Here is a 71839-nt window from a genome sequence, read left to right as displayed (position 1 = left end):
AACTTAACCAGAGACGTAAAGGACCTATATCCTAGAAACTATAGATCACTTTTGAAAGATATTGAGGAAGACATAAAAAGATGGGAAAATATTCCATGCTCATGGATTGGAAGAATTAACATACTTGCATATACTTTTAATTAGAATTTTCCCATTAAAAAAAAATACTTGTATTTGAAAAATACTGGGAGGAAAAAAAAAAACCCAGAAAGAAGTAAGAATTACCCATATTCTCAACACTTAAAACACGATATAGAAGTTAGAGTCCTCGGGGCGCCTGGGTGGCACAGCGGTTAAGCGTCTGCCTTCGGCTCAGGGCGTGATCCTGGCGTAATGGGATCGAGCCCCACATCAGGCTCTTCTGCTATGAGCCTGCTTCTTCCTCTCCCACTCCCCCTGCTTGTGTTCCCTCTCTCGCTGGCTGTCTCNAAAAAAAAAAAAAAAAAAGAAAAAAAATCTTTAAAAAAAAAAAAAAAAAGAAGTTAGAGTCCTGAACCTATCTAATTCACAACGGGAGCTACCCAGGGTTCAAGCCGAGTGAGTGTTCTCCCTGTTTCCTGAGTTCCCGTGGGCACATCTCCATAAAATGTCCTGGTTTCTCCGATGATGAATGGTGGACATTCTCTGAATGTGTCCTACAACTTACCTGTCTGCTTTAACTGCTCCGCTGAGTTGTTTTTTTGTCTTGTTTTGTTTTGTTTTACATCTGTTTCCCACTTCTTTTTTCTTCCAGGCTATTTCTGAGGTATCCCTTCCTTTCTTTCGTCTGCCTGTCCTTTGAGGCTTTTGCCTTGCTGTCCTTCCATTCCTTAGAGTCTTCCATGCTTGTTGAGCATGGAATAGGCTCAAGGAATAGTGGAGCCTTAGGGTGAGCCTCTGCAGGAAGTAAGCTCGACCCTGTGCAGATTCCATTGGCTTCAGGGGCCTTTGAAAACCAGCAGAGAAGGAGCCCGTGGTGTGCCCCATGCAGCATGGGTCTCCTCGTTGCCAAAGGGCTCCTAGGGCAAGAGCTTGGCATGCCATCTGTTTTGTGACTTGTTTCAAGAACAGAGGCAACCATCATCCAAACCCAATGTGGGTAAACAGCCTCTTCTCATCTAGGAAGGGAGGGAGGGAGCCCCAGGACCGCAGAGGCAAAGCAGGTTGGTCAAAACTCAGCAGGCTGTGGGAACCAGGTGTGTGTATTGTTGCTTCTTCTGAAATTACCAAGCTGTAAAATCATGAAAAAAATATCTCACATGATCGCTCAAAGTAACTTGCCATAGACTTGAAACATTCTTCAGGGATTCAAGGCTTCCGAATTTTGCTGCATTACAAGAAACCCCAAAGTCTATCTTACCATATTTGAATCTTTGAGTTCATACTAGCTTTATTCCTTTTGGGTTCCTGTAATGGAAGACCAAGACCTTTCTTCCATGTGGGACACAAACCCATAGACATACCCAGATTTTAACACACCCTGGACCAAATTTGAGGAAGAATAAAGCATTAAAGTAATTTATAATCACATTTATCAGTGGTTCAGCAGCAAATTTCTTACTGTTCAATATAAATTTCTTACGTTTCAGGTTACTAGTTATAACTCTACCCCTTCCTCTCCCACTCAGAAAAACACAATGAAATGCAAGTGAGATTAACATTATTATAGGGATGACCTTAGTTTTTCAAAAAGAGTAGATTATTGGCAAACTCTGATATTTTACCTCTTATCAGTAAAAATTACTTATACCACCTCTTATGACTGATGAAGATACGCCAGGGCGCTGTAACACCTGTGTGGGGGACGCCGGTGTGGTTCAAACTGGTTTGTTTCTGGCTGCCACCTGTACTCACACACTTGAAGGTCGACCCCATAGGCTCGGTCCTCATGGATATTGCTGCAGAATGGTAAGGTGTGCCTAACACTGCTGGGTAGGAGTCCTGGTCCTCATTATGCAAACACATCACCAGACTGACAGGTGCATAAACAGACAGCATCCTGGTGAAAGACATGTTCATGGGAAGACATTGGACCAAACCTGGTTCTTCTCAGTTGATGTTGCTGGGTTTGGACAAGGAGACAGACGTTTCATTCTAGCCTAATATGAGAATTTTCTTAATGCAGAAAAACCTATACCTGCTGAACGCCACCGAACATCTAGTCACAGACAAGAAAATATGCAATCATCAGTGTTTCCTCCTGCCCAGAAGTAAGAATACTTTCCTTTAAAAATAAGTTTCCCTGGGGGCGTCTGAGTGGCTCAGTTGGTTAAGCGACTGCCTTTGGCTCAGGTCATGATCCCAGGGTCCTGGGATGGAGCCCTGCATCAGGCTCCCTGCTCAGTGGGGAACCTGCTTCTCTTTCTGCCTCTGCCACTCTCCCTGCTTGTGATTTCCTGCTCTCTTTCTATCAAATACATAAAATCTTTAAATAAATAAATAAAATAAAAATAAGTTTCCCTAACACCTGTATTGTCACACTGCACAGTGACACTGGCTTGTAGGGTAAAGATCTGACATTTAATTGCATTGCAATTAAATTTTTTAAATTTTAATTTAAGCTAATTTACATTCAATTAACTAACATATAGTGTATTATTAGTATCAGAGGTAGAGTTCAGTGGTTCATCAGTTGTTTATAACACGCAGTGCTCGTTAAATTTTAAAAAGTGTTGAATAGGAAAAAAGCTTTAGAAGAACGCTTAGAATCACGAAGACCTAATATTTGGGTTAATTATTGGTCTTAACTAAAATCTAACACTTTAGTCAAGTCTCTTCCTTTTTAAAAACTAAAGGGGAAGGGGTGCCTGAGTGGCACAGTGGTTAGCGTCTGCCTTCGGCTCCGGGCGTGATCCTGGCGTTACAGGATTGAGCCCCACATCAGGCTCCTCCTCTATGAGCCTGCTTCTTCCTCTCCCACTCCCCCTGCTTGTGTTCCCTCCTCTCGCTGGCTGTCTCTATCTCTGTCGAATAAATAAATAAAATCTTTTAAAAAAATAAAAAAATAATAAAAACTAAAGGGGACAGTTTTACTTACCTTGAAGGCTTTGATGTCTTTCCCCTCTTTAGATAGGTTTTACTGGCCATTTGTGTTGACTCCTTTATGATGCCTCTGCTCAGAGCATCTTCCATGCAAGCAAAATGTAAAACTTATTCATCTTGTGCTTTGCCTTTTAATTAATCTGAAATTCTTCCTTTCAGACAAATCCATCACAAACCCATACCTCTGCCAAGTAAGTACAGTGAAGTCATGGAAAGCACGATCAGGTTGTGGGTAAGGCTGGCTCCTCCTGTCTCAGCAACATGTCCGGCTGGAGGGTGTTAGTTCCTCTCTGGCTTGTTTCCTTTTCTGTTAAATAGAGCCAAGAATATTTATTTCATAGAGTTATTTTCAAAAGTAAATAAATTTGGGATAATTTTTACTTTCTTCCTTTTTTTTTATTGATTGAATAGTTCAGTGGTCATACTAGTCGTCTTTTACATTTAATTTTTTAATAAAAACAGTACAACTGTTTCCAGAATAAGAGGATTAAGTACCTGGTATAGTGCTTTGAATACAGGTCCGCAATAAATGATAGCTATTTAAGTTAAAGCTCAAGTCATGCTAAGGGGTCCACCAGGTCCTACACATATGGTGTCTTCCTCACCTGGGGCTGATTCCGTCCCTTGTTCTCGCCCTTTCCCTCCACACTCCAGGCACAGTGGCCCCCTGTCTATCCCTCAAATATGCTAGGCCCTTGCATGCTGCTATTACTTCTACCTGGAACATTCTTTCCTGAGATAGCCACATGCCTCCTCCTTCTCCTCCTGCAGATCTTACCCGAGTGTCACCTCAGTGAGGCCTTCCTGACCAGCCTATTTAAACACACTGCTTGTCCAAGGCTAGTCCCCAACTCCCTCCCTGCTTATTTTTCTCCATGTACTTATGACTCTGAAATATTGTATATATATTTACTTATGTCTTTATTATCTATTTTTCTCACTCCATTAAAATTTAAGCTCCAGGAGGGCAGAGCATTTTGCTGTTTTGTTTGACTGCTATATATCCATCCCCAATGTTTTTTTTTTTTTTTTAAGATTTTATTTATTTATTTTTTCGACAGAGATAGAGACAGCCAGCGAGAGAGGGAACACAAGCAGGGGGAGTGGGAGAGGAAGAAGCAGGCTCCCAGCAGAAGAGCCTGATGTGGGTCGATCCCATAACGCCGGGATCACGCCCTGAGCCGAAGGCAGACGCCCAACCACTGTGCCACCCAGGCGCCCCCATCCCCAATGTTTTGATCCATGGCAGGCACACAATGATGAACCAACGAGTGAATGAATGCGGTGAAGTATTTTCTCTGTTTCGTGTGTCTCCACATACAGACTATAAATTCCTTGAGGAAATTCATGCCATAAGGCAGCAATTCTCAAATGTTTTGGTCTCAGGACCATGTCAACACTCTTAAAATCATTACAGACCCAAAGAACTTTGGTGCACACGTTTCTTTCTATTGATATTTAATGTACTAATTAAAAACAGACATTCAGGGGCGCCTGGGTGGCTCAGTCATTAAGCATCTGCCTTTGGCTCAGGGCGTGATCCTGGCTATGGGATCGAGCTCTGCATCAGGCTCCTCCACTGGGAGCCTGCTTCATCCTCTCCCACTCCCCCTGCTTGTGTTCCCTCTCTCTCTGGCTGTCTCTCTCTCTAATAAATAAATAAAATCTTTTTAAAAATAAATAAATAAACAAATAAATAAGTAAAAACAGACAATTAGAACATTTATTCCATTTTTAATTGAAAGTTTTATTTTTTCATTTAAAAATATTAAATTTATTACGTGTTAACATAAATAACATATGTTTTACGAAAAATCACTATATTTTTCAAACAAAAACACTTTCGTGGGAAGAGTGGCCTTGTTTTATATTTTTTAAATCCCTTTAATATTTAGAGTAACAGAGACAGCTGGATTCTCATATCTGCTTCTATATTCAAGCTGTTGCAACGTTTTTCTAGCTGAAGTATATGAAGAAAATGGGGCTTCACAGAGATAAAGATTTGGAAAAGACCTCACAACCTCCCTGAAAGAATCCTGGGGATTCCCAGGGCCCCCAGATCACATTTTGAAAACCACTGCTATAGGGATTGTCACGTGTGTGATTTGCAGTGCCTGTGCCCCTGCCACACCTAGCACAGTGTTGAAGTTTAGGCACACTAACTGCTCAAGATACAATGAAGACCCATTGATTTTTCAAATCCCTTCCAGGATTTCCAGAAGGGGGAAGCTCAGCTGTGGATGGCCTATTTTCATCTAACCCCCATTTGTCAGAACAGGTATGAATGAATTGTTGTTGTTACCATTAAACTGCAGGAAAGGGAATGTCTTCTAATTTCTTCTTATAAGGCGTTTGGGGTGAAGCTTGAGGACAGACTATATTTTAAGTCAGCTTGCAAGTTGCCATTTGCTGATGGGTACAGAATGCATTTTGTTTTCATGAATTAAGACCCTGCTCCATGTATTCCCATTTGTATTCCAGATGCCCTAAGTAACAATTTGTGTTTCTTCAAAACTAGCAAAGAAGTATGTTGTTTTATTGTTCTTCCTCTCACATAGATTCTATTTAAGCTGTGCAATTTTCTCAGAATAGATCTATGGAGGCATATGATATTAAAACACATAAAGCAGCACACTTTTTAAAAAGACAGAGAAAGAACTCTGTATGCCCTTGGACAAGTCTCTCTAAGCTTTCTCAAATGTAAAAAGGGTTTAGAGCATGTATCCTTCTTGCCTCCAGAATAGTTAAAAGAACCCAACAAAATAATATTTGGTAAAAACACTTTGGAAATTAGAAAGCACTCCACAAAGCAACAATAGTAAGATCATGATAAACAGGGAGCTTACAACTTATTTAGGAGAAAGGAATAAATGACTCAGGAATCTAGCAAGATTGATTGATTGATTAATTGATTGATTGATAATAATGTTCAAGTACTAAGGTTAGCAGCTAAGGCCAAATGGAAAAAAAAGTCAATTATATAATCCTGTGATTGATCAAAGGAAGCAGAAAACTCATTTTCAAATTGCTCCTCCAAATATAGTTAGGTCTGTCCTGGTAATGCAAAATGGGACTTTGTTTCCAGTGCACAGAAGGTGCCCTGTTATTGAAGGAACATCTCATGCTTAGCAATACCCTCCATTTAACAGGAAGCGGACATTCACTGCAAGCCGTGGTATGCTGGTGCCTGCGACCGGAAGTCTGCTGAAGAGGCTTTATACAGATCAAACAAGGTCTGACCATTTTTAAGTCTCATATTCTGCTCTCAGCCTATAATAGGCACAGCTGTCGTTCCAACAATTTGCTGACTAAAGAATTGCAACAATTATGGATGCAGGGATTTTTTAAAATTTACTTATTCAAGAGCAATTGCCATTCTCTCCTCTCTCTCAAGCATCTCCCTCTTTGTTCTTCCATCTCATTTCTACTGTCCTTTCTTTGCAAGGATCCATAGGCTCCACTGTTCTCCAATCAGTGGGAGAGAAGAAGGCTCCAGGGGGAGATCTCTGTAAGGTTTGGTGCTACGTGAGATCCATTCAGGAGTGAGAAGTAACAAGCTATTTTGGATCAATGCATGGGTTAGAAGATTGAGGTCAAGACGGCAAAAAATACCTGGAAGTAAATTTTTGGAGAGTCCAAGCCCAATCATATAGGAACACTAGGAGCAGTTTGGAAAATCCAAAGTTAAAATGCCACTTCTCCTTTTCTTTCTCTTTCCTCCTTCCATTTTTCTTCACTTGCACCCTACTTTGTTGGAATATATAACATTTACATACTGCTTTTTGCTACCTTTGCTTTCATCCTAACTCTACAATTTAAATACGTTAAATGCTTTCCCACCAATCCTTTGCTGGCTTCCCCAGTTATCTCTTTTTGTTTGACAAAGTTCACCTTGTAATAGATTCTCAGGAAGGACTATATTTACATTATTCCCTGAGTTCTTCCACATTCAAAGCTGTTTATAATCTGATAACCTGGAGGATACCTTGGCTGGTTATAAAATCCTTGTCTTAAGTTTTTAAAAGTGTTGCTTCACTGGACTACCTTATTTTATAGGATGCTTTTGAAAAGTCTGATGCTAATGTTATTTTCTTGCCCTTATATATAATTTCATATTTTAGTCAGAAGACTCTGCAGAACTTTTGTTTATAAAGTCTAATAGTTTTCCAGAATGTGTCTCTGAGTTGACTTTCAGGCCAATTTTTTCAGATAGATGGAACCCCTTTCAATATGTAGATTTAGTTATTCTTATTTCCAATACAGTTTCTTAAATTCCAGTCTTAAAAAGTAGTTCTGTTCTATTATTTTATTTTTCTTTAAGGACTCAAATTACATGCATTTTGGACCTTTTTTGTCTTTCTTTCATTCCAACCACTCTGACTGTATTGTATTTCTTTTTTTTAATCTCCTTTCTCCCCCCCGTCTGGGTTGCTTCCATGCCTTCCTTCAGTTATTTATCATATCTTCATTTAAAGGTATCATCCCTTGGGCGTCTTATAATTTCTTCATTTCTGAGGTAGGTTTGCCTTTCTCTTCAGTTTCCTTCCTGAGTTTGATCAACTCTTGTTGCATTTCTTCTTTCTGCTTTTCACCCATATTTTGTTAATAATTTTTTTTAAAGATTTTATTTATTTATTTTTTTAAAAGATTTTATTTATTTATTCGACAGAGATAAAGACAGCCAGCGAGAGAGGGAACACAAGCAGGGGGAGTGGGAGAGGAAGAAGCAGGCTCACAGCAGAGGAGCCCGATGGGGGGCTCGATCCCGCAACGCCGGGATCACGCCCTGAGCCGAAGGCAGACGCTTAACCGCTGTGCCACCCAGGCGCCCCTGTTAATAATTTTTTGATTTATGATTCTAGAACATTCAATCATTTTTCAAGTTTTTAAAATCATTTATTCGGGGCGCCTGGGTGGCACAGCGGTTAAGCATCTGCCTTCGGCTCAGGGCGTGATCCCGGCGTTGCGGGATCAAGCCCCACATCAGGCTCCTCTGCTGTGAGCCTGCTTCTTCCTCTCCCACTCCCCCTGCTTGTGTTCCCTCTCTCGCTGGCTGTCTTTATCTCTGTCGAATAAATAAATAAAATCTTTTAAAAAATAAATAAATAAAATAAAATAAAATCATTTATTCATTTTAAGTAATCTCTACACCCAACAAGAGGCTCAAACTCATGACCCCAAGATCAAGAGTCACATGCTCTTCTGACTGAGCCAGCCAAGGACCCCTAGAATATTTTATAAAATATTTAGTTTAATTGGTATTTTGTGTTATTTTTTTTCTGCCTCAATATAAGTTTTAGGGAAGAGAATTTCATCAGCTGAAATGTTTTGATTCCCAAGTTCAGCTTTCTTCTCATAGTACTTTTGAATGGAATTTGTCTCATATTTTTTTTTATTCATAGGTAAGCTGTAGACATGGTTCCTAGTTCAAGAGTGCTCTCTATATTTAATCTTACTGTGTCCCTTCACACATTTCTAAATATATAAACATTTGCATCAAAAAGCTAGCATTGACTTCACTCAGGATTTTCTCTGAGTATATATTTTACTGAAGTATTTTCTTAGAAAATAATAAAACAAACTGTAATCAATAATAAAAATCATATAACTCAATAATTACCTTTTGAATATAATATAGGTATAAACTGATTTATAACCTGTGAAAACCTAAGTAATACTCACCATAATTGTGTTTTTCTTTTAATAAACAGGATGGATCATTTCTTATTCGGAAAAGCTCTGGCCATGATTCCAAACAGCCATATACACTAGTTGTATTCTTTAATAAGCGAGTATATAATATCCCTGTGCGATTTATTGAAGCAACAAAGCAGTATGCTTTGGGCAGAAAGAAAAATGGTGAAGAGGTCAGTAACTTCTCTTTTAATCCAACTGTACATTATGTATTGAGCACAATGGTATCATAGCATATTAGGTGCTAGAGATGAGGAGAAAGGATACAGGAGTACTTGGTGCAAACCTTGCATACATGTCATGAAAAGAAGAGTACAAGACAGGGGGCGCCTGGGTGGCACAGCGGTTAAGCGTCTGCCTTCGGCTTAGGGCGTGATCCCGGCGTTATGGGATTGAGCCCCACGTCAGGCTCCTCTGCTATGAGCCTGCTTCTTCCTCTCCCACCCCCCCTGCTTGTGTTCCCTCTCTCGCTGGCTGTCTCTATCTCTGTCAAATAAATAAATAAAATCTTTAAAAAAAAAAAAAAGAGTACAAGACAAAATACTGTGTTCAGGCAGCATATTCTATGAGAAAACAGAAAAGAGGGAAGACTTGTATGACATAAAGGCTGCATCTTAGTCGCTTCGTCCTGCCTTAGTGCACTCTGATCCAGTAGTTTGGTTCAGCAAAACATAGAAATCAAAGTTGAAGTGTCAAGTAGAATCGATGTCAGTGTCCAGAGCTCCTAAGTCAAGAACTAGGATCTCAACTCAAGTACCGAAATAGATGACCAGGGAAGGAGCAGAGGAGTGCAGCAATTTGTGTTGAAATATTAGACTATATAGCCCTTGGACCAGAATGAGCTTTTGGGCCTGTAGCAAGAGAAAAGCATTACAGTACATCTTGAATACTAACCAAATATGAAGCCCAACTCCTCTTTAACCTGGAGCAAACTCTGCTTACCGTATCTCTGTTTAGCCAGCTTGTTTTTATAAGAAAGCCCTGAGATATGGGCTGGAATAATCCATAAACAAAGGGAGTGACACTTGTTCTTGCCTTGAATCATAGATTGAGTTTGAGTAAGTAGAATGAAAGTTAAAGATGAGAAGGAGAAAAGTGGAAAGAACAACCTAAGCAGAGAAAATAGCACTTAAAAAAAAGTTAAGAAATACTTATTTTCAATACTCTTTCGGAAAGAACTATACTCATTCCAAACCCAGGACTTGTTAGAAAGCATTTAAATTGTCAGAAAGTATCATAATTGCTGCAGTGTTTGTCCTCTCTACTAGATGAGACCAGGGACTGGACTAGGTCTTGCTCATCTCTGTGTTTCCAGAACCATAGCAGAACAGCTGCCTTCAGTGGATACTTGATTAGTACTTATTAAATAAATGAATTTATTTGTTGATTGAGTGATTACAGGCGGGAGAGTTGCATTTGTAAAACAAACTGGTAAGGTCTTCTGTCAATGAGTGTATTATTTTGCTTTTTTTTAAATTGTGGTTAAAAAAACTTCATATCTTAAAATTAACCATATTAACCATTTTTAAGTGTACAGTTTAGTAGTATTCAATATATTTACAACACTGTAAAACAGATCTCCAGAACTTTTCATCTTGCATATCTGAATTCTATGCTCATTGAAAACAGCTCCCCTCTTCTACTCGCCCAGTCCCTGGCAATCACCATTCTACTTTCCATTTCTATGAATTTGACTACTTTAAATAGCTCATAAAAGTGGGATCATACCATGCTTGTCCTTTTGTGACTGGCTTATTCCATGCAGCATTATATCCTTAAGATTCATCCATATTGTGTAGTATGTGACAGGATTTCTTTCTTTTTTGAGGCGTCATAGCATTCCATTGTACTGTACACCACATTCTGTCTATCTGCTCATCTGTCAATAGACATTTGGCTATTGCTGATGACTATTGTAAATAATGCTGCTATGAATGTGGGCAAGCAAATATTTCTTTGAGACCCTTGCTTTCAGTTCTTCTGGGTATAGATCCAGAAGTGGGATTGCTGGGTCATATGGTAGTTCTACCTTAAAATTTTGAGGAACTGCCATATTGTTTTCCATAACGATTGCCTCATTTTACAATCCTACCAACAGTGCACAAGGGTTCCAACTTTTCCACATGCCTACCAACACTTGCTATTTTCTGGGGTTTTTAAATAGTAGCTATCCTAATGGGTAAGAGGTGATAGCTCATTGCAGTTTTGATTTGCATTTCTCTAATGATTAGTGATTTAGAGCATCTTTTCATATGTTTGTTGGCCATTTGTATATCATCTCTGGAGAAATGTCTATTCGAGTTCTTTGCCCATTTTTAAATTGGGTTATTTGATCTTTTTGTTTTGTGTTGTAGGAGTTCTTTATATATTCTAAATATTAACCCATTATCAGCTAGATAACTTGCAAATATTTTCCCCTGTTCCATGGACTGCTTTTTCATTCTATTGATTGTGACCTTTGATGAATAGAAGTTTTTAAATTTAATGTAGTCCTATTTGTCTATTTTTGTTTTTGTTGCCTGTGCTTTTGGTGTCATACCCAAGAAATCATTGCCAAATACAGTATCATGAAGATTTTCCCCTGTTTTGTTCTAGGAGTTTTATAGTTTGCTTTTAATAAACTCTAAGATAATTATAAAATGCAAAACTCTTGAATCTGAAAACACAAAACATGGATCAAGACCAAACTTGGGTTTTAAAATATAGATTGCATTATCATTTAATACCAGTTAAACTTTAACAGAACTGTCTGCCTTTCCCTACCCACAAAAACCTTCATTCTCACTGAAACCTTTATCTGAAAAATCTTTTAAAATAAAATCCTCTTTAGGAGTAATCAGTGTAATAGATAGTGGTGATCCTCATAGGACAGAGTGAATTTGGATGGATGGTTTCATTCTAAGCTTCCCCAGGCAGGCATCCAGTACTTTTGGAAGAAGCTTAAGGGTGGGAGAAGGAGCTGTCCTGTTATGAGGTCCTGAAATTCTCATAAATTTTGAGCTCCCATAGGGGCTCTGGACTCCTTTGTCCTAAGGAAACTCTGGTAAACAGAGATTCCTCTTGGCCTAAAGAGTCTTTGTCCCTACCTCAGGATGAATAGAACAGAACTTCACCCCACTCCCCACATATCCAGCCTATAGATACCAAAACGAATAGCATACTATTATAATGGTATCTGGAAATGCTGACAGAGCCCATTAAAACTCTTACTTATCTATAATATAGATATATAAGATTATTTCTCCCATAAACTGAACATCCGAATGAAAAATGAAAACTCTGGTTACATGATATCAACAATGTGGATATTGTGAAAAGTCTGTTTGCCTGTATTTGTGTTTGGGTGTATATGGGTAGAAAAAGAAACCAACTGATTAACTATTTTATGCAGTTGTTTTGGCATTATGTAGATACGGTATTAAGTAATTTTATAGCTTTGATATCTGTTTGCTTTATTTTATGGACCATGAGATTTTGAGTTATCAAACAAGTTGTTTTTCTGCCCATGTATGAATATCTCAAATACAATGAATTACTGTAGACATTCGAAAAAAAAAAAAGGGAAGGGAAATTGCAACTCAGTTATGCTCAATTCTACATTCAGTATGCCTCAGCTCTGCTCCCTACTTCACACATTTCTACTCAACTCCCTATTTCAAACATTTCAATCCACAAACACTCCAACAAAGAAATACTCAAAAATATTCAGGGACTGGAATGACAGGATGAGATGTTTGTTTGTGTAAATATAGCAACTCTCTACTGTGTTTCCTAGGTTCAGAAAACACTTTTTCACTTGGAATCCACTTCAAAGAGGCCATGGTATTTCATTTCCTGGTTCTTTAGTCCATCAATTTAACTTCCAACTGCATTCATGTTAACAACATGCTATCCCAAGCAAACAGGATGAATGTCTTTATGAATATCATAAAAGAATTTCATTGGCAATTGCAAAAGGGCTGAATGATTGAAGAGCAAGTTAAAAAATAAATATACTTGAAGGTCCCCATCTCTAGTCTCTCCTCCCTAACCTAATATTCAGATAGCCAATTATCTAAAAGACAACTGGTATTTCATTTGAAAAAGTTGACCAGTATTCTGAATATTCAGTATATAGATATTTGGAAGTTATACAAATAATTAATTAAAAGGCTTAAAAAGCTTTTATTCTGGATATTTGTCTTTATATGAAAAATTAAAAGACAATAAATCAGTTGGTGATAATTGCTAAATCTATGGCAGTGTTGCAAAACAATTACTGGTTTTTTGAAAATGACTCTAAATGCATTTATTTATGACTATGAGCTTGTAGCAGTTTTGTATAATCAATGCATTTCATTTCCTGTTCTGTGTTATATTTTTCTTTCATTTAAAATTTTGATAATTTTTCAGAATATTTGTGATAACCTTAAATTAAAATCCATAGACAATAGGAATTAGCACACAGGAAAATAAATATGTACAGAAGAGCCTAGCATGGATTCCATTACTAATTAACTCTAAACTAATTATTAATTAGCTCTGGGAGCTAGGGCAAAAATGGAAATATGACAATTTATAAAGCTTTATTTATTCAGAAAGGAAAACAAAAACCAAGCATGAATTAATCTTGGAAATAACTCATTTCTGACACTAAATTCTAGGGTTAATTTATTACATCGGTTCTTATATCTAAGACTTGTGCAACATAACAGATAATCTCTGCTTTGTAAGGAATGTACAGAAACTCAGTGTGTGACAGTTTTACAGTTGTTACTAAATAAAAAGTCATTAAAATATTACATCATAACTCAATGAAGTAATTTCTCTAAGTGGTTACACTAATTGAAGCTGCCAGTGTTTTTAGTGTAACTGGATATAGGCAAGGCCAGAGTCTGCCACCTCAAGGATAACAGCCTTTGTTAAATTAGACTTTTTTGGGTAGAATGTCTGCTGAGACCTAGTAACACTGACTACCTTGAGAAAGTGGGAGAAGATTGGCGGAGAAGAGCTCAAAGTTAACATAAATTCCAATGTTTAATTCATCTATGTTATCTTGCTCTAGTACTTTGGAAGTGTTGCTGAAATTATCAAGAATCATCAACATAGCCCTCTGGTTCTTATCGACAGTCAGAATAATACAAAAGACTCGACGAGACTGAAATATGCAGTTAAAGTTTCATAGATTTTTTGGAAAAAGATAATCATCATTGCTTCAGACGTTTTCCTTATTTCTACTTTTGAGAAAAAGTCCCCAAACTTCATATTTTGGATTCTGAATCATCCAATGATAAGATAGAAGATGGAAGCAGCTCCTGAAGTGGTCATCCATTTCTTTATAAGCAGCTCACACGGACTGGTTCTATTGCCTGACCTAATAAACTGTGAATATTTGGTGAGGTTGAGTTATCATGCTACTAATATTCTCCAAATAAACGTCTTTATTTAAAAGAAATAGGTGTAAAGTCTTTTTAGTCATGTAAGAAAATAACACTCTATTTTCAAAATACGAAAATAATACTCTTGGATTTAAAACAAAGCTGCTGGAAATTTGGGCCACCACAATGGTCACTGGTACACTAACATAATGTCTACTGCCAATGCTTGACAATCATGTCTTGGTTGAAATTGTAATGTGTAGAAAATAAAATATAGACAATGTACAATACTTGTAAGTGCAGATTAAGGGGGATGTCTATTTTGTGAGTGGGAAACTGCAACTAAGCCATGGGAGATGTATATACCCAGCCATGGGAGATGTATATAGATATGAACTTTCTAGAAGTTTTTGTCCACGATTATGTTGTTAGCTTTGGTTATTAAAAATAACTATACCCTCTTTGATCTGCATGTCTATTAAATGGGCCCTAAGCTTGATATGAGGTTCAAAGGGGGATGAGAGCAAAACTAGGGAAACACCCCACAAAACAAGAGCAGAAAAGCAGACGTTGATGGACATCGATGAACAGAATGAAAGAGATACCATTATGAACAGTCATATCCAATGTCTTAGATCATCCCAGAAATGTAACATACTTCGTCATATCAAAGCTTTTCATTCTACTGTGTACTTTAAACAGGAACTTAAATGATAAAGCAGTTAATTAAGATAAATCTAATAATTGAGAAATAACTTGATCACTGAATAAGATAACGAAATCTGAAAAGATTTTGAAAGGCTAGAAGGCAATATTTCAGAGTAACACAGAGACCCACTTGTAAAGATAATTGTATTTCTACCCTCTAGAACTGAGAGACAATGAATTTCCGGGTTGTTGGGGTCTTTTTTTTAAGTCATTCAATGTATAATACTTTGTTAGGGCAGCCCTAGGAAACTAGTACAATCTATATACATTTTTGACAGTGAAATCAAATATAAATGGGTTTTGGAAATTTTGTTTGAAAGGGTTCTTTTTTCCTTTTAAAACTACATGACTCAGTGGGTTTTACTATATTGAGAGTTGTGCCACCATTACCACAATCTGTTTAGAACATTCTCACCTCAAAAAGAAATTTCATACCCATAAGCAGACACTATTCTCCATCAATCCCCATCATGGTTAACTTCTAATCTATTGTGTCTTTATAAACTTGCATACTTTTGACATTTCATGTGAATGGAATCATACAATATGTGGTCTTATGTGACAGCTTTCATGTAGTGCATTTTCAAGGTTCATCCACATTATAGCATGTACCAATACTCCATTTCTCTTTATCTCTAATAATATGTAATACAGATACACCACATTTTTTTCATTCATTGATGGACATTTGAGTTGTTTCCACTTTTTGGCTATTATGGATAATACTGCTCTAAACACTTATGTACAAATTTTTAGGTGAATATGTTTTCTTTTTTTGGGTATATATCTAGAAATGGAATTGCTGTGTCATATGGTAACTATGTTTAACAGTTTCAGGAATGCCCAACTATTTGCCAAAGCACCACTTTACATTCTGACCAATTTATGAGAGTTTAAGTTTTGCCCCATACTTACCAGCACTTGTTATTGTCTGTCTTTTTTATTATATCCATTTTAAAGGGTGTGAATTGCTATCTCATTGTGGTTTTGATTTGCATTTCCCTAATAACTAATGATTTTAAGCATATTCTCATGTGATTATTAGTTATTTGTATATCTTCTTTGAGGAAGTATCTATTCAAATCCTTTGACCATTTTCTAATGTAATGGTCTTATTATTATTGAATTATAATCATTTTAATATATTTTGGGTACAATTCCCATATTAGATATATGACTTGAAAATACTTCTTCCCTTCTGTGGGTTGTCTTTTCACTTTCTTGTGTTCTTTGAAACCCAATTTTTTCATTTTAATGAATTCTAATTTTCAAAAAAAACCTACTTTTTCTTTGATTTCTGTGCTCTTCGTGTCTTAAGAAACTGTTTTCTAACCCGATCATAGAGATTTACACCTACATTTCTTTTATAGTTTTATCTCTAACATATAGATCTTTGATCCATTTTGAATTAACTTGTATGTACAATGTGAGGTAGCATACAAATACATTCTTTTGCACATGGATATCCAGTTGTCCCAGCAATATTTGTTAAAAGACTATTCTTTCCATATTGAAATGGCTTGGCATTCTTGTCAATTGACCATAAATGTATGGGTTTATTTCTGGACTCTCAATGCTATTCCATTGATCTACATGTCTATTATGTCAATACTCAAACGTCTTGATTACAGTAGCTGTGTACAACTTTTCTATTCAAAATTGTTTTAGCTATTGGTTATTCTGAATCCCCTGCATTTCCATATTAATTTTTACAATCAGTTTGTCAATTTTTTCAAAGGCAGCTGGAATTCTGGGAGGTATTGTGTTGAAATTGTGGTCAATTTGGGAAGTCTTTGAATCTTAAGTCTTCTGATCCATGAACATGGGATGTCTCTACATTTATTTAGTTCTTAATTTTTTTTCAACAATGATTTGTAGTTTCAGTGTAAAAGTCTTGCATTTCTTTTGTCAAATTTATTTTTAGTCCTTTAGATGACACTGTAAATGGGATCTTTTTTTTTCTCTCAATTTAGGATTGTTCATTGCTAAAATCTAAAATCAAGTAGAACTGGTTTTTCTACTGATATTGTATTCTGCACCCTTACTGATCTCATGTATTGATTATAAAAAACTTTTAGAGGATTCCTTAGGATTTTCCATATACATGATCATGTCATTTAAAATTAGATATTTTTAATTCTTCCTTTCCTATCTGGATGTTTTTTCTTTTATTTACCTAATTGCCCCCACTAGAATGACTAGTATAATGTTTAATGGAAAAGCAGTGAGAGTGGATATCTTTCTTGTTCCTGATCTTAAGGGGAAGGTTTTTCAGCCTTTCACCTTTAAATTTAATGTTAGCAGTAGCCCTGAAGGTAAAAGTCCCATTCCTGGCAATAGAACAGAATAGACCTCAGTCACAAAGAATTGTAATAATTTGACTAGTCTGGTGGCTTCCCGGAAGACTGGCTTTTGTCTGACTGAAGTTTGCCTGGAGCTAAAGCTGCTACCAAGGGGCAATGTTGAAACATTAACAAGCAAATGTTTTGGTTACTGCTGCCTGAGGTAACATAATATTTGAGGCAAGCAACAGACTGACCAAACCTAGGGAGGACAGGCTGGGGAATGAATGATGTCCATAAGGGCTTTGTAAAGTTACAACATATTCCTGGGAATCTAAAACACCACATGCACAGTCAGGGCAGTGTGCGCACTAAGGAAAGCCCTGAGAAGGCCCCAAGCTGTCATCTCTGACTGACCTGGAGGATCTGCCAAAGTAGAAAGTGGAGGCTGAAGCACAGTTGTAAACTGCCTGGCTGAGTATTGGAGGTGCGCCACAAAAACACACAGTCCCTGGCAAATACTGGGAAATTTTTTCATTCTGGGTGTTTAAGGAAATGTCTGTCCAAGATACTTTCATGGCCACATGTGACAAAGAATACAGACTCTACAAATTAAGTTCAGAAAAGTTACTAGACAAACAACTACAACAAGCAGCAACAACAAACCCTGGGATGCAAGAGGGGATGGAGAAGATGATTTTCAGAGTTACCACATTATAACATTTCTTTAAATGTTCTGTTTTCAACAAAAAATTACAAGGCATGCAAAGAAAGAGAAAAGTATGGCTCATACACAGGGGGGAAAGCAATCAATGGAAATCCTGAGAAAGACCAGGCATTGGATTTTCTAAGCAAAGACTTTAATGAAACCATGGTTAAAGAATGAAAGGAAAGTATGTCTCAACCAAATAAAGAATATAAATAGATATAAGTAGTGAAAGAACATTTAATTCTAGATCTTTCAATTATAGAGTTGAAAAGTATAATAACAGAAATGAAAATTTCACTTGAAGGGCTCAGCAACAGATTTGAGCAAGCAGAAGAGAGAATTTATAAACTTAAAGATAGATCAATTGACACTGTCCAGTTTGAGAAACAGAAAAAAAAAAAAAGAAGAAAAATGAACAGAGCTTAAGAGAATACAGCCAACAAGCATAACAGCATATACATAATGTGAGTCTCAGGGGGAGAGAAGAAAAAGAAAGCATTAAAAATAATATTTGAAGAAAACTTCTTAATTCTGATGAAAAATATTAACCTACAAATACATGAAACTCCAGGAACTCCACATTCTCAAAGATATGTACACCCAGACATATTATAATCAAACTATTAAAAAAAAAAAAAAGGAAGAATCTTGAAAGCAGCAAGAGAGAAGTGACTCATCACATACAAGGGATCCTCAATAAAATTAACAGCTGACTTCTCTGCCGAAACCAGGGAGGCCAGAAGCAGTGAGGACATAGTCAAGGTGCTGAATGGAAAAAACTGCCAACCAATTTTATAGTCAGCAAAACTACCCTTCAAAAAGGAAGAAAAAAAATTAAGACGTTCCCAGATAAACATTTCTAGCAGACCTGTCCTACAAAGAAATGCCAAAGGAAGCCCTTTAGGCTGAAAGGACACTAGATGGTAACTCAAACCCCCACAAAGACAGAACTGATAATGATAATTTTATAAAAGACAGTAAATGTATTTTTTATTTATAACTTTTTTCCCAACTTAAAAAGTCAAATGCATAAAGCAATTGATGGGCACCTACCTTATAATTTGTGATAATAACAGCATGAGGGGAGGAATGAAGTTGTGTAGAGCAAAGTTTTTATTATTGAAATTATTGAACTAGATGAAATAGATCACCTCAATCTCTTCTAATAAAAATTGTTTTAAATTTTCTATTAGTTTTTCATTTGTAACTTTGGTGTCATATCTAAGAAAACTGCATAAAAAAAGGTCACAATACTTCCATGAGTTATAGTTTTGCTTACATTTTGATTCATGATCCATTTTGAGGTAACTTTTGTGCATGTAGTGTGAGGAGGACTTTTCTTCACGTTTTTTTTCCATCTGTGCTTCAGATTTGGTAATCTCTCTCCATCTATCTTCAGGTTTCCTGATTCTTCTGCCAGTTCAAATGTACTGTTGAGCCTCCCTAGCAAAAGTTCCACTTTGGTTATTGAAATTTTCAACTCTGGAATTTTCATTCAGTTCTTTTATTTCCTATCTTTTTATTTTCATTTGATGTGTCACTGTCAGCATACTTTCCTCTAATTCTTTAAACTTGGTTTCCTTTAGGTCTTTGAACATATTTACAATTGCTGCATAACACTTGTCCTATATCTGGTATCCCTCAGAGGAAGTTTCTATTGCCTGCTTTTGCCCACGTCACACTTTTCTGTTTCCTTGAACATTTCATAATTTTGTGTTGAAAACAGGACATTTTAGGTAACATATTGTAGGATTTCTCCATGGTGGCTCTCCTGTCCACTCTGGGCTTATTTTTATTTAGAGACTTGTCTGGACTAATTCATGAAGTCTGTGTCTCTGATGTTACTGCTCAACTTGTTTCTCCCTCATTTTTATCTTTAAGCCTGACTTCCTAGGGGTTGCTTCTGAGTCAGCATCATTTAATGACTAGCTACTAATTAACAAGAGGTTGTCTTTAAGCCCCCTGAATTACGGATATTTACACCCTTCACCACTGTGTGGGGCTTGGCATTTTTCACTATTTAGGGAGTTTCCAAGTTTTGCCCTACATTCTGTCAGGGACTTGTAACTCAGACATTTCCCCTCTCACTGCTCCTATGTGGCTATAGCCTTGAACCTACGCACATTATTTATGATCACAAGGGATGTCTGTAGTTTTACCCTCTCTCTTGGTCTCTCCCCCTGATCTTGTCTTTAAGCTTTCTGGCTGGTATCTATTGGTATCACCAGCAGCTGTTAGCCTCTATTTATTGGTAGCTAATTGTCCTATAGTTTTCAACAATATTCAGGGGTACAAACTGCTCCAGTCTGTGCTAGGTAAAGTTAGGTCCCTGGTAATGGCAAGTGTGCTGTCAAGTCTTTGAAGCTCACTCAAACCTTCCCCTGAACAACCCCTTTGCCTTTGTGCTATGGAGCATGTTGGGGGGGTGTGCAGAGGAGTATGGGAAACCAGCTTTGTTGAATGTCTCCCAGATCCTCCCTGCAGAGCAGCTGTGTTAGGGGTTAGAGGAAAATCTTCTATCACCTCCCAGTATGGATCTTCTATAGCCCAAAATCAGGGAGGATGGAATCTGCTAATGTTCACCAGCTGCAGAACGTACACAGAATAGCTCTTCTGTCCCCAGAAAGCTGGGACAGATGTAAGCTGCCATTTGGACACCAAGCCCACCAGAGCAGGTCTCTTGCAACACGGTTTTGAGGGAAAGGGGACTTCCACTGTCAGAGTAGCTGTCCTGCCCTGATTCTCTTATACTGCAGGATTTGGGAGGCATACAATGGGTGCCACTAATCAGCAGCCACCTTCCACTTGATGTAAGCCTTCTGCGGAACACCTGTGTGGGAAAAGGGATCTACCAAATAGAGATATATTTAATCTTACACCCAAACTGTGTATCTCCCAGTTAGGTTTTGTGGTGTTTCCTTTGGCAGCTTCACATAACTTTTAAATTTATTATTTTGTGGCTCTTACTATAAATGGGTTTTCTTTTATTGTTTGCCAACTGATTACTATTAAGTGTTCAGGAAAGCTAATTTTCACTGTACTCTGGATTTTCAAAATTTTGAAATCAAGTTATTTGCAAATAGTATTTTGATCTCTATCCAAGTTTTCCATTTTGTTTTCCTATCTTTTTACATTAGTAATAACTTACGAAGTAATTGATGACAGCAGCAGGAACCTTAACTGAAAGCAGCAATTTCAGTCACAACCCTGAACATTACCTTCACTTTTGGTTAAAGGACTCTAAAGTATTAAGGAAGAATTCTTCTAACATATTAAAAATGACATTACTAGGAATGAGTATTTTTTTGGTAAGTACATTCTTAACATTGACTAAAATCACTATTTTTGAAATTGATTTACCTAACATTAACATTCTTTCTACACTATTTACTCAAACATTTACATTATCACAATAATGGTATGTACTTTTTAAAGAAAGAAGATTTTTAAATTTGGGGCACTTATTAACAGAAGCTCAAAAGACAGAACTAAAAAATAATAATAATAATTCAAAGAAGACTTTGTCAAACACCTCTTCCAAGATATTGACTACTTCTCAATTATCCAATTACGAGCATACTTAAATCAATGAACACCAAAATCAACCAAACTGATTCTATTTTAACTCTGCATTATAGGAAAATTTTTCTGCTACTGCTACATTCTCAACTAGCAACAAATAATGTCCTGAAAATTCCACCAGCAAGTTTCACTAGATAATATCCTCAATGGAGTCAAGGCACTTGGCTGAAAACAAGAATCCTCACAAATTGCTATGCAATTAAAATGGGACATATCCCAAGTTAAATATACCAGATGTCAATGGTGGGAGAAAAAAAAAAATCAGTAAATTAGCTGTATGGAATTAATATTGTCTTCACCTCACCTCCATTCTCCCCCATCCCAAGAACTTTTGTTACTTTTCTTAACAGCTATTTCAAATCACTTAAAGAACTAGTATCTATTTCTCATCTAAACTGGACAGAAATTCCCACAGTACCTGTTTCACTTTTAATCCCTCCATAAGATGCATTACCCTTTGCACACAAAAGACCCATCTATTTTACCCACTAATCCTTTTCATCACACATTCTTTTCACTTCTAAATACATCTACACTGGCAACTTACATGCATATTTTAGTTTTCATACTTTGTTTTATACAGCTGGTATACATCACAAAAAAGATTATATCAAACTTGTTTTTAATTTAAAAAATCCCATTCTAAGAGCAGACCTTTGAGAGAACTAAGCCAAGGGTTAGTAAACAATATGGTGGGCCAAATTCAGCCCAATGGCTCATTTCTTTAAATGAAGTTTTATTAAAACATAGGCATACTCATTGATTAATGTACTGTCTAGGTCTGCTTCTGCGTTATGGTAGAATTAAGAAGTTACGACAGAGACTAAATGGCCTAGAAAGCCTAAGTTATTTACTAACTTAACTTACCCTTTACTGATAAACTTTGCTGATCCCTTAACAAAATCACAATTTTTCATTAAAATATACATATATATTACACTTCAATCTACTGAGTGCTTAGTAAGATAGAAAGGTACACTTTTAAAAAATTAAACTTTTTTTTAATTGAAAGCCAAATAGAGAGGCCCATTTCCAAAGGAGGTGGACAAATAGGAAAAAAATGAACCACATTCCTAAGAAGTTGGATTGCAAAAATAAAACTCTTCCAGTTGTAGTAACAACCTCAAACTACTGAATATTCATATTTTAAAGAACCACTTTAGTTCAGTTTCAGCCAGAAGAAAAAAAAGGATGGAGGGTTTTGGTTCTGAATTTTTCACTCTGGCAATGAAGAGGCTCCAAGTAGGTTTGCCTTCTTTAGAATAACCTAACAAATCAGAAAAGGAACTAATCAGAGTACCTGGGGCATGAATCTTTTTAAAATGGCTTTTAAAACTTTAAGGCAAAAAGTATGTATCATAACATTAAATATATTTTTACTGGTATAGCTATTCTGAAATCTATTTTTATAACGCTGCAAACATTGGCAAGATTGTTGCTTCTCTCTTCTCTATTCACGGAAGGCAAGGAATTATAATAAATCTACCCATAACAGCAGAGCCCCTCAATTTTAATGCTCTGAAGAGCATTAGCCTGTCTCTGACTTTCCTTATCAGCATAACTACAATAACTTCATGATAAGTGTTACCCTTCTCAAACAAAATTTCAAAATTTTACCTATGATTTTGGGGGTAAAAACCCACACTTTATTTTACATAGTTCCCTAGCATTTAAAGAAAAAACGTCTTTGAAATATAAATATTTCCCATTAGAATAAAATTCCCATTTGATTTTAGTACAGTAAAAAAAATTATTGTGTAAACACAAACTTAAGATAAATTTAATTGAAGAAAATGTTCATTACAGAAATTAACATTGCTTACCATTCTTTAAACACCATATACATTATTAATATATACTGTATATTTCCAAACAACTCCATTCTTAGGCTCAATTTAAGAAACACAATTTTAACAGGTTTTATACAAAAAATACTTCACTAGGAAAGTAGACAAACTGCACAAAAAAAGTACATGTATAATGTGCATAGCAAGATAGCTTGAAGCATCTATGTATGGCTTTCTTTAAAATAAAACTTTTGGGGGAATGGGCCCATTTGGGACCTACTGTTACAGTTGACATATGTAAACTGTTTCACATCTTTTAGGCACTTGCTAACAATAGTGTTCAATCCCTGAAAAATGAATTTACCCCAAAAAAAAAAAAATTCTACATCTAAAATAAAAACCAAGAAAATAACATGGGTAAAGTCTTACATATTCCTTTTAAATTAAACAACCAGTTTTATTAGTGCATGCACAGAACTAAATTGAAAGAAAATAAACCTTTTATGTCAAAAATCTTCTGTGCAAAATTTACATAACTGAAAGGTACAAAAATATGTACAGGTTTAAATTCTTTCTTATATACAGAAAAGAAGCCCTGAAGTTTTCAATCAATGAAAATGTTTAACACTTGTAGTAACAATATAACAAAAATTATACAGTAATTTGTAATACAACAACTCCATTATCCAATAATCCAACAAAATTTGATCCAAACTTACACGGTGGAGTTTCAGTCGATGATTCTGGTGTCATGAAAATATCCATTTTAAAACTCTACCTGCTGGGTATATCCCCTAGGAATCTATCCTGAAGTTTCATGCCCTGCCACTGAGTCCACTATTAATGCTTCTTCATTTTCAACTGCCAACACTCAGTAAAACAATCTGCTTTGGGTTGTCAGTGAGACTGAAAAGGTGCTTACAAAAATGGTTTGTCCCAGTGTGTACATGTTCAGACACCTAACAGTAATTAAACAGCAAAAATCTGATTTGCTTTGCTAATCTTGCTTCAAAAAATTGGTCCTGTAGAGTGATTCTTAATTTTCAAGAAAACCCATTCCCTTGGAAGTGCTTGTGTTCCAATTTTTAAATGGATGGAAACCAAGATAAAAACTGGCCATTTGGTTTATGGGGGACAAACAATTTAAATCAAATAAGCATAGTTCTGTGCAAGAGAATCACTGGAGATTATCACCAAATTCAGAAAAATGAGTTCAAGTTCTTTAATCAGACTTTAAACTGGACCAAGAGAGTTTAATTCTTCTTTTGAGGCCTCCCATCTATTGCAATGCTTGACAAAGCCATTTAGAAAAAGAAAATCACCTGGGGAAGGTATTCCAATTCCTGATATGGGACACAGCATAAGAGAAAAAAGATTTGCTTGTGAAAAACTCTTTTCAAGCATCATGAGGTGTAACTGTAGTTAAATGTACTCTCAGAGGAGCCTAATACCCTTCAAAAGAACTATATTTAGCAGATGTAAAGTTAAGTTCTTTACTCAAGCTCTTAGTGTATCTTCACAAATGAGGAGAAACTCCTCCAGCTCCTTGGTGAAAGAGCTCCCCGTCCTCAAAGGAGCTACAACTTATCAGATTCGTAAGGCTGGTGGAAGAAGAGAGGGAATGGAGCTGGCAGCCGTTACCCTCTACCAAGAGTCACTATATTACTAAATTGGGAAAACTGTTTTATCGAAATGTTCTTTAGCCCTAACTTCCCAAGGAGACATTTTTAAAAATTAAATCAAGGTACATCTGTGCTGCAATTAGTTTCTTGCAAAACTTGTGTGTGCAGTGATAGCATTTTCAAATATCACACATAAAGCTTTTTTAGTCTCCCATGGAAATATAGCCAATTTTCAGATGCTCAATTTTAGGTACTATATTGAAGTAGAAAATGTCTGCCTTAAGGTAATTCACACCATGTTTTCTTCTAAGATAATTTTACTTTTCTTTTCCTTGGTAACTACAGTAAATTATTCTAACATATTCCAATCACGAGTGGCTTCCATTAAATGTCTCTGCCCATGACCAGCCCAAGCATCCTGATTGTCAAATACTCTACCACAAAACCAACAGTTAAATTTAGCTTTCAGAACATTTTCAGAGGTAGTTTTCACAATCTGATAATTGTTTTTGCTTGTCTTTTTGAGGGTTAATTTTAGCACAAATCTTTCTTTCACAGAACTAACAGGTTTCAATGTTTTATGCCTTTTGGAAAACTCTTCATAAATTGTTTTTGAGGCGTTATCACAAACTGGCTTCAGTAAAGCACTGATAGTTCTTTTTGACAATGAAACCTTAAGCACACGTCCATTAAATTTAGCAATAGTTTTCATTACACTTACTACTTCTGGTGCATCTGCATCAGGATGATTCAAAACTACAACTGGCTGGTTTCTCCTAGGACATTTCACAAGCTGTTTGGAACTAAAGGGGAAAAGCCGCAAAGTTCTGACTGAATCTTTGGAAAGCCTTGGTGTGCTAAATCCAAAGGATTCACAGGCATCTTCAGGTTTAGACTTTTCTTTACACTTTCTATGTAATGTTGCTTTTTTTCTTGGAGGTTCTTCGTAACTATCCCTACACTTTCGTTTACAGTTTCTGTTTCTAGATACAAAGGCAGTTTCAGAATCTTTACTTCTTACATTAGTTTTTATTCTTGAAAATTTTTTTTTCGAAGTCTTTTTTCTATTGAAGTTTTTCTCAATTGTACAATTTGTTTTACACCTTAATACCCTGGTGTCTGAACGGTCAGTGAAACACACTGGTTCCTTGGAAGGTTCTGGGCATGCTGCAGTAGAAGTTATCACAATTTCATTTGCTGGCATCATATCATCTAGTAAGAAGGGTAAGGCATCTCTAGAAGATTCTGGCTCTCTCTGCTCTCCTCCTGTAGTCTGGTTAGATGGTGCCTTGTCTTTCTGCAATGAGGATGCAGAGGTGCTTACAGACAGATTGTTAGCAGCAGTCACATTTAAAACAGGGTTAAAAATTTTCAGCAATATTTTTTGGGGTGTTCCTTCAGGTTTCTTTGGCTGTATGTTTTGATAATATGTACTATTTTGGACTATTTTAGGCTTAAGCAGCTCAGTCTTATTTGGCATCACACACTTTAAAAAAACAGCTTGTTTGCCATCAGGCAAGAGGGTATAAAGAGGTGGTTTTGGAAAAATCTCATTCTGCTGTTTTACTGAGTCCAAGATATTCAACTTAGTGCCCTGATGTTCAGACACTGTATTAGGAATAGGAACAGCTTTCACTGAAGAATTTGCTGATGTTTTGATAATATAAGGGCCTTTTAATGGTAAAGTGTTTTCTGAACTACTTTTCATGCTCAAACAACTGCCAATGCTGGAACAAAGTGCAGGTGTCAAACAATTACTGTTTGGTTCTACCTTTAAAAAAGGTGTTCTGCAAGGCTCCTTAGCTGTAGTTCCACAAGCTTGAGCACTCTCAGTTTTGACAGTGGAAACACCTTCGAGTTTCCCATTATTAAATGTTAAAATCATCCCAGGTTTCTTGTTTAAAAGAAGAGAAGCAGGTACACCTTGCGTATTAACCAATGGAAGTGGTCTTCCTGAAACAACATGCAATCCAGGCTTGTTAGCAATATGCAATGGTACAAAAAAGCCTTTTGGAGTCTGAACAAATATAGCCTTTTTTGGTTCTGAATTCAGAAGTGGACTCTGCCTATATAAAGAACCTAAATTTTGTGTAGTGGCTCGTAGTTTATCTTTTACGAGCTGCTGTGTTATTATTGCATCTGACTGAGTCTTAAGTAATGTGCCAATACCTGAAATTCTAGGTGTCTTTTCTGAATCTCTCACATCCTGTGATATTGACAGATTTTGTTTTTCTTTTCCAGTACATTTTAAATTCAGATCATTTGTAGGCACATTAATCCCTGTACTTCCACATGGAATTGGGAAGATGCCTTGTACTTTGAAGTCTTTTGGAGATTCAACTATTTTGCCTTCTCCCTCAAGCTTCTGAAATGACTGGTCACAATGAAGTGGCAAGCCTTTATCTGGAGTGTTACTATTACTAGAGTCTTGTTTTACCTCAGATTTTGTTTTTAATCCATCCTGAAGTAACTGGTTTACTTCAGGTGGCAAAAATTCTGATGCTTGTTGACTCCGGAGAGAGAAAACAGATGTGATTCTAGGCATCATAGGTGACTCAACATTAGAAATGCCATCCCACTTAGATTTTTCAGTCATGCTCTCTAAATTTTGATTTTCATTAGTGTATAGGTTCTGTCCATCAATGTTTTGTCCTTTTTCTAAAACACACTGTTCTTCAATTTCAGCTTGCATTTTTAAAGTTTCATCTTTAGTATTTAAAAGGCTAATAGATGCTAACATGCTATCTGGATTTGAGCTCTCCTTCCTCACCAGTGATAAAACTGATTCACTTATTGGATGTTGAACAACTGTCTTGCTTGATGAAGGTTCTTTTTGAGGGTTTTCACACATTCCTGTTCCTGAAAACCTACGACGTTTATTAGAATTATTTACTTTTGAGTAATTATGAAAGGGCAACGATCCTTGGTTGGAAGATTCAGCAGGTAACTCAGAGTTGACATAATTAATGCAATAGTTATGCATATCTCCACTGTTATATGCATTCTGTTTGGTAGTAGAGTTGACTTTATCTGGACTTTTAATGGCAGCACCTGATATCTCAGGGTGACTATGAGTAATATAACTTCCCCATAGGTCAATATTATCTTTTGTTTCAACTTTCGTGGTCAAATTCACTGATGCTGAAACCAATTCTGATGCTGACAAAGACACATTTTTTTCATCATCCATTGTTTGAAGCATATTACTCGTTTGAGATAGCAAAGCCATTTCTTTTTCTGACGTTACTTTCCCTGAAAGTATAGGAGATGAACATGAAAATGGAGTAGCTGCTTTCATGTAAACGGTGTCACTTAATTCCGCTGTTACTCCTGCTAAAAATCCAGCAGTGTCCAAAGCCTGGGGCCGCAAACTGGCAGTACTGTCCTTTGCAGCATCTGACTGTAAGCCTGGTGAATATAAACTCTGTTTATTGGTAGGTAACAATTTTATTACAATATGTTGTTTTCCATCCACCATCTTAAAGCCCATAAAATCAGCGCTGTAGTTAGCAGGAATTGTTATTCTATTATTTTTCACCATTAACACCGTAGGTCCTTGTACAGCAGTCTTCAAGAAACCTAGAGTAGAATTTGACCCCTCTTCAGCTCGATTACATTGCCCAGGGGACAGAAGACTTGGCTTTTCTGACTCTGACTCAGCACGTTTATCATTATTCTCACAGTCTGGTCTTTCATCCTTTTCTTCATTTAAATGCTCTTGAACAAGATGGCTCTGGTCTTCAGATTTAGCCTGTGTTTTGTTCACTTTTTTAAGCACTGGAGTGTTTTTTTCTATACTTCTGTCACTTCCATTGTTGATCTTCTTGCGTTTCCAGAATGTCTTCCTTGATGCATCTATTCTGTATCTTTTCAGAATCAGCTTAAGTCCTGCTGAAGTTTTTGCCATCCTCTTTTCATATTTGTCTTTTTCCAGTTTTTCTTTCGCATATAAGTGTTCCTTGTGCAAAGTTATAACATGTCTTACCAGGTGCTCTCTCCTAGGGGCACCATAGCTACAATATTGACAAGTGAAGGGAAATGTACCAGAATGAACATGAAGGTGCTTCTGAAGCTCTCCTTTGGTAAAACATACATGATGGCACTTACCACATTTATAATGTATTTCGTTATGTCTATGAATGTGCTGAACAAATGTGCCAACATCCTGTGTGGAGAATTTGCACTTTTCACATTGAAAACTACCATTTACACAATGTGTGGATGCAAAATGCTTTGTCAAGTCTAATAAAGTATATACACTCTCATTGTTACAAATGTCACATTTTACTAAAGTGCTTCTATGTGTCCATCTGTGTTGTTTAAATATCTGGAAGTCATTTGCTGAAAAACTGCACATTTCACAAGGATATGAAGGTAATTCACCATGGTGCCACATTTGAAAGTGTTTCTGCAAATCATTTGGACTGTATCGAGTGCTATCTCGGCATTTTAAACAGTTGAAATTGAGTATTTTTGCAGACATTTTTAAACCCTCTTCTTCAACTCTCTCAGACTTATGGAGCAACATACACTCCTCTACACAGCTTACAGTCTTTACACTGACAGATTTTCTTGCAGTCTGTGGTTGACGCTGAAATAATTTTCTGTATTTGTCAACTTCATGTTTCAAAAAGACTTCATTTGGAATATTTATCTTCGGCAAATCAATTTTCACATTTTTTAGTTCATAATGAAAACTACTTTCTGAAATTTTTGGCCTAGGTACTGATCTTGAAGTATCCACTATCTCATTTTTCACATCATAATCTTTTTTTAAAGTAGTTTGTTTTTCATCAAAAAATAACAGTTTCTGTTCAGATGGCATGATTTTACCAAAAAATCCCAACTTCTTTTTTCTCTAAACACTGAAGTTACTTGTAATTTAAACAGGAAACAATACTGTGCCGACACATCTTCAAAATACCAGATTTTTCCCACATTAACTCACCTAAAATCAAACAAAGAATTGAATTTTCATAAGCATCAGTAAATTTCATATTTTAAAGTTCATTTCGATACAAAATAGGAATGCTGATCAAACACATACATAAAAGATATAAAGGACCTGTTAAGTATTTTAAGAACAGCTTACCAAGAAGTAATAGCTTGAAGTAGAAATAACACTAATCTGGAAGTCAAGAAATACAAGTTTTACTTCCGGCTCTGCTCTCTGACACTGGGCAAGCTTCAACTTCTCTGAACCTCAGTTTTGTCATCTAAAGAAAACCACAATTGGATAAGCACCCTTAAGCTCTAAGATTTTTATATTAAGTTGATATTACAATATTTAAGCAGGATTTTAAAAATCTTAATGAAAGCCATAACAATTTAAGTTACAATTACACAAATGTCTCCAATTACACACATGAACTATTAACTTCCTCACCTCCTTAGCTGACCCTATGACTATTACCTTGTGAGACATTCAACAGGCTTCTCTCTAGATTTTCCATTTCCTTAGTGCTTCAGAGATAATTTATATTTAAAATAAGTTTCATTTATCTAACAACAACAACAACAGAAGACATTCTCTGGTCTTTCAAGTTATTACTAACTGATAAAAAAAAGAAAAGAGAAAGAAATGAAAAGGAATAGCACATTTTGCTGGGGTACTATTAAAGTCTACCTACTACCTTCTTGGTTCCCAACCATTTTGGCTATTTGGCTTTTTGTCCGTAGAACTCAAGCAGAAGGCAGCTAGGAAAGCTCCTGGCTTATGAGAATGCACCCATTACTATCTGCCTCCATTAATTCCAACACTTACTCATTTGTGTTACTCTAGACAAGTCTCAATCTCTGTCTTCGTTTCTTCATCTGTAAAGTGAAAAAAAAAAATTAGGACTTTCCTTACCTTTCACAGTGGTTATTGTAAAGATTAAATGAGAAAACATACGAACAGTATCCTGTAAAGTGCTATATCAATTGTAACTATTATTACTGTATGTGATCACCATGAAATGACCCATTATGAGTTAAAATGCAAAGGATTAAAAAATAGTAAAGTAATAAAATGTGAGTAATATATTGCTGAGATTGGAATCTGAGTACTGAAGGTTCAGTAAAATATCAAAAATGTGTATTAGAAAAATCATATTTTTTTACGTTTGTGATCTTAAATATGTATGTATGAATAACAGACAAAATTAGATAAGCTAAAGAAAATAAAGTATAAATCACATTGAGCTTCATCTGTAATGTCTAGTCAAAGGTCTCAGCTTTAAATTTCAATTAATCTAGGGGCACCTGGCTGGCTCAGTAGGTAGAACATGCGACTCCTGATCTTGGGTTTTGAGTTCTAGCCCCACGCTGGGCAAAGATTGCTCAAATAAATAAAAACTTTAAAAAAAAATAAATTTAATGAATCTAAGTAACCAGATATTTTACTGTGTCAGGAAGGGAATATAATTAAAAGCTAAATTACATATTAAGAGACTCTTTTTATATCTCTCACACTCGGTAATTTTGGTTGGGTCTAAAAAACACATTCTTTAATAGTCTTTAAATATATATACGCTAAACTGATAATGAATTCATTAGCAGGGTACCAGTTTACTAAATTTTTTTTTAGTAGTTAGAAATCACAATTTCATTATTCAGTGCCACACACTGTGCTCTGACTCGTATCATTTCCTCAGAGTTCATCTGCAAAAGGTGTTAGGACTCTCAGGAACTGCACAAAATATGGAATGCTTCACAAATCTGCATGTCATCCTTTGCACAGGGGCCATGCTAATCTTTTCTGTATTGTTCCAATTTTAGTATATGTGCTGCCGAAGCATGCACTGGTTTTACATAACTATGCCTAATTTAATAAAATATTAAAATTTTTACTTAAAATGTTTTACTATATTATTTAAAGCAAAATGCAAATACTTTTTCTTCAAAAGTAAGAAAAACTAAATAACTGGCTAGAATAAAGTTCAATGACACCTGGTGGACATTCCATACCAACTGAGAAGATTCCCTACAGAGTGTCACATTCTCAACAGTGACAATCATCATAATCACTGGTGGAAATTTCACCATACCAGAATCTGAGGGTGAGGTTCAAAGAGGTGAAACTTTTAAGCACACCTATTAACGGTTCTCCATTTGTCTGAATACCATATTGTGGTCATTCTGGATTATCCATACTCAAGCCTTTCTATTATACATATAATCAAGAAACTATATCATGGCTTTTATTACAAAAGGGAAATTGCTTCTTGCAGTAACATTACATGAGTTCAAAAATATGTGTAATGCTAAAAATAGATTGATAATATTTCTAAGTATCAATTCCATTTCAAAATACCTACACAATTTAAAATTTTTAAGATAACACATACCCCAGAGTCTGATGACCAGTGTAAAAATAGGATTTTAAATAACTCAATCAACTACACTTACTAATAAATGCCTACTATGAATGTGAGTCATTTTGCTGGGTGCTGTGGAAAAATTAAAAAACATGGTCCCTATCCTAGTGCAGATTACAATCTGAAGGAAGAGAGGCAGGACATTAATACACTGCTTTTTCAGAGTTGGCCACTCAGCAACCTCACCCTTCCAGGACGTGAAGAATAGAAAATAATTAAGTAGGATGCATGGCAGCTAAAACAGATGTTACAAAGTTCACCCATTAAAGTGTATGTCCTTTCAACACAGGCAAAACAGTGTTAATAAAATGGACCTTATTAAGAAATCACTTAGCTTTTACTTAACCTTGCTAACTGCTAAATAATTAATATTGAACATCAGTGTTTTTTTCATTTAATGAATAGCATATACAACACAGTATTAGGGAAGTTTGTGTATCTTAGGTAGTCTGGGGTTTGTTATTCACCCTCAAATTTTAAATCTGGAGAATCTATTTTGTCTTCAACCATGTTCAACCTGTAGTTTGTGCAAACAATCAATGATTGTAGCAAATTACACTAGGGTTGCCACCTATGCACAAAAAAATGTGTGTTGTGAATTTCTCAGATAACATAAAAAAAGGAAAAGAGAAATTTTACTCTAATTTTAACCTTCCAACCTACTAGCTAATGCTCTTTTCACTATAGTTCAATCTTTACCCCACCAACAAGGATTACTGATTTTAAATCTTCCATTTAAACTACTGCCCTCTCTCTACATATTATTACCTCATAAGACTTAACCAACATCTCCTCAAGCCTTGAAAGAATACTATTTGCATAAAGTATGCCTAGCCCTTTCAAGTAACCTGAAAAAGTGCCTGCATCAATGTGGCAACTTAAGCCATCTGATTTTCTTCTTCCAACTGCCCAATGAAACACAAACCAAAAAATAAAGTCCTACAAAATGACTAGAAACTAGAAAAACATTCCATACACGAACTGCAAGGTGTTTGGTAAGAAACGGTTTAGAGAGAGAAGAGTGAAAACAAATGCTAACCCACTGCCAAGTACCACTTTTAAAGAGGAATTTGACTAGGGGACATGCATTTAATAAGCATCTCTTATGCCCTAAGTAAGAAAGTAAAGGACATAAATCTGCCCACTTCCTCCCTGAACATACCTTGAGATTCTAGAAAGTGAGGACTTGAGAGGAAGATCATGTGGTACCCTCTGGGGAGATAGAAAGCTTGGGCTGAGGTATGGGAAGGAAGAGAATGAATCCAGAGTTTTGAGCTGGGTCCAGGGGCCGAGTTGGGACTTTTTAGCACCAGCTGTTGGAAAAGATATAAAGAGGAAATTATTTCTGAACAAAGATAAATCTTCCTATATCCATGCCTATCTTCTGTTTAACAGTTCTGTCCTTCATCCACATAAGTAAATTATCTCTAAGTTATCATGAAAAAATTACATTAACTTCCCCCCTTCAACTAAAAAACTGAAAAAATCTTGGTTCATTCTTTAAGAATTCATCTCAACTACCAATGCCATCAAAAATTAAGTAGGCAGAAACATCACTAGCTGCAGCACGTCAACAAAGAGAAAATAACCTGAACACTCAGAGAAACTTCTCCCCATTTCCCCATCCAGCAATGAAAAATAGTAACTATACAGAAGTTACTACTACTGGAAAAAGGAGAAAGCTTAGGGGGTAAAAATCGAGTAGTTATTGGCAATTTCAGTAAGACCTGAGATAATATGCTAAAAAAAAGAAAACTAAGAACATATCACCATGAAAGAGAGAACAAAGTAGATGGGAGAGAAATAATGATTTTGAAAACAAGAAAAAAATAATATTCGAGTTTGGGTTTTTCTCTTGAAGACGTGAATTTTCAAAATCAAAGGCTCCTCAAATGCCAGAAAAGATTATTAGTGAGAAGAGAATATAAGACTCAATGTTTACAACTTATCCTAGTCAAATTTTTGCGTTTAAAAAATAAAAATGAAATGCTACCAAAAAAAAAAGGTAGAAAGGGAGAATTACCTAAAAAAGTATTCGATTTTTCATCAGCAATGTCAACTTTAATCAGAAATCAATATTAATCATTTTACTCACAATTCTAAATGCTAGAAGACAATGGAATGATATTTACAGAGTTCTGAGGAAAACAGATTAACCAAAGAATTAATTCTATATAAAGGAAAAATCATACGTAAAGGAAAAACACAATTTTAGATGTACAAAGATTTAGAGACTATACTACATATGTACTCTTTCTGGAATAAAGTTTCAAGTAAATACTTTAACAAAATTAAATTTCAATCAGAAAAAAAGACTTAAAAAAGGAAATAATGTGTTGTTACAGAAGAAACATCTGTCAACAATAAAATTATGAAATAGAAATAAAAGTAAATGTTTTGTTAATACAGTTAGGAAAAGCAGGGGCGCCTGGGTGGCACAGCGGTTGGGCGTCTGCCTTCGGCTCAGGGCGTGATCCCGGCGTTGTGGGATCGAGCCCCACATCAGGCTCCTCCGCTATGAGCCTGCTTCTTCCTCTCCCCCTCCCCCTGCTTGTGTTCCCTCTCTCACTGGCTGTCTCTATCTCTGTCAAATAAATAAAATCTTTAAAAAAAAAAAAAATACAGTTAGGAAAAGCAGAAAAGACTGCAGAAGGAGAACACTTATAACACAACAAACATGTAAGAGGTCCTTAAAAAAAAGTAACAATAGGAAACAGGAGCTATGACAACAGTAACAAATTTCTGATGCTGGAAAGCAGATAAATTAGTAAATGACCCTGCAGACCCAAGAAAACTTAATCCCAGAGTGGGGAAAGCTAAGAACTAACCTATTTTACATTCTGAATCTTCAAAAGGCTTAGGAACTGGCAGTACCAAGTAACTATGAAGAAAGGAGGAGAAAGCTAAAACAAAAATTAATTTGGAGAAAGCTGCTTGAGCTCTGGTTAGATGCTAAGATTCCCTTCCCCACTCCATCCGCTAGGTCACTGCCATTTCCCCACCACAGCGGATGCCTGCAGGTTTATTCTCTGCAGAAGAAAACAGACTCTCACTATGGACTATGAGAAACAAACTGAAGACTTCAGAGGGGAGGGGGTGGGGGAAGGGGATAGACTGGTGATGGGTAGTAAGGAGGGCACGTATTGCATGGTGCACTGGGTGTTATACGCAACTAATGAAGCATCAAACTTTACATCGGAATCTGGGGATGTACTGTATGGTGATTAACATAATATAATAAAATAAAATTAAAAAAAATAAATAAAAAATAAAAAAAAAAGAAGAAAACAGACTCTCTTCAACAGGGGCTACCAGACACAGTTGAGAGTGGGTACCATACCAAAAGCAAGAGGATTAAATGACCATATATGGAGGAGACACAAAGCCCACCCCAGGCCCCTTATTCCCCCTTCTACACTGGCTCCTAGGCTAAAAGAGTGCTACTAAAAATATGGTCTGCTGACGGTCCATGAAACATTAGTCACCAGTCCACAACAAGTATGTATAGAAACTAAGAGTTAAGCATTTAAAAACTACTATAACAACTATACAGAGTTAAGTTTCTATCTGTTGAATCGAACAATAAAAATGTGGACTTGTATTTTGTATGCCTTCATTTTTAAAATTTCATTTTCTAGTAATAGAGGCACTATGATACCCTAATGATACAATCTTTATAAAGAACAGTTTGCTATATATATTTATTTCATTTACTATAACATAATTCATTTTATGTTATAATTACATATATAATTATATATATAATATAGTATATATTTTATGATACACAAAATATAAATCTATACATGACCAGGAAGAAAGTATATCATTTCTGATTTACTTCTAGAAATGAATTTTAAAGGTAATAATCAGGTTCACTGAAGCACTGCCTACAAAAATCACAAAATCAAAAATAACAAAATGTCCACCAATAAATAAATTATGGTATTTTCATTCAATGGAATATTATTCAATTTTTTAAAAATACTGTAAACCTACCTTTATTAATAGGAAGATATCCAAGATATAGTCAATGAAAAAAAGCAGAACAAACAGTAGACATATGAGGAGTTAATTTGTTCAAATACTGAGAGGTGTATAGAGAATAGATGGGATAAGCAAAACATATGGGCCCACACAAACTTCACAGTAAAAAGTCAAGAGTATACATATAAAAATGTTTATAGTGATTACTGGTTATCCTTAGGTTAGTGTTTCTTAAAATGTCCTTGGATCACTACAACCTCCACACTAGCAAACTTCCTTATCACAGCACAAGCAAACAGCTTACATTTGGATGTAATGAAAATGACCTCTGCCTCTAGACCACACTGTTACAAAACTTTATCAAAAAATGGCACGAAGCCATGAAAATTTTGAAATTCTCAAGCAAAGTAAGTGAATTCTGTGGTAAACCGAGTTTTTTCTGAACTTAAAATAGTAAAACTGATGCCAACACAAAGTTGAGAAATATTGACACTAAAGGCAGAAATCAAAACAAAATAGGTATCATTAAACATTGCACTCCTAGCATCAGTACACAGGTACCCAATCACACCCATGCAGAAAAGACTGTACAACAGCCATAAAGTTATTGGCAAACACTATACTCTGAGAATAAAAAATTATGCTGTGTTACTCATATACACTCATGCTATTGAGAGGTAATTTTTTTGCTTATTTAACAGTTAATCTGTGAGCCATGAGGTTACCTTAAAAAGTAAGTAAAGGAACTTGGCAGCCCCAGAGTAAGTTATGAATGCACTGTTGTTATACAAATACAAAGCTGTATTTTATATAGAAAACAAATGGTATTCAACTAATATGCTTCCTGATCTTAGTACATGGTTACAAGAAAAAAAAATTTTAAATAAGGTAAAAAGAAATTAAAACTTTAAAAAAAAAGATAAATAGGAAAACTGTAACACTGATCTCAATTTGACTATTATTTTTGTATAAAGGTATCCCCTGCTTTATGAAAGTTTGCTTTTCAAAAGTTCACATTATACCACTTCACTTACAAACCTACGTCAGTATGTTTTTTGCTAACCAAAAGAAATCCAAAGAGGGTTTCTGTTTTCATAAAAAAAAGTGAAGAACAAAATCAGTGTTCAGCCTTTGTTTTGCAGCGATCTGTTATAGAGGGAGCACACAGCCCAAGCAGTGAGAATGGCATCACCAAGCTCCTTCCCAGAAACTACAATTCAGTGTGTCAGCATCAAGAGGCCATAGCTTCAAACTGTGTCCGTGGGCATCTGTGCTTTATCTCAATTATTTTGTGCCTCCACCAGCAAGATGTGCCCCCTAAGATATCAGAAAAGCCTAAGACTAAGGTTATTTTTGGAGTCTGAGAACACTCAAAAATTTCCACATGAATTAGTGGTAACTGCTTCTTTGCTTTATACCACTTCAACTTATAAAAGGTTTCATAAGAATGCTCTATTTTCAGATAGTGGGGGAAACCTTTATACTACACAAAGAAACAAAGAGCAAGGATAATGGTGAACTATTTTTACAACAGTTAAGCATATTATTCTTTAAAGAAGTACCGGTTTTCATCTGACAAAATTTTATTCAGAATTTTCCTTTTTGATGCTATCTTTAATAGTTTTAATCCTGGCATTATGGAGAATACATAAAATGAATTGGAATAATTTCCACCACTTCATCTCCTCTGAAATAGCTCAATCATGAGAATTGCCTACTCCTTAAAATTACACAACTGTACCAAAAATACCACATAGGCCTGATACCTCTTTGGATTTTAGGCCTTACAAACCTTCGCAAGCTCTTCTATGGTTTCTGGGCTCTAAAGGGTTTCTACTGCTTGACTTATTTTCTGCAATTTACATTTTCCTTGAAAGTAACCCATTTCCTTCACATTGTCTAAGTATACTCCCATAAACCTCAATTTTAACAATCTATCCTACAGAGATAAAAGCACAACATATGTAATAGTATCACTTAAATGTCCATGAGTTGGAGAATTAAGTAAATTATGGAACAACTACCCACGTGAAAACATTATAAACAAAAAGGTTTATGTATTAGATTTCATTGTGAATTTTTTTTTCTTTTTTAAAAAAGGAAGTTACAGATGAAAGCATGTAATACATTTTTATATTAGGAGGAAAGATCCTCATTTTCATGTCAGGAGCAAGATACTACAGGGCTACGTTTGTATAAGCACAGACAAGTCTACAGTAAGATAAATCACCCAAACTACTAACAAAAAGTTAATTTTCCTAGGGAATGACAGCACAGCAGAGCAAAAAACAAACGTACCCAAACAGCATGGAGAGAATCATCAACCCTTCTAAGTACTCTCGAGTGAAACCAAGAGGACACTGTTACTACCACAAGTCTTTACTGAGGCTTGAGTCTATTCCTGCCCTTTAATTCTAGGAAATCTTACATCCTTAAAATAATTCCTCCTTTTCAGCTTACCCTGACTTATACTACTTTAAGCTAGTTCTATTACTTGTAACCAGACTCTTAAGACATTAAGCTGACAGATCAACGTCGACTGCATTTAATTCACAAAAAGGTAGGTTTTGTGATGATCCTTTAAAGAGGAGTAGACTTATACTTGCAAAAATGGAGCAAAGGCTATCTAGACCAGAAAAACAGAGTAACATTGGAAGAAAAGCATTTTTCTCCCACGGCACTGTGGGATCTAGATCACACAGAAAACGTATAATGGGGAGGTTAAGTGAGAACAGACTACAGAGGACAGATTTGAACTTGAAATGAAAGGTAACCAGGAGCCATGGTGAGTTCATGAGCAGAGAGAAGTTATAAAAGCAGTATTTTAGAAATATTATTAGAATAGTACTAGAAAGCAAGATACATTAGAAACAGTAAAAATAGAAGTCAGAAAATTAGAGGACTAACTGACAATCCAAATAAAAAGTGAGGAAACAGAGAACTGGCAATGTTAGCATAGGTTAGGAATCACACAGAGAAATTTTAAAAAGATGATTCCCAAAGTAAAATGCCAAGGATAAGAAACACCTGAATAGAGGAGAGTAAATCAAAAAACACCATTCCTAGAATTTTGTTTGCTTTCTGCAACAAAGAGCAAAGACATTCTACAGTCTTTAGCTTTACTGAAATGATATAAAAAGAATCTACATGCTCTTTATAAACATTCCAGTTGCTTACGCATTAAAGAACTAAAAAACTCTGATTTTAGCTTCCCCTAATTTGTAACTCAGCATGTACCTCTGTAACCTAACTTATCACTCAGAAAGGCTAATATAATTAGTCATTATTTTGTATAACAATTTCATTCCTTGACTCATTGAATTTTTTTCTACAGAGATAACTGAATTCAAAACAGTATATGAATATATAACTAGAAATAAAACAAAAGAAGCATGCAGCAAGAAGAGCTTACTGAAAAAAACCCCAAGGTTCTGCCTAAAAGGGATCTAGAAGAAAATTACATAAAAACCTAAAACTTATTTTAAAAGCAGAACCTTATAATGCTTTCAAAATAATAATCTTTTCATGACTTAACAAATTCTGGGCTTACTTTTTTTGTAGCTGCTTTAGGTTTTTATTTTTTTTATTTTTTTATTTTTATTTTTTTTAAAGATTTTATTTATTTATTTGACAGAGATAGAGACAGCCAGCGAGAGAGGGAACACAAGCAGGGGGAGTGGGAGAGGAAGAAGCAGGCTCATAGCGGAGGAGCCTGATGTGGGGCTCGATCCCATAACGCCGGGATCACGCCCTGAGCCGAAGGCAGACGCTTAACCGCTGTGCCACCCAGGCGCCCCTGCTTTAGGTTTTTAAAAAGTTTACCTGTAAGGCTAATAACTATCGTATTTTAAATAAGTGAAAGAGTAAGTTTTGTAGAATTAATATATAAAATAAAAGGCAGCTCCCTCCAAATTGTGGCCTAATAAGCTACTTAAACACAGAAAAGAGAAATGAAGAGTTAAATATGCTAAGGTAATTAAGATATAGAAAGATTCAAAATGCTAGTATACATGTGAGCCATGTACCACTCAGGTAGGTTGGTGATACTGGCTGGTATACAACTATGAAGGAGTCCAAAATCAAAAGTTAAAATACAGAAGCAGTTCCTGGTTCGGGTTCATCTTCTTTCTTATTACTGAATGACGACTACATACGTAATGTACAGTGCCCAATATCTAAGATGCTTTCCGCTCCCCTACCCACACACCTTTATATGTTCATCCTGTTTCCTTTCACCAGGCTTGTCATCCCCTTCTATCTTCTCAATACTGGTCGAACTTCCTTTCTAATTCTATCTCCTATAAGAACATGAAACCTGCAATACACACTAATCTCTCCCTTATCGGAATATCCATTTAAAGTATAGCCATTGCTCGCAACTTCATTACACTGCTTTATAGTTACATCATTTCATGTTTAAGTTTTACCTCCCAAGTTAATTCATAATCTTCTTAAAAACAAGTTCTATTTTATATTTTTCATTTATCCCTCGCAAAAAACAAGATGATTGGTACACAGGGTCCTAACACACTCCTGACTCATTTCGTCTTTTATTTGCAACCCAAATATCTGACTTCCTGTGATTTTAGATTAAATTACTTTATAGCAAATGCTACAAATCATGTAAACTTTTTTCTGCAATGGAATTTTATTTAAAACACACACACACACATATGCTCATGCTCAGAAATCACATTTTCAGAAAGTGGAAATTGGGAGAAAAATCAGAAGTAATCTACCCAAAGTGAAATAGAAACCACTGAATTTAGTACGGGAAGGAGAGAGATTATTTCAACTCTTGTTCTTTTGTCATTTTGCTATGGCAGTGATGTAGATTAGGCAGATTTTACTTAAGATTTTGGAACACATGGTGTGGAAGGAAATTAAAAGATTTATGGCTACNAAAAAAAAAATATATATATATATATATATATATATATATAAAAGATTTATGGCTACTTGATTGGGACAACACGCATCAACATGCAACCCATTTACCCTCAGTTTCCCAAACTAATATAAACTATTCCATTTTTCTCTGGCTCTATAAAAAGCACTTGTCTATGACAGAAGCAAATTCTACTTCCCAGACTTCCCCACCTTAGCAATACTGCACCACAATCCATCCAGTTACTCATCCCAGAAATCAAGGACTCATTGTGCATCCTCTTTCCCCTACTCCCACGCTAATCCGTAAGCAAGACCTGTCAATTCTATCTCCAAAGTACATCCTGAATTCTTCTCTCCATCTCCACTGTCATCATCTCAGTCCACTGTCATCTATAACTTGGATTAAAATAACCTTCTAACTGGCATTCACGCTTCTCTCTTGCCCACCACATTCCTCTGAATCCATTCTCCACACAGGAGCAAACGTGATCTTAATATAAAATAGATCACAATTCTCCCTGCTTTAAAATCTGCAGTGGCTTCCCAAAGCACTTAAAATAAAATTCAATCTCTGCCAAAGCTTACAAGGAGCAGTGACATCTGGTACTGTACCTCTTTCTTAAACTTCACCTCACACTACTCTCCTTATCTGTTAATATACTCCAGCAAGCTACCACAGATAGTCTCTCAGTTCCTCAAATACTCCTTCCCTATCTCAGGCCTTTGCACCTGCTGTTCCCTGCTTGAACTGTTCCTTTTCCTATTCTTCAAATGGCTAGATCTTTCTTATCTTTTAGGTCTCAGCTCAAATATCACCTCAGAAAGGCCTTCCCCAATCTATAAATCATTACTTCTCTAACAGAAAAAATTATTCTCTAGCTAAACCCTTGTATTTCTTTTTTGTAACACTTTGGCAATATTTTATGTATTTGTCAATTTATTTTCTATCTGTCTCTACCACTGGAATAAAAGCTGCCTAAGCGTAAGGAACACATCTGTCATGTTTTTTGCTCTATCACCAGCATCTGGCATAGTGCTGGGCATGTAGCTAGCACGAATCTCTGCCAGTCTTCGTTCTAAACACTGAGAATACAGCAGTGACCAAAACAAACAAAAATCCCTCCCCCCGTGGACATAACACTCTGCTAGTTATTTACATGACAAAGTAAGTAAATTATTTAATATATTCAAACACCACAAGTGCTGCGGAGAAAAATAAAGCAGAGAAAAACAGGCAGAACTAGAGAGTTGCAATTTTAAATGTGAAGTCAGGTAGCCCTCATTTGAAAAAGTCTTATTTGAGTCAAGATCCTAAGAAGTGGAGGCAGAAAGCGTTCCAAGAAAAGAAATAGTAAGTGCTAACACCGAGTACAGAGTGCACCTAACATGTTCAGAGACTAGAAAGAAGAACGTCAGTACAACTGAACAGAAAACACCAGAGGGAAAGCAGCAGGAGATGAAGTTAAAGAAGTAATGGAGCCAAAACAAGGCCTTGAGGGACACCAAAAGGACTTTGGTTTTACTATAAATGAGATGGGAAGCTACTGGAGCATTTAGGATAGAGAAATAACATAAGTTGAATGATTTTTTAGAGGATCACTCTGGCTGCAATGTTAAGAACAGAGTATCTGGGAAGGAGGTAAGAGTGAGAGCCAGAAGACCAATTTGGAGATAATTACACTACAACTGCCAGGAGAGAGATGATGGCGACATGAGACAATGGTGGAGACATTGGTGGAGACAATGAGGCATGGTTAGACCATGGATATGTTGTGATGACAGAGCCAAAGAATATGCTGATAGACTGGTCTGTAAAGAGAAAAGAGTATGTCAAGTATTAACTCTAAAAGCCCTATCCTAAGCAACTGGAAGAAATGAATTGCTATTTATTAATATAGAAAGACTGTGTGGAAACAGTAAGTACAGAAAGTATATCAAGAGTTCAGTTTTAGCCATACAGAATTTGAGATATCTCAAATTGATATCCAAGGGGAAAATGTGGATGTGTAGCTGAATACAGAATACAGAGATCCAGGGATAAAATAAAATTTTGGGAGTCACTGATGTGTGTATATATTTATGTATACAGAACTGAATGAAATCACCAAGGACTAAGACACAAAGAGAGAAGTCCAAGGCCCAAGCCTCAAGATACTACAACATTTAGAGTAAAAAGAAGAGGAAAAAAACAGCTAAGCTAGTAAGAATGAAAGGAATGACCAGTGAGGTAAGTTAGGAGAGTGGTGTCCTGAAAGCAAAGAGTTTCCAGGATCAGAGACTGATCAACACTCTCAAGCAAGATTAGGACTGAGAACTGACCACTGGACTTAATGTCAAGACCACTGGTAACACTGATTAGCCCCACAGAAGGGCTGACTAGCACGGATTTAAGAGGAAATGGGAAGAAGAGAAATGGAGATGTAGTACAGACAACTCTTTTAAGGAGTTTTAGTGTAAAAGAACAAGAGAAGAACTGAAGTAGAGTTATTTTCTTGTTTTGTTTTTTTAAAACTGGGAGAAATCACAGCATGACTGCATGCTTACAAAAATCATCCAACAAAAACAGAAAAATTGATGATGAGGGAGAAAAAACAAAGAGATGCAGTAGCAATGTCCTTCACTGGGTGAGAAGGGGTGGGATCTAGTGAACAAATGGAAGAAGTGAACTTAGAAAATAATAAAGATAACTGATCTATCGTTACTAGAGAGGAGGATAATGGGAAGGTGTGAGTAGGAGAAGCTGTGGAATGAAATGCCTCATTAAATCTATGATAAGTGGTCCACAGACAACAGCCTGTGGGCCAAATGTAGCCTGCTGCCTTTTTTTGTAAATTAAGTTTCATTAAAACATAGCCACATTCGTTCATTTACATACTGTTTATGGCTGCTATCATGTTACAACAGCAGCTGATAGGTGCAAAGAAACCATACTGCCCACAAAGCCTAAAATATATACTATCTGAGCATTTACAGCAAAAGTTTGCCAACCCTGGTATATAGGAATGCTCAAAATGTTAATTCTCTTGAGTTGAAGATCAGCTAACTGGTTACTGAAGAAGGTTAAGTAAACAACAGCATTTAATGAAAGAATTAACCTATACATCATTCCTAGTATCTGAAGCTCAAAACAAATATTACATGCGTAATCAAACATTAATTTCATTCCTTATCTCTCTCAGAATGCTTTTATATCTACTGCAACATTAGTTTTGAACTGGCTGTATCTCTAGAGGAAGGGTATGGTTTTGACACTGTTATTATGAGATCTCTCAACAAAGGGGGAAATAAGAAGAAACTAATTTTATATATATGTTATATGTATATAACATGTATAAAACAGAACAGCATTGCAGATTAATGACTTGTTTTTAAAAAAATTTCAAGGCAGAGAAATATAACAAGATCTTTTCCACAAGTAAATTTCCATCACTTGATTACACTTACTTTGTATCTTAGCATCAGACGTGGCATCACACTAAAAGAAATATAAACATTTAATTCAAAGAAATCCCCACCTTAGCATAAAATAAAATGTGTTTGGCTTTCCAAATGCCTCATACATAGATTTAAAATACTCAACCTTATATCTCACTACCTCTCATTCCCCCAAAATACAAATTGTTACAGTCAAACCAACCTCCTCCCTATCTTGCATCAGCCTTATTTTCAACTCCATCCTTTCCTCCATACTTTTTGCCTAACAAAACTGGACTAATAAGTTAAAATCCATTTGCAGTGGTACCTCCTTCAAGAAACCTGCCAGCCCTAATTTCCTTTCTATCAGAACTCAGACTTAAAATCCATACCACACAATTGCACACTCATTTATCTGCTGTTTGTATTGTTTCATATATGTTAATCTGGATTCCTTATCTAAACTACAAGCACTTTGAAGGCAAAGAATTCGTTTTATTCTTTCCTATTACTAAAATACTGAGCACAGCACTGATTATTCTCAACACATTCTTATCGATCAGTGTAACCTAAACATATAAAAATGTGCTCCATTAAAGGAAGTCCATCATCCACTCAGCTAGTAGGTATAATCCCTGACTATCCAGAGAGTTGCACATACTTGTACATAGTAGACACTCAACAAATGTTTGTAGGTTGAATGAAGGACTGAATGTATATATGAATGATGAACAATGGGCATCTTTCATAAGGTGGAAGAAAAGGGCAAACTGTAAATGGATGTGATCAACTTGAAGCTATAGATACTAAATTCATAAGGGACAAATATCCATCAGAACATTTTCTGCTGCAATCCAATTCAAACTCATTTATATACAAAATTTTGGCACATGGGACTGGGAAGGACACCAGGGTAACTGACAGGATCAAAAGAAAACCATGGATACCTCTTACCTTGGTCCCTAGAACTCAAACTGGCATGCTATCTTCACCCATCTCCAATTTAAATATGGCTTCACTTTCTCCTGCTACAGATGGGGTTCTTATACATGGGGGGAAAAATGTCACTAACACCCTACCAGATTAGTAACTTTAGAGAAAAGGGAGCATGTTTCTCCTAGCATTCATGTATCAATTTAAAAGGATTCTTGATTAAAAAGATTCTGCTTGTTTAACAGGCAATCACTGTTGCTAATAGGGATGACTAGGCTTGGGTTATAAGACTATATGATTGGCCTACTAACCACTCATAACAGGGGAGAGATGGCTCCCCAAATGAAGAGATACTGAGTTGACAAAATTAATATACAGCTGGCCCTTGAATAAGACAGCTTTGAACCATGAAGGTCCAATTACACATAGATTTTTCTGATACAGTACTGTAAATGTATTCTTCTCTTCCTTATGATTTTAATAATATTTCCTCTTCTCTAGCCTACTTTATTATCATTTGTTATCAAGAAATAACAATTGCTGGAGAGGATGTGGAGAAAGGGGATCCCTCCTACACTGCTGGTGGGAATGCAAGTTGGTACAGCCACTCTGGAGAACAGTGTGGAGGTCCCTTAAAAAGTTAAAAATTGAGCTACCCTATGACCCAGCCATTGCACTACTGGGTATTTACCCCAAAGATACAGACGTAGTGAAGAGAAGGGCCATATGCACCCCAATGTTCATAGCAGCATTGTCCACAATAGCTAAATCGTGGAAGGAGCCGAGATGCCCTTCAACAGATGACTGGATTAAGAAGCTGTGGTCCATATATACAATGGAATATTACTCAGCTATCAGAAAGAACGAATTCTCAACATTTGCTGCAACATGGACGGCACTGGAGGAGATAATGCTAAGTGAAATAAGTCAAGCAGAGAAAGACAATTATCATATGATTTCTCTCATCTATGGAACATAAGAACTAGGAGGATCGGTAGGGGAAGAAAGGGATAAAGAAAAGGGGGGTAATCAGAAGGGGGAATGAAACATGAGAGACTATGGACTATGAGAAACAAACTGAAGACTTCAGAGGGGAGGGGGTGGGGGAATGGGATAGACTGGTGATGGGTAGTAAGGAGGGCACGTATTGCATGGTGCACTGGGTGTTATACGCAACTAATGAAGCCAAACTTTACATCGGAATCTGGGGATGTACTGTATGGTGATTAACATAATATAATAAAATAAAATTAAAAAAAAAAAGGAAAGGGGGGGTAATCAGAGGGGGAATGAAGCATGAGAGACTATTGACTATGAGAAACAAACTGAGGGCTTCAGAGGGGAGGGGGGTGGGGGGATGGGACAGACTGGTGATGGGTAGTAAGGAGGGCACGTATTGCATGGTGCACTGGGTGTTATACGCAACTAATGAATCATCGAACTTTACATCAGAAACCAGTGATGTACTGTATGGTGACTAACATAATATAATAAAAATTAAACATTAAATTAAACATTAAAAATTAAATTAAAAATTAAACATTAAAATAAAAAAAAATACAGTATCTAATACATATAACATACAACATATGTTAATCAACTATTCATGCTATCAGTAAGGCTTCCAGTCAACAGAAGGCTTAGAGTAGTTAAGTTTTAGGGGAGTCAAAAGAATACATGCAGATTTTCAATTGTGTGAGTGGCCAGTTTCCCTAAGCCCTGCGTTGTTCAAGGTCAACAAATACATTTTTTTTCTACCAGCTACAACCTTTAACAATCCAATTTTAATTAGGATTTAGTGATGATTTTACCACACTGTGAAATTATTTGACTTTCCATGAAACCAGTATTTTTCAGCTATTACCATTTCTTGAAATGAGACCCATGTTAAGACCTACTTAATTATCCTAAGCTTCAAGTCATGCAACTTCATTCTGATATTGTGATATTTGTTTCATGCAGTCATACCAATTGTGGTTTTAAAATTTAGTCACACTTTGCTCACAATTTTTCAAGATGGAATAATCCAAATCATTTTGGTCAGTCATCATATAGCAGCCTCTTGTTTACTTCATTACATTTGAAGTTTTCATTCTTCATTATATTACTTTTTCTGAGAATTTTGGATCAAACAGTAAAGAAAATTCTTAGCACTCAGCATTTACTTTATTCAGAACAACACAGTACCCATGTGAACCTAATTCAGTAAGAGGACAACAAATGTTATATAGGAAGCAATTACAAATATAAATTAACATTAAGTAATTACCCAGTATCTAAGCTTTGTTGCTCCCAACTCACTGTAGTTGTTAAGACATTAACTTCTAATAAAATAAAACATTCCTGCCTTTGTGAAAAAATGGCCCTGAAAACAAAGCCATCTACTAGTAAAACTCATGGCAAAACATGGTTACGATTACTGAAGTAATAATTTCAGTTGGTATAGTCTACTTCAGCTATTTTAGTAGTTATGTACATAATCTTATCTTTAATTTAGGGTTAATTTATGGGTATACTTATTGTATTTGGTGAGGGGAATTAAATGATACTGTGGTATCCCAGTACCTATCCAAAACAAACAGTAAGAGACACTCATGTTTCAAGGGTAGATAAACCATGTTTTTGTACAAGGGTATGGTATTTTCCCCTGAATTTTCAAAGCTTTCCTTATAATACCATGGATCTGATGGCAGATTTTTTTTTTCCTTCTTTTTGTTCACACTAGGATATTCAGAAGATTGTCTTCAGGAAACCAGTCATAACTCCACAGTGATTCTCAAGTACCTTTTCTGATTCATAATGTAGATGCCATTAATCATGATATAAGTATATTTCAGTTTTTCTTTAGGTGTATTACTTTGCACTTACTAGAGCAAAACACAAACACTCTTCTGGTCATTTATACAACTTCAAAACATCTTCCAACCATATATAACTCCATCATTCATTACCCAGAAGCCCTTAATGCTGTCTTTATGTTTAGAAGAATATAGTTAAAATTATCTTTAGATCACTAATGAAGTATTAAATAATAAACCATAAAACCAAAATGATTTTTTTGCTTACATTAAAAGAAAATCTGTAAGTATTTTATCTAGGCAAAAAATAAAACTATAACTTATGAAATCTTAGGTATACATAACTATTTTACTTTATTTTGTCCAATATCAAAACATATTAACTTACTGCTTAATAAACTACATGCTGTAATACCTCAATCTTTACCATACCTCCTTCTTCAAGGAACAAAAGGCACGCAATTTAATGCTTGGACAAAGCCACAATCAGGAACAGTGATCAAAAGAGACGATATCTGGAAATGAAAACCAAGATTTTAGAACTGACTGCAAAACCTGTTAGTAAAATGTTTTTATACTCTTGACTCAATTATGCTTCATATTCAACTTATGTGCTTAAATTTAAGAGGAAAAAGAAAACCTCTCTGCACTTTTGGCAAATAACGCAACATTGCTACTCCATGATAACATGTCATAAATCTATAAAAATCACAAAACTCAAAGCTTAGAAGGGAGCTTAGGCTCAATATAATTCCCTTTATTTCAAGATCAGGAAAATGAATCTTGCCAAAATCAAAAACCTAGAACAATCTAGGTCTGATTCCAAGCCAGATATCCTACTACCACAATACTACCTCTTTATACTCATTTGTGCTTTCTAACATCCCATGAAAATTGCTCACTGCATGAAGCCAATACCCCCATACAGAACTGAAACACTCATAGCCTACACACCTGGAATCAGATAATTAATAAAAATTTCAACTTCATTTCAATTCTTTTCTTCTACTTATAGTGCTTTATCACAAAACATTTAGTAGAGTCCCTACAGGAAACTGAGCAAGACTCAAGTCTTTTATCATCCAAAAAAAAAAAAAAAAAAGTTGTATTAAGTGATCTAAAGCAAACAACGCTTCCATAAGAGCAATTCCAAACAGAAAGTAAACAATAGAAGTATATTAAAGGACATGTTTAAAGTATAATCTAAAGACAAATTGTGTATTTATGCTAAAATATATCCTCTGGAATGCTTCAAGATACAAGAACTTGGGACCACATATACTATTAAGAAAGAATAGGATAGGATTTAAAGTGTGATAATGATTTTTAAAAAAACTCAACCATTTAAAAGCTCATAATCAATGCACATAGTAGGTTTTCACTGTGGTTGCTACCCTTAAAACCAAATATAACGTTCTGAATTGATAGTTATCCTTACTTTCACTGCAACAGTTAAGGAATAATTTGGATGTGCAAAACAGGTCAGATACCTGCATTTTATCCCTCCCTCCCCTTTTGTTAACAGTTTTCTAAACCTGGGACTCATCTTATTTATAAGAATTTTAACAAAAATGAACATGGTCTACTATGCTTACCATCCTCATGAAATGCTAACGCCCTGAAAGATGTTAAACACAATGCAATGTTTTTCTTTATGAATATCAGAAACATAAACAGTTTTGCTAAAAGATAATGAATCCATTTCTATGGATTTGCAGTTAAAACTTTGAAAGATGTCAGGGTATTTCACTCCGTCAATTTAAATGGTTTCTATCTGTTCAACCTGAGAATACTAACTGTAAGGTACACTTAAATCAGATCCCTGGCTGCATAAAAAACAGTAAACTAGGCCTAACACACAGTCACTTAAGTTAATGAAATTCCTACCCCGATGTCCAGTTTGGTGTCTTGTTTCACCATTGCTACAAACACACAAAGTTCAGCATTCTTACGAATTCCTTAAATATTGACTTATTTTATTTTTCTGGTGTTTTTTAGGCTTTTGATATCAAACATACTCAACGACTGTTTTGGCTAAAATAGTTCACAAATACTAAACGCCCCTAAATTTAGACCTAAAAAGAAAACTGAACCTAAACTTTTGTATTCTGAACCTTAAAGCTACCATATCTGTTTTGTTGGTCTACTTAAAAGAGTTACAACATTTTACCTCATATACATTCACCTACATATTTGCCATTACCATATCCATCTAGGAAGAGACTGTCTACTTGACAATGAGGACACCATGTTAAGAACAGACTCAAAATGGACCCTACAAGTGAGAAAGCCAGTTACAAAGAAATCCATCTGCCACTGGGTGTGGTTGGGGTCTGCAAGAAGGGCGCCTTTGGCCAACTCTGTGGAGGAGGGAGCGCGCGCGAGAGAGCTGAGCCTATCTGCAAAAAAAAAGACCTCCAATGACCAGAGACTGGACCCACAATGGGGACGCCGTCGAGTCGGACTGCCGTGGGCCTGCGAATCTACAGCTCGAGGGGTGCGGTCGCAGCAGTACCCATGCTCTCTCCACCAGCCCCGGAACGCGCCGAGTGCGTGCTTCGAGCGCCGCGCGCCCCGCTCCGTCCCAAACACCGCGCCCGATCCGCCCCTTCCTCCGGGGTTCGGCTCCCCTCGGGCGCGCGGAGGCACACTGTCGCCGTGCACCCGCTCCAGCTCCTAGGCTGTGGGAGAATGTAGAGTTCAAAAAGCCCGAACGTAGTGCAAACCCAGCTAAGAAGCGGAAGGTTAGCTCTAGCAGCCTGCAGGAGCGCCGAGTAAAAGAACCGACTTCTCTAGAAAAACTTTGCGGCAAGTTAGGCGGAAGCGCTGAATAGCCGGGACTATTTAGCAGGCGCTTCCTATCACAAGAGGCGGATCCCTGAGCCGGTTCAGGGGACCCTGACACCCCCACAAACTCGCATTTTGCCCCCTGGCTGGCCATCTAGAAGTCCCGGCATCCTAACAAGTCCGGGCGGCCCTGCTCATAGGGAATACCTGTCGTGGTCCCCATTGCCTGCGAGTCCCTGATGGCGGCCATTACGCTTCCATCCGGGTATTGCCGAAAAGCCGATCTCGGCGCTACCGGGAGCGCACGCTGCGGCGGAGGGATCCGCCGGGCTGTACCTGAGGCGAGCGGAAGAGGACGGAGGCCGGCAGGGTCCGCCCCTCAGCCTGGCGAGACTAGGCCATCGAGCTGGACTCGCCGCTGACCTCTCAAATTAGCGCGCTTCCTCGATGCCCGCCACGCCAGTGACTCACTCTCCCCCTGTGCTCTCCAGCAGCTGGAGAGATCCTACTGCCAATGTTATGGTAGACAGACCTCTACTCTGTGCTCTTCAGAGTAGACACCAGAAGCAGGAACTGTGGTCTTGGCAAGCCCTTACTGACTGGGAATGGTCTCAACCCTGGGATTTTAATCATTTCCGGCTTTGCAAATGGCGTCTCCCCCCGCCCCTCTGTTGCTTTTGACTACCAGGTTTTAGCTGCCATTACAATCCACATCAATGAAGGAAGCTGTCCCAAGTCCCTCAGGAAGACCTACTGAGCCCCAAATGTGTACATATTTAATAACTGATCTGAAAACTGTAGTTACAACAAGGGTGACTTTCATCCCCATCGGAGGAATCCTTCCACAACATCACAGAACTGCGTTGGACAAAGAGGTCAATTAGTACTATGACTGGGTTTCTCCCAAAAGCCAGTATGATTCTCCTTCTCTCTAGTTGAGCGTTTCTGGAAGCCAATCTATTAATGTCACTTTTTACTTACTTTCCATATTATATACTTTCATGTGTATAAATATGGCAAAAACTGTGTTAAAAAACGACTGGGGTGGAGGGATACATTATTAAAAATGAAACTATAATCAAATTGTTGTCTTCACTTTTTTATGTGTTATTTTCTTAGGGAGTATATGTGGTGTTTATAATTGAAAAAGAAATGTAATGCTTATAAACATTTTTTATTGTCTTAAGAGTATGCTTTTGAAAATGTCAACCTGTACCGACACAAGATCTTCCGCATTCTTTAATAAAAAGCGCGCTGAGAAATCCTCACCGTCCTTAGAGAGCTCTCATCACTGTGTCTATTGGTCTACACGATGCCTCCTGGAAAAGGCAAATGAGCGGTAATCCACGTTGGATGTATTCCTATATCTTGTACTCATATGTCTGTATAAAATACACAAGGAGAAATCTTCTGTAAATACCAAAAGGGGGTATTATAAAATAAAAAAACACGTTTACAAAATGGATTTTATTTTGCGTTAAGCATCATCCCCCTCTCTCTGGTCTTCCTCTGCATACGAGTCACACACACACACACACATCATAGGGTAAAGAGAGGATACGAGCTTGTTTTGTTTTGTTTTGTTTTTAATAGCAAAAAAGATGATAGTTGGGAATGCGGACAGAGTTGTTTGGTTTGTGTTTTGATGTAATTTTTGTTTTTTGTTTTTCAGATTAAGAAATTGCACCGCTCTCCTCCACAGTATTTGCATTATAACTTCATTTTTACTTATACATATATGTTCACCTAAAACATTACAAACCTGCATATATGATATGGAAGAATTCGAGCGTGTGGGGGCGTTGCATTTTTTTTTAAGTAAATAGGAATTATTCAGCCACAAACATCTCTCTTCCCTCTTTTCTTCCTCCACCTTTTTCACACAACCTCCACCCACTTTCTTGCCCTCTTTTTGGATTTTGAACATTAGGTTAGCACAAAAAAGGGGAGTGAAATGGAAAGGAAGGAAAGAAGATGTTAGAAGAGAGAAAAAGAAAAAACACAAAGGAGAAAAAGTGAAATCATAGCTTAAGAGGATATTTTGTACTTGAGAAGGATAGTTAGTGGGGATACAGCACCTAATTCAATGCTTTAGTTATTCCTTTGAACACCTGAATCTACTATTTACTAGCTGAGGGCATTTGATCTCTGAGCTTCACAGAATTATGCAACACATAACTAACAGTTGATAGATTGTAGAGAGTAATCAACCCCATTGCACCCACAGTGTAAATAAATGGTAGAAGTGATGATGATGGTGATGGTCACAAAGTTTCCATCTTGATTACAAACCTCTTTCTCCTTTTCAATGTATAATTCATGGTCATTGTACCATGAAGCAGATCACTTCAAGACAGTGAAATTTTCTCCTAAAAATAACGTAAGTGGGAATTACATTTCACTCTAGGAATTCACACCTCTGAATCATAGGTAACACCATATCATAATGAAGTTACAACAAGCCTATATATAACATTTGTAATATTTATTATATATTTACATAAATATATATATCTACAAAAACAGCATAGTTTTAGTCATAGCTTGGTATACCATAAGTATTATATGATATTATATAGATAACTGTTGCAATTGTAATTAAAGAATTAAATGATTTAATTTGAAGGGTAAGGTTCTCTGAAAAATGTCTTTCTCCTTTTTGGGGATCTCTCAACTCAAGTCCTGACTTCCTACTTCCAATAATATAATCAAGTACAACCAAAATTGGAAAAATAAAGATACCAAGAGCCTGGTAATCTAGCTTAAAATGTTCCCACTTCTCGGTCAAGATACTATAGGTTGATTACTCTCTTCAAGATATCAAACAAGTGTTAGTCGAACATGAGCTTCAAGAACTATCCTTCCCAATGTCCTCTGCATGGATGTTATTTAATATTCATTCAGCAGACATGTTCTTGAACACCTATTATGTGCCAGAAACTGTGGCAGTAATAAATAAGATGTGAGCCCTCAAGAAGTAACTAGTTCAATAGGAGATTCTTAATATCTAGAAGATTTCATATTCAACAGAGCAATTCCAAAAATGGGATTTCAGACACTGTAACAGGTGATGAGAAAGTTCTTTTTAGGATAGGTATCCCTGACAGTTTCCTCTCAACTCAAACTTCCTAGATGATTAAGACTTTAGATATGCTGCTATTTTTATTAAGTTGTTATTAAAGATATAGTCACTTTCTCTTAGTTCTTTCAGTAGATACTATATTCAACTCTGAAGAACATTAAACTATATAAACTATATTGACCTTCCCTAAATATTTTAAGGTACCTCTTCCTCTCCTCAGTCACATCAAATTCTTTATAAGAATCCCTGTATCCAGGACACCTGGGTGGTTCAGTCAGTTAAGTGTCTGCCTTCAGCTCAGGTCATGATCCCAGGGTCCTGGGATCAAGTTCTGCATCAGGCTCCCTGCTAAGCAGGGAGCCTGTCTCTCCCTCTGCCTGCCGTTCCCCCTGCTTGTGCTCTGTCTCTCTCTCTCTCTGACAAATAAATTAAAAAAAAAAAAAAAGAATCCCTGTATCCTGAGGGCAAGAGAACAGGTGGCACAGATAATTCAAGTCCTTAGAAGAATAAAAAGAGGGGTGCCCCTGAGTGGCTCAATTGGTTAATCATCTGCCTTCAGTTCAGGTCATGATCCTGGGGTCCTGGGATTGAGCCCCACATAAGGCTCCCTGCTCAGTAGCGAGTCTGCTTCTCCTTCTCCCTCTGCCCCTCCCCGCTCTTCCTCTGCCCCTCCCCCTCTCGTGTTTGCTCTCTCTCTCAAATAAATCAATAAAATCTTCGAAAAAGAAAAAGAAGAAAAAAAGAGGAAATGTAATCTTTGCTAATTCTATTTCTTTTAAGAACATATCTGGTACACATGTATGTTATATATACTTTTTTTATATACTCTCTCATATGTATAGTACATTTCATTATTTGACGTTTTAAAAGAATAAAAAAGTATAAGGCTTTTGTGTGTGTGTGTGTGTGTGTGTGTGTGTGTGTGTATGTGTGTGCTATTTGATTGAGAGTAAATGCTACCTAAATTGATTTGATTCTTTTGGAAAGTTTTTTTTAAAGGGTAACTCTAATTTCTGTGAGACCAGTGACATTAGACCATGTTAATATCCGTAAATTACACTGAAGAACTTGTAAGAGTAGATCATTATGGCTCATTATTCTACAGTTTCCAAGTTGCATCCACCTGCAAATTTTTCGAATTTCTCCCTTCAAACAAAAACAAAAACAAAAACCTAGATTTTCTTGTTTTAAATAATCATATTCCTTTAGTACTTCCATATATAGTATCTCAGAGGTCCTGAAGTTATATTAATGCTGATGTTCATGTTTTGTTAATGTTGTTTGTTGGGGGAGTGGGAGGTAAGGGGATATACAGGTCCCTACATTATATCCTGGGATGCCTGATGTAATAAATGAGAAACAATTATGAAATAGAAAAGAACCAACAACCTGTTTCATTTAGTTTCACATGCCTTCTTACTGTTGATGTTAGGATATTTCAAGGCTGTGAGGCAATCCTGGAGGGCCAGGATAGACTAACATTTAAGGGTTTACTATAGCAATAGGGAGAGCATAACTTGTTCAAGAGGAAAGTATTAAATGCAAGGAAGAAGGGAAAGCTCTATTCTAAAACTTTATAGATAGATACAGAAAGGTTTCAATTGGAAGCTGAAAACACAGAGGAGAGCATATGGATGAATATAAAGCTACACAAAAACACAGCTAGGATTGATACGAGAATAGATTCAGAATGCCTCAGAGAGATGGAGGAGACAGGTGATACTATCACAATATAAATTACAAGAGTGGCCCAGAGTTCAATAAACATTTTGGAACATATTCTAAGTGCTATAGGGTACACATACTTGCCACTGTCCTCAGACATGAGGTTTATTAATGTTGAATAGAGGGATCATGCAACTCAGTTTGCCAAAAAAAAAAAAAAAAGCCCTGATTTATTCCTGTTTTCCCTAGCTCTTACTTTTTCAGTCAAAAGTATCTCAATTCAGATGATAATTGCATGATCACTGTAATGATAAAAGAAAACTGATAAAAATCTTATCTGTTAAAGGCAAGTAATCTCAGAAATGTTTGTCCTGCCTTGCTCTTGCTCAGAAAATCTAAAGAGTTCTTTAATAGTAAGAAAGAAAGGCAGTGGCAAAAATTATTGTGGTGAACTTAAGGCTAATCAGCAAAAAGGAAATAGTTGTTCATGATGTAATGGACTGAGTGGGTTGGCAACAGTGCTCAGCAGTGGCTTTGGGCACCTGGTCTCTCAGCTCTGGGGTTCTTCCACTCCTCTCACCGTAATTCACACGACAAGGGAAACTCACTAGTGGAACACATTAACTAGAGCCTGATTTTCAATCTGATCCAAATATACATCACCTGAAAGGGGAACATAAGCTCCCAAGACTTGTGAGAAGAAAAACTAACACAAAGAAAGGTATCAAACCAAATAACATTTACCATCTGAAAAAGAATAATTAAAACAAACTAGACTTTAAAATGAACATGCTAACTATATTTAAAGATATGAGGGACATTAATATACAAAGCAAGAACAAGAAATCATTGAAAAAATGTAGAAATATTAAAAGAAGCAAAAAATTTCTGCCTTCTCTTATCAGGGAGAAGAATATCTTCCAATAAACTTCTTAGATTTCATTGGCCAAGATTGAGTCACATACTGCCCTTTAGAGCAAAAGGAATGACAAAGGAAAACAGGATTGTTGTGATTGATTTAAACCAATCATGATTTATACTCTGGGACTGGGTAAATTGCCACCTGAGAAAAAAACAGTAGAATTCTGTAAGTTTAATACATACAATAAAAGTGCTTATAGCATTATATTTCTACATTTTCCAGAGTAAAGCTTAAAGTTGGCATAAAGTGAAAAGAGGGAAACTGAGGGAGACCCACAACCAGCCATTTTTTATTTAACAGATTTCCTAACAGGCAAGGAAACCTAGAGGGACAACTGGACCACAACAGAAAAGCGAGACACTATCCTTACAGTTTTTCATTTACCAAATAAGTCAACTGAAAGTAAGAGATGTGTCCATGGAACATAGGTCTTCACTTTAACTAATCCTATCACCAAGATGGCCAATGTTCCTCAAACCCAAGAAACCAAGGATATGCAAATTGACTCTCAGGACAAAAGGCAAAGATCCAAAAGATTTAAATGAAAAAGATACCCATATGAAATTATACCACTGCCTTCTTCCTCTCAGGTGAGATGAAAGAATTCAAGGAAAATACAGAGATTGATGTTTAGGCATCTGCCAATAAAACTCTAGGACTCCACAATAAAGCCCATTAGTTAATAATCAATACAATCAATGTTTAATTAATTGCCTCATTTTTAAATTTGTAGGGATCCAAGGATAACCAGAAATTCAAGAAAAGGCTCTAAAAACTATTGACTTTTTTTTGTAAAAAAACAAACAAACAAACAAAAAACAAGAAAGTAACTCTGAAGAAAGTTGATGCAGCAAGCAGAAGAAAGCAAAACAAAACAAAAACAAGTATATCCCCAGAGAGATAAGAAAAGATATTGCATCTATGAAAGAAGAACAGAAATGCTGTGAAAAGGGGATATCCTGAGGCTAAGAAGGAGCTCTTGAAAATTTAAAGTATGCTGTAAAATAGTCAATAAGCATTTTTGAAAATAAAATTATAAAAAATGTCTCCCCAAAATGGAAAAAAATTCAGAGTTAAAAAATAGAAAACATAAAAAATTAGAATCTAACATTCAATTAAGAGGAGCTCTAGAAAATGAAAAAAAGAGAAATAAGAATTATTAAATAAATAATACAAGAAAATGTCCCAGAACTGAAGTACATGAATTTCCATCCTGAATTTACTCATTAAATGACCACCATGATGACACACCAAGATATATCACTGTAAGATTCAGGATATAAAAAACCTAAAATCTTGGGGCGCCTGGATGGCTCAGTCAATAATGGTCTGCCTTTGGCTCAGGGCGTGATCCTGGGGTCCTGGGATAGAACCCCGCATCGGGTTCCTCCGCTGGGAGCCTGCTTCTTCCTCTCCCACTCCCCCTGCTTGTTTGTGTTCCCTCTCTCTCTGGCTGTCTCTCTGTCAAGTAAATAAATAAAATCTTAAAAAAAAAAAAACTACCTAAAATCTTTGAGAGAAAAAGCAGTTCACATGCAAAAGATTGTGAATAAAAATAGAATCAGAGTTCTCAACAATAACACAAATAGCTAGTCCACAATGGAGTAATACCTTCAAATTCTAAATACCTTTAACATTTTTTTTCAACACAGGGTTCTATAATCAGTCACTCTATCAATTAAACTAAGAGTGGAATCAAGACATTTTCAGAAAGGCAAATTCTCCCAAATTTACTCTCTTGTACTCTTTACTAAGAAAGTAATTCTACACTAAAATAATGCTTCCTCACAAGAAAGAGGAAGACATAGAAACTAGGAAATAGTAAGTGTACATCAGGAGAAAGAACAAGAAAATCTAGGAAATCCCAAGAACAAAACAAAATCATCCATAGGCTCTGTGGGGAACTGTGATAGCCTCAACTTACTCTGGAACAGAAGACCTGCAACCTGTAATATAAAATCTTGTTCACCCTGTGAGCCAGGATAGGCTCAGAAAGACAACTTCAAAATAACTAGACAGAGGAGAGAGAGAGAGAGAAGGGAGGGGAGGGGAATAACAAAAGATAAACTTCCCACTGATTTAAATTAAATTCTAAATTCCATAAAGTAATCTAATGCTATGATATTAACCTACAAAATCAAAATTCACTCTGGAAGGAAATGAACTGCCTCACAAAGGTAAACAAAGAAATGATGTTATTAAAAAGAACAGGCAGGGGTACCTGGATGGCTCAGTCAGTTAAGCGTCCAACTTCAGCTCAGGTTGTGATCTCAGGGTCCTGGGATGGAGCCCCACATCAGGCATCCGGTGTGGGGGGGGGGGTCCATGCTCAGTGGGGAGTCTGCTTGAGGTTCTCACCCTCTTCCTCTGCCCCTCCTGCTCATGCTCTCTCTCTTTCAAATAAATAAATAAATAAATAAATAAATAAATAAATAAATAAATAAATCTTTAAGAAAAATACAATGAGAAAAACCTGGAACAGCCACTGAAATAATATGTTACAGATAAAGTCTACAGTGGCTACAACAGAAAAGAGAATAATTGTGAAGATAGCCCTGAGGAATTTTCCCAAAATGCAGCAAAGGGAGATAAATACATTAAAATACATGAAAGAGCAGTTAACACACATGGAGATAGATCGTCTCCAACAGGGATGCCTGGGTGGCTCAGTGGGATAAGAGCCTGCCTTCCGCTCAGGTCATGATCCCAGAGTCCTGGGATTGAGTCCCACACGGGGCTCCTTGCTCAGTGGAGAGCCTCCCTCTATCTGCATCTCCCCCTGCTTGTTGTCTCTCTCTCTCTCTAATAAATAAGTAAAACCTTAAAAAAAAAAAAAAAGATGGTCCCCGATGTACATCTATTAGAAAAGTACCAGAAGTATGCAAATGTGTTAACGGTGGAAAAGCAGCATTTGAACAGACAAAAGCTAACCTTTTCTACTTTTTAAACTAAAGATATCTAAGAGTCCTCCACTTTAAAATATACTACAAGAATTCAGTAGGATAAATAAAAACATACCTAGGCACACCATAGTGAAATTTAAGAATGTCAAAAGTACAGAGAAAATTGTTTAAAATTTTCAGCTAAAAAAGATAGATTAAATATAAATGACAGACTAAAAACAAACTTTTCAATTCTGTAGTAGATGCCATAAGACAATAGCTTAATCTTTTTAAATATTAAGAGACACTGACTATCAATCTAGGGCTTCATAGCTAGGTAAACTATTATAATGAGGGCAAAATAAAGATAACTGCCATCATATGAAGATTTAAGTTAATTTACTTCCCAAAAGTACTATTCAAAGAATGAACTTCAGCCAGAAGGTAAGTAAACTAGAGAGAAGTTGTGAGATTTAATAAAAATGGGGAGTTCTGAAACTTATAAACTATGTCTGTAAATTAATGAACTCTTCAAAAACAACATTTTCTTATCTTTGAAAAAAGTTGAAGCGGAAAATTTATATAACAATTACAGGGTTTGGAGCTGGATTTGGTATTCAATGAATAAGGTCATGTTGTATTTGGAAGATGGAAATATTGAATAATTACAGACATTGTCAGAAAATTCTATACATATGTATGCACTTTTAAAAAGGCTACTATTAAAAGAATAGACATATATGCTATAGTTTCCAAACCAAGAAAGGAATAAAAAGACAGTAAATTTTTTCAATGCAGCATAAAAAAAAAGAGAGAGAGAAACAATGGTAAAAGTTGATCAATAGAAAATGCAAGTACTAGGGTAAACTAAAATAAGTCCGAATATATTAATAATCATTTCAGTAGATTAAGCTTAGATACTGGAAGACAGATTTTCAGACTACATCACAAAAATAAATTCCATCTCTGTGCTGTTTACAAGAGAAAACTTAAAACCATAAAGTTTGAAAGTAAAGAATAGGAAGATACACCAAGAAAATACTACAGGAATATGGGTTTAAAATATTGTGCCCAAAATAGAAATTAAAGACAGAAGCTATAATCGAAATTTAAAAGAGTCACTAAAAATTAATAGTAAAAGGAACTACCATCAAGAAAGTATCACAATTCTGAACTTACTTATACCTAACAACATAAGATTAGAATTTATAAAGCAAAAACTAACAATTAAAAGAAAAACATTGAGTCAGAGAAAGACAAATACCATATGATTCCACTCATATGTGGAATTAAAGAAACAAAACAGATGAACATATGGGAAGGGAAGGAAAAATAAAATAAGATGAAAATTGAAAGGGAGGCAAACCATAAGAGACCCTGAACTCTAGGAAACAAACTGAGGGTTGCTGGAGAGGAGGTGGGTGGGGGAAAAGGATAATTGGGTGATGGACATTAAGGAGGGGACTTGATGTAATGAACACTGCGTGTTATATGTAACTGATGAGTGACTAATTCTACCTCTGAAACTAATAAAAATAGTAATAAAATCAAGGGACAGAACAAATAAAAAAATAAAAAGAAAAATAAATAAAAGAAAAACATCAAGAAATCCACAATCATAGAGGGAGGTTTTTATACATCTCTATCAGAAACTGATAGGGCAAGCAGGGTCTGGGTGGCTCAGTGGGTTAAGTGTCTGCCTTGGGCTCAGGTCATGATCCCAGGGTCCTGGGATCAAGTCTCACACAGGGTTCCTTGCTCGGCAGGGAGCCTGCTTCTCCCTCTGCCTGCTGCTCCCCCTGCTTGTGCCCTCTCTCTCTGACAAATAAATAAAAATCTCTAAGAAACAGAAAGGACAAAATTAGTAAGGATATTAGCAGGCTTGATCTAATATATACATTACTGCCCTTAAAAGCTAAGAATAGACAAATGGAGTGTTTACAAAACTTGAATACAATTTAAGACATAAAGAAAGTCCTAACACATTTCCTAGAATCAATACCACGCAATCTAATGATTCCAAAACCAGGATAAAATGACCCTATAAACAGGATTGCATTTCACTTCACATAGTATTGAAATATGGGTGCTAGGATGAGTATTTTCTTTAAAACTTTCAAGATCAATGAAATTTTGAAAACAGGAACATCAAATATTAAACATACATCATGTTACAAAACAGAATGCAAAACACATGCAAAACACAATTTAAAAAAAATATAAAAAAATATATAAACAGTAAACCTGCCTATCATTTGGATATAAAGCTTTGTGTAGTAACTGATAATAACTAATAACTGAAAAATACCTAAACAGTACCCCAAAATGGATAAAATTTGATTTAAAATGAAAAACAGAAAATGAATTAATGTTTAATGAATTTTAGAAAGCGAAATCTTAAAAACCATGTGTCAGTGGTGCCATCATTAGGTTGTACGTTTATTTTGTATACATCTTTTTACAGCTGTTTAAATATCTCTGATTTATATGAGGATGGGCAAATAGTGAGAAAGTTAAGTTATAAGTCATTTCAAATCTTTCCTTCTATCCTCTTACATTGCCGAATAATTCCATCTCTTTTTGATGACTCAGACTGTTCTTCATTAGTAGTAAACTGCTACAGTCTTGCTTCAAAGAAAACACTTCCAGTAAGTTTTAATATTCTTTAATTCATCTCAAGTAAATAAGATTCCACAGAAAGGTAACTATATCCATTTTAATGCTGCCCTGTTCATATTCCAGTTGTTAGAAAAGTCTCTGACCTGGAGTAATAAATGATCTTAAAATAGAAATTTGCTTTGATAATTGTCTCTTTCTTTCTCCTCTGGAGGAATATGGAGACTACAAGAACATTTGTTTAATTCAATATCTTATTGCAGTGTACATGTCCAGAAAGAGAGGACTTTTGCAGAGCCAGTGTTCTCACTCTCATCTTCATAGTCACATGTGTAGGAAGAGTTGTGTTTTGATAGAATCCTGCTTTAATGGCCAGCTTTTCTGGAAGAAATACCAATGTTTTCATAAAAGTAACATTGAATCTGGCTTCAGAGAAAATAGATTGTTGAACTCAAATAATTTAACATCTTCTGAAACATTTTTTGTAGATTATATGTGTAGAGAAACATCTCCCAGTGCCATCTCCTGAAAAATGCTACTTGGATTTCAAAAACATTTTTAAAATAGTGGTGATCTGGTGGAAAAGTAAGAAACTCAACTGGAGACCAGGGAAAACATGATTCCCCAGGGACAAGCAAGTAGCAGAGCCAGCATATATTGTCAGGGCATCTGTCATAACATGGCTGCCAAGAACTGGTGTTTTCATGTAGTTGTTGTCCTAGGAAGAGTGAGTTCATTTAAAACATTTTAATGAAATGTTTTTTCTAATATAGAGAAGTGGAAAAATCACAGATGTATAGTGCAATGAATTTTCTCAAAGCAAAAACACCCATGTAATCACCACAGAAGTAAAAAAAAAAAAAAAATTTTCAGCATCCAAGAAACTCCCTCATGCCCTCTCCCAATCTCCATACACTCTCCCCTCCCAAGAGGTAATCACTTTCCTGACTTATATTCACCATAAATTAGTTCAGCTCATTTTGTAACCTTATATAAATGATATCATACAGTATGATCTGTGCTTGTATTTATTCATTCAACATGTTATCCATTTTCTTGTGTGCAATAGATAATAATTTTTAAATAACTGTGAAGTATTACAGTGTATGAATATATCATGTTATATTTATCCTTCTTCTTGCTGATGGACAGTTAGACAGCTTCCAATATGGAATAATCACAAATAATGTTGCTATAAACATTCTTATACATGTCTTTTGTTGCAAATGTACATACATTTATGTTGGATATATACCTAGAAGTGGACTGGCTACGTCATATGATTGTGTATATTTATTTTTAGCATACTTTGCCAAATCATCACTAAATGATTCTACTAATTTGCATTCTGACTAGGAATGTATGAGAGTGCTAGTGGTTTCATATATACACTAATACTTGGCCTTGTGGTTGGATTTGTATTCTACTCTTTAATAATTTATAAAGATTGAGCATCTTTATATTTATTGGCTAGCTGGATTCTCTTTTATGAGGTGTCTATGTCTTTGCCCACTTTTTTATTTGGTTGTATGTCTTACTGATTTATAGGAGTTCTTTAGATACAGTATTTTGGATATGAGTTCTTTGTAGATTAAATGTGTTATAAATATATTCTCATCCTTCACGGATTGTTTTCAATCTCCCTTTTCCCACAGCTTTCTTGAAGTATAACTGGTATACAAAAAACTGCATACAACCTATGTATACAATTTGGTGAGTTTGGACATATATATATACACATGTTATTATCACCACAACCAAAGTAATAAACATATCCATCACCTTCAGAGGTTTCCCTATGTTGTTTTGTGGTTTGTTTTATTTTATTGTAAGAACACTTAACATGATACCTACTCTCAACAAATTTTTAATGCCATATTGTTAACTATAGCCACCATGTTGTACAGCAGATCTCTGGAACTTACACATCTTGTATAACTGTATAGCTTTGTACTCATTGAACAACTCCCCCATCCCATGGTAACCATTATTCTACTGTCTAATTCTATATTTTTGACTGTTTTAGATGTCTCATATAAGAGGAACCATGCAGTATTTGTCCTTCTGTGACTGATTTATTTCACTTTGCATAATGTTTTTCAGGTTCATGTACTCCAGTTCAGGTTCAACGTAGTCCAACTTACTGATATTTTCTTTTAGAGTTTTTGTCTTTTTTATGTTGTTTAAGAATTATGTGAGGGGCGCCTGGGCGGCACAGCGGTTAAGCGTCTGCCTTCGGCTCAGGGCGTGATCCCGGCGTTACGGGATCGAGTCCCACATCAGGCTCCTCCGGCTATGAGCCTGCTTCTTCCTCTCCCACTCCCCTTGCTTGTGTTCCCTCTCTCGCTGGCTGTCTCTATCTCTGTCAAATGAATAAATAAAATCTTTTAAAAAAAAAAAGAATTATGTGAGGATGTAGAAAAAGAGGAACACTAGTGCATTGTTGTTGGGAATGCAAATTGGTGCAGTCACTGTGGAAAGCAGTATGGAAGTTCCCCCAAAAATGAAATACAGAACTACCATATGATCCAGCAATTCCTCTTCTATTTATCTGAAACAAATGAAAACATTAACTCAAAAAGATATCTTCAACCTCATGTTCATTGCAGCATAATTTACAATAGCCAAGACATGGAAACAACCTAAGTGTCCATTAGTGGATGAATGAATAAAGAAAACGTGGTATATACATATATAATGGAATATTATTCAGCCATTAAAAACAAGAAAATCTTGAGGCTCCTGGGTGGCACAGCAGTTAAGCGTCTGCCTTCGGCTCAGGGCGTGATCCCGGCGTTATGGGATCGAGCCCCACATCAGGCTCCTCCACCATGAGCCTGCTTCTTCCTCTCCCACCCCCTGCTTGTGTTCCCTCTCTCGCTGGCTGTCTCTATCTCTGTCGAATAAATAAATAAAATCTTTAAAAAAACAAACAAACAAGGAAATCTTGCTATTTGTGATGACGTGGGTGAACTTTGAGGGCGTTATACTAAATGAAGTAAGTCAGACAGAGAAAGACAAATACTGTATGATCTCACTTACATGTAGGAAAAAAGAATCCATCGAACTCATAGATAAAAACAACATATTGTGGTTGTCAGAGATGGGCGTCAGGCCTTGGGTGAAATAGGTGAAAGTGGTCAAAGGGTACAAACGTCCAGTTAAAAGATAAATAAGCCCTGGGGATGTAATATACAGCACGGTGACTGTAGTTAATAATACTATACTGTATATTTGAAAGTTTCTAAGTAGACGCTTAAGTAGATCTCAAGTTTTCATTAAAAGAAAACAATTTGTAACTATGTGTAGTAATAAATGTTAATTAGACTTATTGTGGTCATCATTTCACAATATATACATACATCAAATCATTATATTGTACACCGGAAACTAACATGTTAAATGTCAATTGTATCTCAATTTTTTAACAAAAGAATTGTGTTCCTATCCCAAGAAAGAAATGTTTTTCATATATTACCTTCTAGAAGTAGGTACTTACTTTTCACATTTAGAAGCAGAAGTTGTTTCATTTGTTTGCCATTGAGATATCCAATTTGCCCAACATTATTTATTGAAAAGACAGACCTTTCATTACTGTTGTATAGAACTATTTTTTTTCATAAATCAAGTGTCCACATGAATGTAGTCTATTTTCAGACTACCTTCTAGCCAATTGGTCTATTTCTCTATAGTTACATCAATAGAACGCCGTCCTTTCTTTTTTTTTAAGTTGGCTCCATGCCCATTGTGGAGCCCAATGTAGGGCTTGAACTCACAACCCTGAGATCGAGACCTGAGCTGAGATTGAGTTAGACAATTAACCAGCTGAGCCACGCAGGCACCCCCAAACCTTGTTTTAATTATCGTAACTTTATATAAGTCTTGATCTATCGTGAGAAATTCTTTCCACCTTTCCCTTATTCTTAGAAATTCTTGTGGATTCTCACAGTCCTTTGCGAATTTAAATCTACCACGTTTTTGTTTTGTGTTTGTCCCCTTTTCTATATTCCCTTTTCTCTTTTTCTTTTCTTCTTCTGAATTGATTTTTTTCTCTTTGTTCATCTTGGCATTTGTTTATTTTTTATCCTTATTTAAGTGCTTTACTTATAGCTTATTTTATTCACCTTGACTTATTAATGTCTACTGTATATTAGGACTTTACCCTTTTCTTAGACAATGAATAGAGAACATTTTATCTCAATTCAATCCCATCTCTCCTGACTTATGTGCTATTTTTGTCCATATATTTTAATTCTCCTTATACGTTAAAATAATATATTTTATAATTGATTCAAATTTCTTGCTTTCTAACGTCCTGCAACTCCAAGCTTCTATCTGGGATCCTCTTCCTTTTGCCTAAAAGAAATACCCTTTATTATGTCTGTTAAGTGGATTTGCTGGTGACAAAATTCTTTTATGTTTTTTTTTTATCTTGAAAATATATTTATTTCATCTTCTTTTTGCTTGGTATGGAATCCTAGGTTGGCCATTATTTTCCTGCACTATGTTGAAATTATCTTTACGTGGTTTCTGGCCACCATTGTGCTGTTGAAAAGTCATAGTATCTATCCAATTTTTGTTCCATTGATGATAACATGTCTTAAAATCTTTGTAAGAAGATAATTTTGCTTGAAAAATCTTTCTCTTTGTCTTGGACTTCAGCAGCTTGGTTCTTATGTGTTTAGTATGATTTTCTTATATTTATCCTGTGGAGGTTTTTTTTTTATTATGAAAAAAACCCTCACTTTTGGAAATTTTTCATGTTTTAGCTATTTATAAATGCAAGAAATTACCCAAAGCTTAGCAGACGAAACCAAGACACATTTATTATCTCCTACAGTTTGTGTAGGTGAGGGATCTGGGAACAGTTAAGCTAGATGTTCCTGGCATAGAGTCTCACATGAGAGAGCAGTCAGGATGCCAGTACTACAGTCATTTGAAGGCTTGACTAGGGATAAGGGTCTATTCCCAGGGTATCTTTCTCAGATGTTTGGTGACTAAATAATGCTGATTATTATCAGGCAATCTCAATGCAATGTCACATGGACCTGTCCATAGGGCTAGTTTAGTGCCCTTCCTGGCATGGCAGCTGACTTCCACTAAAGCAAGTGATCCAAGAGAACACAAGTTGGAGGGCACATTGCGTTTCATGACACAGTCTCAGAAGTCACACTTCCTCATTCCTATGATATCCTATTGGTTATATATTCAACTATATTCAATGGGGAAGGGTACTACACAAGTGTGTTAATACTAAGAGACAAGAATCACTGGAGGCCATCTTGGTGGCTGGCTACAACATTCTACTCTCTCCCTCTCATATGCAACACACACTCATCCTCAAAAGATTCATCCATTACAGCATGAGTTCAAAGTCCAAAATTCTATACCTAGATCAGGTTCAGGTGTGCATGAGTCTCCTTGAGTGTAGGTCCTTAATAAAATCCCTTTGAGTACAGTTCCTTTTAATCTGAAGCTATGTGAACCAAAGAGACAAATTATTTGCCCCTTCCATGCCATAGAATGGTTGGTACAGCAGAGGCTCAATGCTATAAATGCTCTTGTTCAGAAAGGAGAAAATGGGCACAACACACGATTCACAGCAATTCTGAAATCTGGGCAAAGTTTCGAAGTTCTGTGATTAGAACTCATTTTTACTCCTACAAAGAAATGATTCTTGTATTTCATGGCTCCTTCCTCTGGGATCTTGCCTCTTCTACTTGAGTTATCCTTTCTTTTTTATAAAACATTCCACTGTTTTCAGTTGCATGATTTTCTCAGCTTGCTTCCCACTTGTAGAAGGTTCAGAATCCAAAGCCTCTTTTCCTTGTTACTGTCTCTGATTCTTTAAGTCCAAATTAGTGGTGTTTCTCCCAATACAAATATCTTTATAACTTTGTGGAGATGCTGTGGATGCTATTGGAGTTCACTCCATGAGAGAAAGGACACACCACAAATATCTTTGAGGTAAACCCTTCTTTACCTTGGGCTTCAGCTGATACTGCTGAGGAGAAACACACTTAAACTTCATTTAATCCCTATTCTCTGGCTGAATGTTACTAAGACATCACCTTGGATCATTCTGAGACCTTCAAAAGGATTTTACAGTAATAATTTTTTTAAAAAGATTTCATTTATTTATTTATTTATTTGAGAGAAAGACCAATAGAGAGCATGAGCAGGGGGAGGGGCAGAGGGAGAGGGACAAGCAGACTCCCTGCCAAGCGGGACTCGATCCCAGGACCCCGAGACCATGACCTGAGCCAAAGTCAGACACTTAACCTACCGAGCCACCCAGGCACCCCTTACAGTAATAGTTTTAACTTCATTATTAGATCATGTTTCCTGAAAGTGCCTTGAGTTTGAACTTTGCTTGGAAGAGATTTCTTAATTTTACCATTATGTGTCATTTAGAGAGGCTGGGAATTTTTAATTCAATGATTTCTGACTCTCTTCACCCACTTTTTAAAACAGTTTATTTTTGGCTTATGTCTCCCCTTTTATATTTTACTATAAGAAAAAAGAAGAAATAAGGCACTCTCAATACTTGGCCTGAAATTTCTCCTTAGCTAGATCACCCAGCTTATCTGATATGTTTTCTAACTTCCATGTTACTACAGGCAATTGTTTGCTAAATTTTGTTTCTCACAACTAAGATCCACTTTTTTCAAAATTCAGTAGACTTCAGGTCACTTTTAGTTAAGTCCTCATCTACTGTCTCTGTGAAGGCCATCAGGCTTCTATTAACAGACACATAAAGGCTCTTCCTGCTTTCCCTAACCCAGGTACCACTGACTGCCTAGCTCCAAAGCCACTCTATATTTTATGTTTTCATTACAGTAAAACTCCACTTCCGGGCCTCAGCAATCTGTATTTGTTGTTTGTTTCTGCACAGCGAATTACCCCAAATTTAGTGCATAATTCAATCAACATTTATGATCTCATATAGTTCATGTGAGTGAGAAATCTGGAAGTGGCCTAGCTTGATGGTTTTAACTCAGGGTCTCTCCTGAAGTTAAACACAAGATGTCAGCCAGGAATATAGTTATCTGGAAGTTTAATGAAGTCTGGAAGATGTGCACCCAACGTAGCTTACTCATGTCTACTAAGGGGTCATTTTTCTTTTCTCTAAAGAACTCCCTTCAGTCTTTCTTTTGGTGAAAGTCTGCCTGCAATACATTCTCTCAGCTTTGGGGGAGAAAGGCTGAAAAAGTCTTTATTTTGGTTTAATTTTGTTACTTTGCTTTACTTTTGAAGGATATTTTTGCTGGTTATAGAATTCTAGCTTTATAGATAGTTCCTTTCAACAACTTAAAGGTTCCAATCTATTTCCTGCTGACTTCCATTGATTCCATTGAAAAGTCATTTGCTGCTCCTTTGAAAATAACATCTTATTTTTCTCAGATTTCTTTTAGGATTCTTTCTGGGGGGTGGCAGGGGTCTTTCACTCTGATGATGCCGGGTATTATATTCTTTGTAATTATTCTACCTAGGATTCTTGGAGCTTCTCAAATCTGTGATTTAATACCTTATACCAATTTTGGAAAAATCTCAGCCAATATGTTCTGAAATATTGCTACTATTCTATTCTCTCCTCTTCTGAGATTTATACCCAAGTTAGAACCCTTCACCATGTTGTATGTATTCTTATCCTTGTTCTGTATTTTTCATTCTTTTCTCTTTGTACTTTAATCTTGATATTTTCTACTTACATGTCTTCTAGTTAACCTGTTTTGATGTATTCAATCTCTTATTAATTCCATTAATTTATTTCTTAATTTTAGTTATAATTTCAGTCCCAGATCACCAATTGATCTTTTTAACAGGCTTTAAGTGTCAGTTGACATTCTCAATATTTTTCACCATTTTCTTGGCTATATTAATTATTGTTATTTTAAGCTCTCTGTCTAATAACTCCAATAAATGATTCATCTGTGGGGATATTTCTGCTATCTGTTTTTAATTTGTTTTTTGGTTATGTGGACCCTTTTATAACATGCCTCATAATTTTTACTGGATGCCAGACATTGTGTATTAAAAATGTAAATGTTTTGAATGACCCTATCTCTTTCTTAAGACAGTTAAGTTTTCTTCTGGCAGATAGATACAGTGCAAGTAGATCATCTTAATACTGTCTAGGGTTGGTTTAGGCTTTGTTAAAGATGATTTGCTTTTTTGTCCTTACTCCTTGGATATGGCTTTCCTGTGGTTTCTTCTAAAAGTTCATCGTATTTAGATAGTTTCTCCACATTTGCCAGTCTCTAACTCCATCCTGTCTCCCTAGTACTCTGCAGCTTCTGAGTCTCTGTTCAGCTCTCTCCCTCTTTTTTTTTTTAAAGATTTTATTCTTTTATTTGAGAGAGAAGGAATGCAAGCGAGAGAGCAGCAGAGGGGGAGGGAGACACAGACTCCCCACTGAGTAGCGAGCCCGATATGGGGCTTGATCCCAGGATCCTGAGATCACTACCCGAGCTGAAAGCAGCTGTTTAACCAACTGAGCCACCTAGGCACCCCTCTGTGCAGCTCTTTAGCCTCAAGGATGCTTACGCCTTTCACAACTTACAACTAAAAATGCATAATAGATCTAAATATAAAATGTGAAAGTACGAAAACTCTAGAAGATGACCAGGAGAAAATCCAGTTGACACTGGGTTCAACAATGACTTTTAGATACAACACCAAAAGCACGATCTGTGAAAGAAAAAATTGATAAGTTGGACTTCATTAAAATTTAAAACTTCTACTCTGTGAAATACACTGTAAAAAGAATGGAAAAAAAACATCCACAGTCTGTGAGAAAATATTTGCAAAGTATTTGCCAAAAAAATTTTGTAAAAGTCTGATAAGAGACTTTTTCTCAAATATACAAAGAAGTCTTAAAGTCGAACAAGAAGAAAACAATTCAAATAAAAAAATGAGCTAAAGTCTGAACAAATATCTCACAAGAGCAGATATACAGATGGCAAGTAAGCACAGAAAATTTTCAACATTATATGTCATTAGGGAAATGCAAATTAAAACAATAATAAGATACCACTACATGCTTATTAGAATGGCTCAAATCCAAAACATTGACAACACCAAATACTGGGGAGGATGTGGAACAACAGGAACTCTCATTTATTGTTGATGGGAATGCAAATAGCACCAAACAATACCATTTGGCAGTTCTTTACAAAGCTAAACATAGTCCTATAATATGATCCAGGAATTGCCCTCCTAGGTATTTGCCCAAGTAAATTGAAGAGTTATATTCACACAAAATCTACACTTGAACGTTTATAGTGCCTTATTTATAATTGCTGAAAACTGGAAACAACCAAGATGCTTTCAAAAGGTGAGTAAGCTGATGAACAAACCATAATGCATTCATGCAGTAGAATGTTATTCAGCAATAAAAAGAAATTAGCTATCAAGCCAGAAAGACCGGGAAGAATTTAAATGCATGTGAAGGCAATATGAAAATGATTAAGGTCTCCAGTAGAATCTTGAGTAGTAGTGGTGGTAAAACAACAGCAACAGCAACAACTACAACAACAACAAAAGCCATCCATATCATGTCTTAACTTTGATGCAAATACTTCTAAATGTAATCATTAATATTTGGGGGCGGTTTGCACTGGTATCAGTTCCAACATTACGGAGTTACCTCTTTATACTACTTTGCTAAATGGTTATTCTTTTTAAATCATGAGTAGATTTTTAATATCATCAGTTTCCCTCATTCATTGACTATTTAAATG

At 36.1% G+C, this 71839-nt stretch overlaps 2 protein-coding genes and 1 non-coding gene across 15 annotated transcripts in view; 1 reads left to right on the top strand and 2 right to left on the bottom strand.

Annotated features, from left to right (window-relative positions):
* BLNK (B cell linker) overlaps positions 1-14149 on the top strand; it is an 81528-nt gene extending 67379 nt beyond the window's left edge. For all 6 annotated transcript variants that reach the window (XM_019797244.2, XM_011222019.3, XM_011222020.3 and 3 more), the window contains 6 exons: positions 2105-2189; positions 3181-3212; positions 5232-5299; positions 6171-6254; positions 8733-8888; positions 13760-14149. In XM_019797244.2, coding sequence (XP_019652803.1) covers positions 2105-2189; positions 3181-3212; positions 5232-5299; positions 6171-6254; positions 8733-8888; positions 13760-13879 — 545 coding nt within the window. In that variant the 3' untranslated portion in view covers positions 13880-14149. The remainder of the gene's footprint in view (positions 1-2104; positions 2190-3180; positions 3213-5231; positions 5300-6170; positions 6255-8732; positions 8889-13759) is intronic.
* Positions 14150-23103: 8954 nt separating this feature from the next.
* Positions 23104-51562, bottom strand: ZNF518A (zinc finger protein 518A). Of its 8 annotated transcripts, none has more exons than XM_034663046.1 (7): positions 51137-51562; positions 48575-48657; positions 44442-44472; positions 33283-33433; positions 30527-30576; positions 29855-29978; positions 23104-29710 (listed from the first exon to the last, which is right to left on the bottom strand). In XM_034663046.1, the coding sequence occupies exon 7, from the start codon at positions 29585-29587 to the stop codon at positions 25112-25114; it is 4476 nt and encodes a 1491-aa protein (XP_034518937.1). In that variant the 5' UTR covers positions 29588-29710; positions 29855-29978; positions 30527-30576; positions 33283-33433; positions 44442-44472; positions 48575-48657; positions 51137-51562; the 3' UTR covers positions 23104-25111. The 8 variants fall into 8 exon arrangements, with proteins under 8 accessions (XP_034518937.1, XP_034518934.1, XP_011220311.1 ...); XM_034663043.1 differs by lacking the exon at positions 51137-51562 and adding an exon at positions 50584-51003; XM_011222009.3 differs by lacking the exon at positions 44442-44472.
* LOC117802882 lies at positions 31438-31545 on the bottom strand. Its single transcript, XR_004626394.1, has one exon. It is a non-coding gene; the product is annotated as a U6 spliceosomal RNA (small nuclear RNA).
* Positions 51563-71839: the final 20277 nt, after the last annotated feature.

Source organism: Ailuropoda melanoleuca, chromosome 6 (genome assembly GCF_002007445.2).
Source record: "Ailuropoda melanoleuca isolate Jingjing chromosome 6, ASM200744v2, whole genome shotgun sequence".
Classification (NCBI taxonomy): Eukaryota; Metazoa; Chordata; class Mammalia; order Carnivora; family Ursidae; genus Ailuropoda; species Ailuropoda melanoleuca.
The sequence above is the reverse complement of the archived record's forward strand: the minus strand, read 5'-3'. Positions and strand labels throughout refer to the sequence as shown.

Coding starts and splice junctions, on each gene's coding strand:
- ZNF518A (XM_034663046.1), bottom strand. CDS start 29,587: ATGCCATCTGAACAGAAACTGTTATTTTTTGATGAAAAACAAACTACT.